At 39.6% G+C, this 63,880-nt stretch overlaps 2 protein-coding genes across 2 annotated transcripts; one reads left to right on the top strand and one right to left on the bottom strand.

Annotated features, from left to right (window-relative positions):
• The first annotated feature begins 6,183 nt into the window (after positions 1-6,183).
• On the top strand, positions 6,184-38,597 carry LOC131229630 (mitotic checkpoint protein BUB3.2). Its single transcript, XM_058225619.1, has 9 exons — positions 6,184-6,372; positions 6,466-6,596; positions 20,671-20,753; positions 21,007-21,273; positions 36,566-36,641; positions 37,419-37,499; positions 37,840-37,918; positions 38,002-38,102; positions 38,174-38,597. The coding sequence occupies exons 1-9, from the start codon at positions 6,253-6,255 to the stop codon at positions 38,259-38,261; spliced, it is 1,026 nt and encodes a 341-aa protein (XP_058081602.1). The 5' UTR covers positions 6,184-6,252; the 3' UTR covers positions 38,262-38,597.
• Positions 37,900-53,713, bottom strand: LOC131229632 (ATP-dependent Clp protease proteolytic subunit-related protein 1, chloroplastic). Its single transcript, XM_058225620.1, has 9 exons — positions 53,411-53,713; positions 44,642-44,757; positions 43,724-43,924; positions 43,525-43,629; positions 43,011-43,073; positions 39,002-39,113; positions 38,845-38,906; positions 38,586-38,768; positions 37,900-38,455 (listed from the first exon to the last, which is right to left on the bottom strand). The coding sequence occupies exons 1-9, from the start codon at positions 53,658-53,660 to the stop codon at positions 38,366-38,368; spliced, it is 1,182 nt and encodes a 393-aa protein (XP_058081603.1). The 5' UTR covers positions 53,661-53,713; the 3' UTR covers positions 37,900-38,365.
• Between the last annotated feature and the right edge of the window lie 10,167 nt (positions 53,714-63,880).

Genomic DNA, 63,880 nt, shown 5'->3' with positions numbered 1-63,880 from the left:
CACCTGTAAGAAATTAGTGGAATCATCCCATCCTACCTACTTAAGCATCCAACCTTCCATCCAAACATGCATCGATATTGCAAAATATGAACAACACATGATATTTCAGCAAGAAATCCATCAACAATTGGAAGGAAAATGAAAGATTGTTGTCTCAATATCGCACATGTTGCGATACCGATAAGATCGAGATATTATCAATGACAAATTGAACACGATATAAATTGAACAAATTAAGCTAGAGATAAAGATAATATCGAAGAATTAACGAAAGAGGAACAAACTCCCTGCTAGCCGCCCCTTCTCTCTCTCTCTCTCTCTCTCTCTCTCTCCTCTCTGTCTTCACTTCCACGTCCACCAGATCCGGATCCTGGATAAGCCTCCAAGGATCCCCAGATCGATGGTTTATGGGCTGATCTGTCCGTTGGGCCACTTTCACAAGGGTCCAATGGCTGAAATTTGAAGTGTACGGTTAATTTATGGTCCTCAGGCTATATATAAAGTTTTGAGCCGATCAGATGGTAGGAACCCTATGATCTTGCATTCTGGCTTTCTTTCAGGCCACTTGAGCTTCCATTTCTTGATTTTCTCGGATATCTGGTGAGTATATTCTTCGATCTTGGTCCCCTAGGCTCCGTCCCTTACCTTGGTGTCTTCAGAGCGTCAAATTCATGCTTTTAGTACTTGTTTTCAGTCTAGGCTCCTAAATTCATGTTGCAGCACAAACTCGATTAAAATAAGGCATTAAACAGTATCGTGTTCGTAAAATCGGGTAATAGCAGGGGTTTAATATGCAATATTTGACCCTCAACATGTAATATACAATAAAAATGAAAATGGAGATTGGCTAAACAAATTTAGCAGACTATCATGCTTCTCCACTCCACCCTTCACCTTGTCAAACTACAATTTCAGTGTACACCTATGGGTTGGGTTTGAGATTGCAACAGAATCTTCGTCACCTGCAAACATGAATTGAAAAACATATTAAACATAAAGTTCACAAGATAATCATAGTGTACAAAATTAGACATAATTGAAAACAATGTAGCACTTCATGAATTTGAACAGACTTCTTATGAAATCGAGATAGAAATTGAGCGTGATAAACTATCAAAATGAGTGAGGCAAACTATCAAATTCAGCGAGGCAAAATAGAAAATGAGCAAGGCGACATATAAATTGAGCAAGGCAACATAGAAATTGAGCGAGACAAACTGAAAATTTAAGCGAGGCAACCTAGAAATTGAGCGGGGCAAACATGAAATTAAGCATACTTTTTATAGGTAATGAGATTGTGTTAAGGCTATTCCATCATTAAGATTATAAATTTTAATACCTAATATTACATCGGCTTTACTCATATCCTTCATGTCGAAGTTGGTACTTAGAAACTTTTTAGTTTATTTCACACAGTCCTCATTTGGTCCAAATATTAGCATATCATCTACGTATAAACAGATAATGATTTGATCTTTAATATATATGCACTTATTTGCTTAGTTTACTCTAAGACCATTAGATTGTACTACTTGATCAAACTTCTCATGTCATTGCTTAGGAGCTTGCTTGAGCCCATAAAGAGATTTGACCAGTTTACACACTTTCTTACCTTGCTCGGGTTGAACAAACCCTTCAGGTTGTTACATATAGACTTTCTCATCTAGATCACCATTTAAGAATGCCGTTTTGACATTCATTTGATGGATTACTAGGTGGTGAATTGTTGCATGAGCAATTAAAGTCTTAATGGTAGATATTCAAGCAACACGAGTATATGTATCAAAAAAATCGATACCTTCCTTTTGTCTAAATCCTTTGGCCACCAATCGAGCTTTAAACTTATTTATTGTTCTATCAGGATTGAACTTTCTTTTAAAAATCCACTTACATCCTATAGGCTTTGAACTTGGTGGAAGATCGACCAAACACCATGGTTATTGGAGACTATGGAATCCATTTCATCATCGATGGCTTCCCTTTAAAACTGTACATCAGGAGATAAGAGAGCTTCACTAAGTGTTGATGGATCACTTTCAATACTTAGTGGTAGATTAATCTCCTTTCTTATATCGTTTCTATCCCCTTCTATAAGGAACATATAGAAATGTGGGCCAAAAGATATTTCTTTTCTTGCTCTTTTCGATCTCCTTGGTTCATTTATTTCTAAATGAGTATTAGATTTATTATGAAAGTTGTTAAGCTCTTTGTTCATAGGTTGTATTATATTTTCATCAACCTGCATTTTTGTATGATTATTTATATAGTTTTTGTATACTGTATTTTCAAAAAGTATAACATCTCTAGACTCTATAATCATGTTTTTGTCAGCAAAAGAAGTTTGTTCTAGAACTAGGAATCTATATATGAGACTATTAATCCTATAACCCACAAAGGGACACCTGATTCCTCTAGGACCTAATTTTACTTTCTTAGAATCAATAATCCTGATTTCTGATATACTTCCACATACTTTGTAGTAATGAAGATATGGTTTCTTCTTTTTCCACAATTCATATAGGGAGATATCCAATTTTTTATGTGGAATAATATTTAAAATACGGTTTGCTGTTAATAATGTTTTCCCCCATAAATTCATTGGTAATTCAGAATTTGATATCATATAGTTGATCATCTCAACTAATGCCTTATTTTTGAATTCCGCTATGTCATTTTGTTGAGGTGTATAAGGTACCATAAATTCATGAATTATACCATTTGATTCACAGAATTCATTAAATTCATTAGAAGAGTACTCATATCCTCTATCACTTCTTAGGACTTTAATCTTTACATTCAATTGATTTTCCACTTCTGCCTTATAAAGTTTAAACTTTTCAAAGATTTTATCTTTAGATTTTATCAAGTATACGTAGAAAAATCTAATAAAGTCATCGATAAATGTGATAAAATAACTTTTTTCTCAACGAGTTAAGGTATTATTTTAATCACAAATATCGGAATGAATTAACTCCAAGGGTTGTGTTTTTTCTCATGCCAGTCCCAAACGGTTTTCTTGTTATTTTAAAATGGGCATACATATCACATTTCCCTTTTTGTTGTATTTCATATTTTGGTATAAGTCCCAGGATCATTATTCTTTTCATTGAATGATAATTAATATAACCTAGTCTAACATGCCATAAAGATATAGAATATACTATATAAACGAAAACATCATTATTATTAATAATATTTAGTTTAATAATACTATTACATGAATATCCTTTGGCTACAAACATATCATTCTTGGTGATAACCAACTTATCAGACTCAATTACTATTTTGAATCCTCTCTTATTGAAAAGATCGCCTGACATTAGATTTTTAGACATATCAGGTACATGTAATACATTTGTTAGTGTCAGTCTTTTGCCTGATGTAAACTAAAGCTCGATTGTTCATTTTCCAACAACGTTCGCACGAACGTTATTACTCATCTTCACTTCTTGTCCAGTTGTAATACTTTCATAGGTCCTGAAGATGTTTTGGTCCTTTGATATGTGAATGGTTGCACCAGTATCTAGCCACCATCCACCATCGGATATTACCGTGTTAGCTTCAGTAACCATTGCTACAAGTTAGTCTTCTGTCATGTTAGCCTGAGCTTTCAGTTGCTTCTTCCTGTGTTGACATTCCTTTATATAGTGTCCTGGCTTATTGCAGAAGTGACACTTGCCATTTTTCTATTTTTCTTAAACTCCATATCTTTCTTTGGGGAATAGATTTGGAGTTCTGAAATTTTGGCTTGTCATCTTCTACTATATTTGCTTTGGAATGATTTTCCAGAGCATTTTCTTTTTTGTCTCGGTTTCTAGACTCTTCTTTTATATGAAGATGTCGTTGAAGCCCTTCAAGATTGTACTTCCTCTCATTATGTTTCAGTTTCTTTTTATAATCAAACCATGGTGAGGGTAATTTTGCAATTACTACACCGACTAGGAATTCTTCAGGAATATCTATACCACCAATCTTCAATTCATCGGTCAAGTTCTATAGTTCGGTTACTTGGGAGAGAATTGACTGATCATTTTTAAACTTGAAGTGGACATAATTGTCGATTAGAAATTTCTGAGTACTGATCTCTTCAGTTTTCTATTTTTGATCTAATTTTGTCCACAGATCTTTAGCAGAGGATATTTTACGGTATGAGTTATAGATGGAATTAGAGAGGGCGTTTAAGATATGACATTTGCATAGAAAATCGTCCTTCTTCCTTTTCTTCCGTTCTACCTTCACTTGTTCTGAGTCATCGTCTTTTGGCTCGGTTAGAGAAGGCAGATCATTATCTATGATGTAAGATAACTTCAGAGTTGTTAAAAAGAAAAATATCTTTTGCTGCCATCTTGAGAAGAATTGACCGTCAAAACGATCCAGTCGTACAAAGTCTTCGTTCATAACTTGAATGGAATGAATTGCCTGTATTGTGACTAGAGTTAAATCTGTCTTGAATGTTAGAAATTCAATAGACAATAGAGGATATAAGAAACTGATCAGATCTATCAGGTTCAAGGCTCGACTTGAATAGTCGATTTCTCAGGATAGATTTGCTGTCTTTTTTCTGAAAATTCCAGCAAGTGCAAACGAAGGAAATCTATAAATTGTCTTCAGGATACAATGAACTCAATAACTTTCATTTTTGAAATTTATTTTTATTCTAAAAACACAGCACTCTTTGCTCCGGTTATAACTATACCAACCTTTCATGTTACTGCTCTATTATTAAATGTGACTCTAATTATAAACATTGAGCCACTTGTTAATTGGATTATGTAAACACATGGGATTTCTACTTCATTTTAGTTAATGCCCACAAACTCAGATTTGGGTCTGCAATACTCCAATAGCGTGTTCGAGGGCATTACATGCACGTGAGCCACCCACCACCCACCTTGGTGGTGTTGACATCACCAAGTTACGCCGATGCTACCATGATGTTTGTATTATATCCACACCGTCCATCCATTCAGCAAAATCATTTTAGGGCATGGCCCGAAAAGAGGCATATCAAGTGAACCATACCATATAAAGCTTACCGTTGAAAGCTTCTTCAAGCCACGGTAGTTTTGGATCAAGTTAATATTTGTGTTTTTCCTTCATCCAGGTCTACCTGGTCTTACAGATAAGTTGAATGGAAAATAAATATCGTGGTGGGCAATAGGGAGGTTTCAATGGTGGGCATCATTGTTCCCCCTGTTTTTTATGGTGTGTTCCACTTGAGCTTTGAATCTACCTCATTTCGAGGACAACGTGGATCTTGAAAAATAAATGCACGGAGGGGATAGAATACATACAACATGGTGGGACCCCCAAATCTTGGTGATGCCCACGTGATCAGATTAAGCGTTACTCTGGTGTCACCCTTACTGTGGGGTCCACCTTAATGATATGTTGTATATTCATACTGTCCATCTTTTTTTCCAGCCCAATTTAAGATGCCTTCTAAAAAATTGGAAAATTGGATACGCTCGTGATAACTGCGTCAATGGGCCAGCTTCGGGCCTGAAAAATCAGAAAATTGAATACGCCAGGCCGGACGGCCGGCCCAAAACAGTTCAAAATCAGAGATCTATACCTGTCCTCGCCCGTTCACAGCCCTAGCTCCCGATGTGTGGCACACGGTCCGCTCTGTTACTGCCGACCGAGTCTGCCGATGCAACAGGACCATGTAAAACTCGGAAGCAGATTGCCTAGACTGCCATACACCATACACCTTCGACCTTAGTAGTGGGTTGAGATAACCAAGTCCTGTGGTCTCACCATAATGTATATATTATATCCACACCATTCATTTATTTTGTGAGATTATTTTAAGGCATGGCTCAAAATATAAGCAGATCCAAAGCTCAAGTGAATCACGTGATAAAAAGGAGTGGGGATTGAACGCCTACCATGGAAAGCTTAGTGGGCCATAGAAGTTTTGGATGGAAAATAAAGATTATGGTGGCGATAAGAAGGTTTCAACGGTGAGCGTCATTATCATGGTGTGGTATACTTGAGCTTAGTCATCTAAAATGATCTTACAAAATGGATGGACGGTGTGGATATAATACGTACATCAAGGAGGGCCATAGAACTCGGTTAAGTCAACACACCACCGAGGTCGGTGGTGTGTGGCACACCACGCAATCTGCTTCCGCAAAACTCTTCTTCCTCTTTCAATTTTCAAAAACATTTCCCCCCTACCATATCTCTCTCTCTCTCTCTCTCTCTCTCTCTCTAAACCCTAGCAAAACCCTAAAAAGTCTCGCCATGACTGCGATCCTTCCGCCCGTTTCAGGGCGGGAACTCTCAAATCCCCCTTCGGACGGCATCTCAAACCTCCGATTCTCCAATCACAGCGACCATCTTCTTGTCTCATCCTGGGACAAGGTTTTCCTCTTCTTCCCTTCTCAAAAACCCTCATTGCATATCTCTTCTTGCATTTCAGTTCTCACCATTTCCATTTTCCCTCTCTCTGATCAGAGTGTCCGACTGTACGATGCGAGCGCAAATGTGCTGAGAGGCGAGTTCTTGCATGGTGGCCCAGTCCTTGATTGCTGCTTCCACGACGACGCCTCCGGATTCAGTGCCAGCGCAGATCACACCGTCCGCAGGTAGTGTAATCTGCTATGTACTCACCCATTACTTTTATTTGTTTACATCCATTACTTTCATTTGTCTACACCCATTTTCAGTTTTGGGAATTGAGATATTACACTTCTGTATACTTTCTAAGCTTTATCATTGGTAAATGGGAATGAATGTGATGCGAATCGAGCAGGGTCGATTTGCCTTGTAACTATTTGAGGAATTGTGTGAGAGAATTATACATAGCAAGGTTTCAGCTTGTACAAGTTGGGCCGATGGATGGGTGATCCCGACTGTTCATCTTTCGTGTCTCAACGTGGATGGGTCATGTCTAAGAAATACCTCAGGCTCGAAAATCATTGCCACCAATTCTGGGCCTTTCTTTGGTCAAAATTTGACTGTTGCTGGAATTTTCTGCATGCCACAAAATGGAAGGCTAGTAGTGACCCGTTGAGAAGATATGGGCACGGATCGTCCATGTTGGGTGTCAATCCACCAATGACCTGGCTAACTGATCCGTGGTTGTACTTGTAGGCTGATAACCTGAGCTCACTATGCATGCCAGCAGGTTGGGGATCATATAATTCCTTATTATATCTTCGTTTTCTCTTCTTCTGTTTGTTTCCAGTCTTCTTTAGAGTCCATAATGCATAGAATAGATTGTCTTGTGAGTTGTGCAAGAATCATAGTTCTAAACATCTTTGACTATAAACTCGATGCAGTCATTTTGATTCAGTTGAGTTTGGAGCCGAGTCACCTTTCTGAGTCGGAGGAACTGCAGATCTGTGACCTGTGCCTTTGCACAGTATATGCAGGTTTTTGATTCTGACAAGTGGGGCACATGGTTTGGTAATCCAGAACCATTGCTCTGTTGCACTGAAAGATCTCCTTGACAGGACAATCTTAAACTTTCAATCTGTGGCCTATAAATAGATGTTAAGGAAAGAAATACAAAAAATGGTCTACATTCAACTGAGAAAAGTACTAAGATTGATGTTTACAATATTCCAATTTCAGATATTTTTGGTGAATGGTCCATCCACTGTGGAGGCAACAGACCAATTGTCTAGGTTACTGAATCCTGGGACATGTTCATCAAAATTGAGAACTCTTTCACATTGTGTAGCGCTTTGGGTCTTGTATCCTATAATTCCTTTTTGATTCGAATCACTTTGAAAATTCATTTACTGGTTTGAATGAGAAAAAAGTTTTGTTGTGGATTTTTTTTACCAGGACAAGGCATTTTATTTTTAGTAAAATAGTGTACTATTTCTTTATGAATCACTTTTTTAAAGTGTCACTCATATTTTAATTCACGAATTACACATGGGAATGACTTTAGTGCACAATATACAAATGTAGTTTAAAAAGGAATTTTTAGGTTCACACTGTGTGCACAATTTTTTTTCCTATCATATTTATACTAGGGGTCTCATGGTGTATGCTTTTTGCAAATGATATGGTTTTGATTAACGAGATAAGGGAGGGGGTCAATGCAAAGTCAGAACTATGGAGGGATTCTTTAGAATTTAAGGGGGTGTTTGGCGCATGTTATTAGATGAGATTAAGTGGTATGGGATAAAAAAAAGTATAATTATTACATGTGACAGGGATTGTCCCCTATTACCATAGGATACCATGACACAAACATAACTCCATGCTCTGTTTGTGTCATGGTGGTATTCGGTTATTAGTTTGTTGCTCATTGAATAAATATACCAACTACCATTTGGAATCATTGAGAATAACATATATGTATTATATCCGTACCGTCCATTCATTTTGCAACTTCATTTTATGGCATAGGCCCAAAAATAAGGCGAATCCAAAGCCTAAGTGGACCACAACATAGAAAATAATGGGATAATGATGCCCACCGTTGAAATCTTCCTAGGGTCCACCGTGATGTTTATTTGCCGTCTAACCTGTTCATAAGGTCAAACTGACTTGGATGAAGGGAAAACACAAATATCAGCTTGAATTAAAACTTCAGTAGCCCCCAAGAAGTTTTCAATGGTAGGTGTTCAATCTCCACTGCTTTCTATGGTGAGGTCCAATTGAGCTTTGGATATACTTGATTTTTGGGCCCATGCCCTAAAATGATCTCGAAAAATAGGTGGATGGTGTGGATATAGTCCATACATCATGGTGGGACCTACAGAACTTGCTCACATCTACAAAACTTTTCAAAAATTTGGGCGGGAGTCATCCTAATCCAATAGGTACCAAATGAAAATCCATCTAACCTAATCTGGGCCTTTCCCACTCTCCCCAAACACAGGGTGAAATTTGCATGGTACCAAATGCAATTCCATCCCACCTAATCCCATATAACACCGTGTGCCAAACGCCCCCTAAAGGTTCTAAAATCATTTGGACTAGAGTAGAGTATATGGAATGCAATTTTAGTTACTATGGTAGTGGAAATGAGGATTTAGTTAATATTGTCGACCACGAAGTACCCCAAAATGACCATTTGCGATATCTTGGGTCAATATTTATGGGATAATCTGGGGTAGTCAAGGAACAATATTTTAATAGGATGAGCATTGTTGAAATGAAGATGTTGGGATGGATGAGTGGCAAGATGAAGAAGGATAGAATTAGAAATGAATGCCTTCGAGGGAACGTAGGGGTAGCACCAATTGGTAGTATTATGAGGAAGTAGACAATTCCTTTGGTCATGTGCAACGAAGACCAAGGACTACACCAGTTAGGAGTGAGCTGGTTCAAGTTGAAGACTCTAAAAGATCAAGGAGAAAGCCCAAAAGGACATGAGTGGAGGTAGTGGAGACTTGATGAAGTGTGGTTTGGCTAGGGATGTGGTCCTTGATAGAGTGGAATGGCATAACAAGATTCATGGTACCAAACCTAGTTAGTTGGGAGAAGTACTAAATGCTGATGACAATGACTTGTGCATGTCTTATTTTAAAATATTACTTAAATACCTAGTATTCATGTAGTTGATCTCCATTAGTTGACAGAAGGCTTAAATGCTGATGACGATGACTTGTGTATCTTATTTTAAAATATTACTTAAATACCTAGGTAGTACATTGGGTTGACCTGACCAAGTGTTCCAACTAGCATGTCCCAACTAGATGTCAAGTAGTGTTTTTGGGTTTTTCTTTTTGAACTATGGCAAGAATATCCCATCCTCGGTTTGGGTCTTCTTTCTTAGCATTAGCTGAAATGAAGCCATGTAAATTGGATCCCTGAAATCTAATTGGGTTTGTACCTATGTTGTTTGCTTTTACTCCATTAGGACTATAACAAAGAAAAGTACGTCATAGAATTTAGAAAGTGAGTGTGAAGAATGTGTATTACATTCATGTACTGAGAAATACATAGCAGATTTGCTTGCGCATGGCAATGGGGCACATTAAAATGCGTACGAGAAAAGAGTTATTTGGAATATGATGCAATATAAAATGAGGCCAAAGTTCTTAACATCCATGATCATCGAAACACTTGCAATCATGTCTCATGTGGAACTGGGTTTTTGAGGCTTCAGATGTGAATCCATGTGTTTGATCTGGTGGACAACAAGTGCCTTGTCCATTGGTGCATGGGCTGATGTCCGGGCATCTAAAAACTCTAAGGGTGCGTTTGGCTCACGGTGTTATATGGGATTGGGTGGGATGGAATTGCATTTGGTATCGTGCAAATTCCACCCTGCGTTTGAAGAGAATGGAAAAGGCCCAGATTAGGTTAAATGGATTTTCATTTGGTTCCTATTGGATTAGGATGACTGCTGCTTAAGTTTTTGAAAAGTTTTGTAGATGTGAGCAAGTTCTGTAGGTCCCACCATGATGTATGAACTATATTCACACCGTCCACCTATTTTTCGAAATCATTTTAGGGCACGGGCCCAAAAATCAAGTATATCCAAAGCTCGAGTGGACCTCACCATAGAAAGCAGTGAGGATTGAACGCCTACCATTGAAAACTTCTCGGAGGCTACTGAAGTTTTAGTTCAAGCTGATATTTGTGTTTTCCCTTCATCCAAGTCTGTTTGACCTTATGAACAGGTTGGACGGCAAATAAACATCACGGTGGACCCTAGGAAGATTTCAATGGTGGGTGTCATTATCCCACTATTTTCTATGTTGTAGTCCACTTATGCTTTGGATTTGCCTCATTTTTGGGCCTATGCCATAAAATGAAGTTGCAAAATGAATGGACGATATAGATATAACACATATGTTATTCTCAATGATTCCAAATGGTAGTTGGTGTATCTATTCAATGGGCAATAAACTAACAACCAAATACCACCATGACACAAACAGAGCATTGAGTTATGTTTGTGCCATGATATCCCATGGTAATAGGGGACAATCCCTGTCGCATGTAATAATTATATTTTTTCAATCCCATACCACTTAATCTCATCTAATACCATGCGCCAAACATCCCCTAAGGAAGATATAAGTCAAGTGGGTCTTTAATGCATATGAGGCTATAAATAGGCCGTGTAGCTTTTGATGAGGGCCTTCAATCAATTGGTCGGGGGTTCTTAGCAATTTTGGCAGAGATGTTGGGTTCCTATATTAGCCAAGGGAACTTTGGGCAATTGTGGTAGAGATACCAGGGTGGCGGAGGAAATTCCTTTATAGAGGCGATACGAACCAGGCAGAGGAAATTCTTTTGCCAGACGAGGCTTTGGGCAATTTCTATAGTTCTTTTTTTTTTCCCCCCACTTCTAGCTTAAGTATTAGGGGTATTTTCATATTTTTCTTTCCTTATTTCATGTAGGGTCAAGATTAGAAGTTTAGAAACGAGGATAGGATCAAGGGCTAGGTTTTCATGTAATGAGGTTACTACTTAGCATAAAAGTAGGTTTTGCAAGGATGTTAGTAGTTTTTAAAGTTTATTATATTAGAGAAAAGAAACAGAGGATAGGGAGAGGAGTTGAACTATCCTTCTTTTACCTTGATTTTGATTAAGTGCATTATATTGATTTTATCCCATTGCACTTTGTTCATATGATTTTCCTTCTAGTTTGCAAATTCCTTGCATGTGTTGTGGATTGTGTGTAGTTGGGATTTCTTGGCACCATCCTCCCGTAGTCCCGTGTAAAATTAGTAAAATGTGGTTATGACATGCAATAAAAAAGACATATAGTGATTATGCACATGATCTTTGGACATTCATCTTAAATCTATTATCCATAATGAGGTATTAAATTTAGCATATTAAGACCAAAATTAAAGTGGTCTCCCTATGCAATGCTTGCCTTAGTATTTCCCCTCTTGCTCTGGGCTTTCGAGCTCCTATTTGTAAATTTATCTTCTAAACAACTAAGAACACCTTATTCTTATTTTTGCCTCTTTTAGCAACTTATATTGTCACGTTGTCACATAATTATTACTTCATGCTATGCAATGATTTGTTTGACTATATACTTCTGTAATATTCTTGATCATACCGCTTTGCCATTGATGTAAACAAACTAGTTTTGCTTTTATAATTATGCATGGGAAACTGTTGAAATGTCTAGTAATGCAATGAACAATGCATTTAGCACATAAGCTTGAATTTGCAGGTGTGCGAACATTATGTGTGCATGTGTGTTCTTTTGGGTGTGCATATATGAGAAGGTCTTGCAACTAGTTGGACCTTATGATGCAGGACATGAAAATTAAATATGATATGCGAGATTTCAGGCTTAAGATCACGTTAGTTCAGAAATAATTACACAAATTCCATATCCCACATGAAAGTCCAAACATTCAATTAAGGCGAATCTATGCGGGTCCAGGCCTATACATGATAGGGCTGGATCAATAAAAATTATGAACCAAACAATATTCAAAGAAAAGAAATAATCATCCACACATGCATAGTAATCAGTCCCTAATCCAAGGGATTCACCAATTTTAAATCCAGAAACTCTAAGGTAAGAAAAGGGACATAAAATTGGAGATTTGAGTAATTTAGGGTTAAGTTTAGGGATTTTGGGTGAAAGCGGAGTGAAAGAGAGGAGAGAGACGAACCAGAGAAGTACCGCATGCGTGGACAACAATAATGACCCAGACACACATGTGTGTGATCTCGACTGCACGTGTGTGGGGCCCACTATTCAGAAAAAGGCCACCTTGGCCCTGGTCGGCCAGGGATGGACTCCAAAACCGCCAAATCTCAGCTCAATCCGATGTATGGTTTGTGCGTGGTGCTCCGCCGAAGTTTCAGCCCTCCTCTAGGGCTAGATTCTAAAATCCTGCTGTGGGGAGGAGAATTGCTGCAATAGATGATTGATTCGAAGTGTAGATAATGGGGTGAGATGAGAAGAAGGGATGGTAGAAGATGGGTTGTAGAGATGGCGATGGATGGGGGTGAATCGGGATAGATGTGGTTTCGCACCACGGTAGTTAACCCTTCGATGAAGGGAGGGCTTCGCACCCAATTAGGCTTCACAACTCAGAGAGTAGGAAAACGCAGAATTTTTATTAATCTTCAATCAATTAAAAAAAAGCTACAAGGGATGCCTATTTATAAGAAAACCCTATACCCCAAAACTCGTGCCATGTGCGCAACCTATTACTTGGCGATGAAGTAAACCAAAATAAAAACTAATCAAAAAAATCTAAAGCGTCCATGATGTTCTAAATAACATTAATAAACAAAACCTAAAATATGAAATCAATCTGACCAGTGGGCCACGATCATGAGATCCCATGATGGGCTTTTCTTGACTAATGGGCTTGCTCTTTTGAATCAAATCTTCGTCTTCTAAGTAGGAGGCCCTCCCTGGACGTCGTCATTGATCCAGATCGACGGTGGGGCCCTCCTTCTGGTATACGTGCGTAGGGGGGCGGCGTGAGTGTGCCTGTGTGCGTGATGTCCCCATCACCTTAACTTTGGCTCCACTTGGGTACCTTTAAAGTTATGTTTTGATAGCCCTATTTGGATAAGTAACCTTTGGAGACACTCCGTAGTTTTGCACTGGAACAATGATAATAAAGATAGTGTAATTCATAAAGTGTGCTCTTATTCGTATAATGAAATCTTCAAAAAGTAGAAACACTTTTAGCCAGCCATGGGGTAGTTCAGCCATTAAGATATCAATGCTGTTTAATCCATTTTATTGAACAACGGGGCAGTTCGGTTGTTAAGAGATTGATGCAGCGCACTCCAAAAGTGCAGAGAGATCTGCTGAGGCTTGAAACTTCAGTTAATTTTGTGTCATGGAGTAAAATTTGTGGTTCTTAGAGGAGCAGAAGGGAGAGGTCTGTTTCCTGATGAATATTTATAGCTAGAATGTTAGGGGTTTGGGATGTAAAGTGAAGCGGCTTCAAGTTAAAGAGATGTACAGGAAGTTGAAAGCCTATATCGTCACTCTTCAAGAAACCAAGCTCTCCTCTTTTGACGATAAGCTTCTAGATGAGGTATGGGGGCTGAAACCTAAGGATTTTGTCTCTTTGGATGTTGTGGGATCAATAGGGGGTATTCTGGTTACTTGGAACTCAAGTATTTGAAGGAAAGAAAATATCTGGTGCAAAGAATTCTCAGTGTTAGTGGTGCTTTCTAATTTATCTTAAGGGTTCAGGTGGCATTTTACTGCAGTTTACGGTCCATACAAAGTTGTTCTCAGATCTAGATTTTGGGAGGAGCTGAGGGCATTTTTTTCGAAATGGCCAATCTGTGATGTATAGGGGGGATTTCAACATAACATGCTTTACATATGAGAAGTTGTCAAGAACTCATATAACCAAATGCATGAGAGGGTTCCCGATTGGACTTAGGGGTATGATTTGCTTGATATTTCTATGTTAAATTCACCTGGACTAATGGGAAGATCAACCCGATCATAGCCTGCCTCAACAGATTTTTGGTTTCGCTTGAGTAGTTGGACAAATTCCTTTTGGTCTAGCCAAAGGGCCTCTCCGGACCTACTTCTGATCATAAACCAATTGTTCTGGAAGTGGATGATAGTTGGGATCCCAAACCCTTAAGATTCGAGCTCTCGTGGTTTGAGGTGGACATATATTTTGGGCTTATGGAGGACTTGTGGAAATCCTTTCAAGTTGCCGAAGCACCTAGATCCAGATTACATCAAAAGATGAAGCTCCTTAAAGGTTAGCTGAAGATATTGTGAAAGGAGGTATACAAGGAGAGAAGTTGATGTTGTCGGCATCTTGGATGAGCTTAATACCTTTGATATTTAGGAGGAAGAGGCTGAGCTGTCTGACGAAGAAAAAGTAAGGAGAAATGATTTGCCTTTGGGATTCTCAAAGCGTCTCAGGGAGGATGAAATTAAGTGGTGGCAAAGTTCAAGGGCCCTATGGTTAAAAGAAGGAGACAAGAACACGTGATTTTTCCACAACGCAGTTTTTGCAAGCGCAAGAAATAACAGAATTTCTTCTATAGTTGTGGATAGGAGAAGGATTGAGGAGAAGTTGTAGTTGTGTGAGGTGATAGCATGGTTTTACGAGAAGCTTCTATTGAAGGAACATTAGGTCTGGCCAAGGTTAGACAACCTCGTTTTTGACAGCCTGCTAGATGATGAAGCTGATTTTTGGAGAAGCCGGTGACCAAGATTGAAATTAAAGAGGCCGTGGACAGAAGAGTCAAAGCCCTGGGCTCGAATGGCATTCCCATGGCTTTCTTTCAAATGTTTTGGAATATTGTAAGGAGGAATGTGATTGATTTCATCCAAGATTTCTTTGAGAAGGGCCCCTTAGCTTAGGAGTTTGGTGCGTCTTTCATCACTATTATTCCTAAAGTAGAAGGAACAAGTTGTTTGAAAGGTTTTTGTCCAATTAATCTCATCGAGAGCTCGTACAAGATCTTAGTTAAGATCCTTGCTTCAAGATCCCGTGCGATGATCATAAGTGTCATTTCAGCTGACCAAGGGACTTTTGTTGGTGGTTGACAAATTTTGCACATTTCTCTCATAGTTCATAAATGCATTGATTCTAGATAAGAAGAAAATAATCTCGGGATAATATGTAGGTTGGACATTGAAAATGCGTATGATCATGTAAAGTGGGATTTCCTTGACTATTCATTGAAGAGGATGGGATGTATAGCTAAGTGGAGGTGGATTCAGATGTGTGTTGGATCTATGACTTTCTCAGTACTTGCGAATGGCACCTTAAAAGGCTTTTTCAAGCCGTCAAGGGGTATTCATTAAGGGGACCTGCTCTCCTTTCCTATTTATGATCGTAGAAGCTTCTAGTCAATTGTTATCCAAAGGGCAAGAGACCAATCTCTTTAGCAGGTTCAGGGTGTCTTAGTTGGGAGAGCAAATTTCTCATCTTCAATTCACTGATGATACCATTATATTTTGAGACGTTGATCCTTCTATGGTGGACAACTTGTGTAAGGAAGATGTGTGTTTCGAGGCAGACTTGGGTTTGAAGGTTAACATGGGCAAGAGCGAGATTGTGGGCATCCATTTATCTGAAAATGAGGTGTTTGGTTTGGCTTTGATTTTCAGCTGCAAGGTTGGGTCTCTTCCTTCATTATATTTGGAGCTCCCGTTGTGCATTGGGAAGCTTTTTTACGCACTTATGGGATAGTGGTGGAAATAATCGAATGAAAATTGTCAATATGGAAGAGCTGCTACTTTCGTTGGGTCATCATTTAACTCTAATCAAAGCGGCCTTTCCCAATATGTCACTATACTTTATGTCCCTATTCAAATGCACACGAGCAGTTCATAAAAGATTGGAAAATCGAGGGATTTTATGTGGAGGGAGTAAGAGGAAGGCAAAGAGTTCCATTTCTTGAATTGGGATGACGTCTGCAAGCTAGTTAGGAAGGGAGGGGTTGGCCTAAGAAACCTTTGCAGTATGAATCTTGTTCTTCTTGGGAAATAGTTAGGTGCTTCGGGACGGAGGAAGGGAGCTTTTGGAGAGAGATCATTGCTAGCAAGTACAGGCTGTAGGATGGGGGATGGGAGATGAAGGAGTCCTCTCTCTCTATAGGGCTTCTGATACTTGGAAATCCATCACGTCACTAAAGTCAAACTTCAAGAAAGGAATCTCCTTTTCCATTGGTGATGGGTCTAGAGTTAGATTCTGGGAAGATGTTTGGTGTAGTGATTCACCACTCTCTCAAGCCTTAACTAGTTTGGCTCAATCAGTGCCGTCCAAAGGTCTAAAAGTGGTGGACTGCTTCTCGGCGAGCACCTCCGCAGCATGTTGGACGCCCTCGTGCAGGAGGGATTTATTGGTTGGATTTGGTACTGGAAGAGTTAATCTTGCTTATGGACTGACTCCATATTGCCTTGCCCCCCCACGCGAAGGTGTCGATGCCAAAGTTTATAATGCCCATAGTTCCGGGCATTTCTTGGTGAGCTCCTTCTATCACATGATTTGCCTTAGTGGAGTGGGTGTTAAAGGAGGCCAAGCCTATCATTTTTGGTATTACTGAGGTCCACCCAAGGTTGCTGCTTTCACATCGTTGGTGGGTAGAAAGAAGGTTTGATGATCGATAATTTGCAAAAGAGGTCCACGATCATTCCAACCATTTGCTGCTTATGTATGCGATCGGTGGAATCAATCGTCCATCTCTTCATTTTTTGCCCTTTCAGTTACAAGGTGCGGACTCACTTCCTCTCTATCTTCAAGACATTGTGGTTGTGCTGAGCAGTGCTAAGGACCTCTATGGGTGTGGCATGGGAAGGACGAAAGGGGTATTATGGCTTTTGGTCCTTCTAGCAGTTTGTTGGGCCACTTTAGCTGAGAGAAATAGGTGGTGCTTTCGTAACAGTTCTGGCTCGGTTGTGACGGTGGTGGCTAATGTCAAGGCATCTATTTTTGAGTGGGCCTACTTTTAAAAAATAAAAAATAAAAAATTATTATTAGTGTAGTTTGTTTTCTTTTGGGTGTTTCCTAAGGTTTTCCCTCCATTGTATTCATTTCCCGCTGGTTGTTGCTAGTGGGTCTTTAGTAAAGTTTCCATTTCCTGTCAGAAAAAAAACTTTTATGCAGCCACATTTGCAATGAGGTTCACTATAGGACCACCACAATCAATTTGTTCTACTATGCCACATGTGCCAATGTCTCACATGTGCCACTGTCCATCTGCAAGAGCCCACATGTGCCACCATCAATCATCAATTTCCACATGTACAGAATGTGTCTATGTGCACATGTACCTCCATCAATCATCGATTTCCACATGAACCAAATGTGTTTATGTGCTACATGTGCGACATCTATCATCGACCATAAGTGCTCCACATGAGCTACATGTGCCACTATAAATCTTTCAATGCCCAACAAGTGCCACTATCAACCTACATGCACTTGTACACATGTGCCAATGTGATGGGGACATCACGCGCACATGCACGCCCCCCTGCACACGTACGCAAGGAGGATGAGGGCCCCACCATCGATTTGGATTGATGACGACGTCCAGGGAGGGCCTCCTAGTTAGAGGACTGCGTTTTGATTCGTTGGAGTGGACCCGATAGTCATGTGAATCCCACCATAGGTTCTCATGATCGTGGCCCATTATTCTAATTAATCTAGTACTTTGGGTTTTGCTTATTATTGTTATTAGAAATATCATGGACGGTTTAGATTGCTTTGATTAGTTTTTATTTTTTATCACTTCATCTCCAAGTAATAGGTTGCGCACATGGTGCGAGTTTTGGGGTATAAAACCCCTTGTAGTCTTTTTTTTTTCCTCATTGAAGATTAATAAAATTTCTGCGTTTTTTTTGTTCTGCTTCTTTGAGTTTCTGAGTTGTGGAAATACAATTGGGTGTGAAACCCTCCCTTCCTCGAAGGGCTGACTACCGTGGTGCGGAGTCACACTCGTCCCGATTCGCTCCCACCTTCTACTATCCATATTTCTCTTCTCCTACAGCCATCCCTCCTGTAAATCTATCAATATTTTGCAGACGTTTCTTTTCTACAGCAAATTTTTGGAATCTGGCCCTGCTGGAGGGCTGAAACTTCGGCGGAGCACCACACATAGACCGTATATCGGATCGGCCCAAAATTCGGGGGTTTTGGAGCCCACCCCTGGTCGACCAGACTCAAGGAGCCGCTTTCCGGGTTTGTGGTCCCCACGCATGTGCGGACAAGCCCCTGCGCACGTGCGTCAGGTTTGGCCCATTGTCTACACACGTGGACTGTCGTCAGGTCCAATTTTTCTCCCATTTCATTCCTCTTTTACTTACTTTCCCTAACCCTAATCCTAAATTATTCAAATCCCTAATTTTATGTCCTTTCTTCAACCTTAGGGTTCCCCGAATTGAAATTTCTGAATCCCATGGATTGGGGGAATTATTTCTGTGCATGTGTGGATGAATTTGCCTTCATTTGATTCTTGTTTGGTTTATAATTTTGATTGATCTGGCCCTAGCATGTGTAGGCTTGGATCCGCATAAGATTCCCCTTGATTGAGTGTTTGAACTTTTGTGTGGGATGTGAAATTTTGTGTAACTGTTTCTGAACTAGTGTGATTTAAAGCCTGAAAATCTTGCACATCATACTTGAATTTCATGTCCTGCATCACAATGTGCCACATTTATACAAGTGTCACATGTGCTTGTCCATCCATTTTCTATTCCCAGGTATTTGACAAACAACAATCATGCTAGCAGAATACCCTTATCCATATTCCATGCAAGCCTATTTATGCACAAGTAGCTGGATAAATGTGTTTAAAATAGCCTATTCACACAGACATTTGATGGGTGGCCAAAAGTGCCCATACCGTCCAGCTAGGACATAAGGATCCATGTGTCCAGTGTGTACACCATCCAACCCATATGAAAGGTTGTCCATACATGAAGAATACCTGATGCAAAAACTAGTTTGATCCACTTATCATGTGGGCCACACCTCAAAACCATGGACAGCCATGGATCTTATCTAAGCTACACACGCCCCTCTTGATGAGTGGATTAGTTGGGTTTTTATGCTAAGTGATCTTCACTATGGGGCTAACCTTTTGGATGGGTTGGATGTCTTACAAACGTGACTAGTTGGCAATTATGCACTAGTTGGACTGCAACTTAGTGGTCCAAGTAGTTGCATGCAGGTCGCTATATGTCTGTATGGTAATTGGGCACATTAGAATGGTGTCTGAAGCGTTGGAATGACATGCGGGGTGGGACAGCCCAATCATCGACATGGACTATCAATTCATTCCATACCACTATTGGCAGGTCATGATGCAAAATTCTCTCTGATCGGATCATTCTAATCGTAGAATGTTGGCCATTTTTTGTAATATCCGTCTGTTTTTTAACTTTTTATGAACCATAGATTGGATTGTTAGCATCATCTAACCAAATTGCTTCTTTGGAATCATAAGCAATCTACGGTGGGCCGTACTGAATAGTTGTTTGAAAAATGATGACTGGACCTATTTTTTCTTTGTTCTATGTTGACCGACCATTCATAATTGCATGCTATTGATTGGTGGTTAGGATAATCTGGAGGGTGTGTTTTCTGCTTCCTGCCAATAGTGGTATGGAATGCTTGCTAGTCCAGATTGATGATTGGACGGTCCCATGTGTCATTTAAAAGCTTTTGTGACAGTGCTAATGTGCTCATGAATGCGAAAACGATGGCATTTCCCATATGTGTGCACGTGTGCATACACTACCACCGTAGAAAGAAACATCTTACATCTTTCTGTGAGGGTGATGTTAAAATGAAGGCATTTTAGCATTTCAATAATGCAACTCTTAATGAAATGCAGCTTATAGGTTTTATGCTAGATTTGCTTCATTATAAATTTACTTGGGCCTCCACTTTATCTTTTGTTTGCTTTTTACCTGGAGAATGCATTGTCCATATGAAGTTTTTGTGGATTCTAAAGTAATAGTTTTGAATTATTTTATGGAGCAAATGTTTGGGTTTATTTATTTGCCAATGATGGTTTGCCTTATTTTTTTTTGGCAGGGTAATGGTGGTTTCCCATTTAGTCAATAGCACATCTAAATAAATGACTTGCCCACAGCTTTCGATATACTTGAATTTTTTGTTCCCTTTTATATATTAGATATATAGAAAGTACACTAGCTCCTTTTTGTTTCACCTGGGTTCAAGAATTTTGGCAATGTGGTTGTTCAAAAATGTTAATGTATCAAGGTTTACATCTTTTGGTGCTATTGCTCTTCAGGTATGTCTTCAGCTCTGGCAAGGAGGATATTTTGGGCCGACATGAAGCTCCTGTCAGATGTGTTGAATATTCTTATGCAGCAGGTTGTTTGGTACCTTTGTCTAGATACTTGCTAATTCTTCACCAGGTCATGGCTACAACTGCAAGACATGATCATATGAAAACTTATAGTTGATCTTCTCTTATTGCCACATGAAGATATTGTCTTTGCTGGCAGTCATTTTCATTTAAACTTGGACTGGTAGTCTTAGATCAATTAGATAGTTGATTATCTTTTAAGGACTATGAAATGTAAGAGTCAGTCATGTCGTTTTTTTAATTTTTTGTTATTTTTAGGGCAAGTGATCACTGGCAGTTGGGACAAGACATTGAAGTGTTGGGATCCTAGAGGTGCAAGCGGTCAGGACCGTACACTTGTTGGAACATATCCACAACCAGAGCGTGTGTATTCTCTTTCCCTAGTTGGCCATCGTTTGGTGGTAGCAACTGCTGGAAGGCATGTGAATGTCTATGATTTGCGCAATATGTCTCAACCTGAGCAACGAAGGGAGTCCTCATTGAAATATCAAACAAGATGTGTCCGTTGTTATCCCAATGGTACAGGTAAATATCTGACTAACTTATAAACACAAGATTCTTAATGTAAGGGGCCATTTGGAATCCGGGTGAAAATGATTTCAACACATTTCGCTTTGTAAAGTGAACTTGACATGTGAGCATACAAAGGAAGTTGGTGAATAGCTGTCTCGTCCAAGGATGCAAAAATCTGATACCTACAAGCCAAAACGTGCCCTTATCACCACATTGAGACATGATATGGGAGTGTGTATCGCTGTCTCCAATGCACTGACAGGACCGTGTGCCTATAAAACCCATATCGGCTTTGGTACACCTCCACGTTTGGCCAGGATGTGTGTATTAGGCCAAGACGCATGCTATGCCATTTTTATTTTTTCCCACATTATTTAATTTTTTTTTTCCATTTTTCATCATTTTTGAGCTTAGAGGAAGGGATAGGCTGGGGCATTTTTACCGGATCTATTTTGAAGATTAAAAGCACAAGATTCAAAGGTGACACGACAAATCAAAAGCTGGGTGGACCATTTTGGGGAAAAAACATGAAAAGGATAAATTATCATTTTTTTTTTTTTTTCATTTCTTCTTCTTTTTTGTTATTGTTAACCTAATAAGCCATATCCACTCATGGGTTTAAATAGCAGTTTTGGAGTGCGATCTGCCAGGTCAAGATACCGGTACGATTCGCCCCTATCAGTTTGTTTTAATCGGTTTTGGTTCTGTTTAGTCTAGTGACTCTTATCATTTCGGACCAAAATTGATACAACTCAGACGATAACGAATTGTATTAGGCTTTCTTAAAAGCATGAATCCAGCAAATTCACATTAAATGGCATATTTTTCAGATTCATGATGAAACTTTTGTTATAAGTTTTATCATGAATCTGTGACATTTAGTGTGAATTTGGTGGAGGTAGTAACGAAAGACTCGATGACCTATGGTCTAACTAAAGGTATTGCCCTTGGTAGAGTGGAATGGTGGAACGAGATTCATGTAGCCGACCCCAATTAAATTGGGGCGGGGCTTAAATGACAACGATGATGATTATGATGAATCTACCAAATTATGCTCGAGTTGTGTTGGATTTAACCTAATTGGTTTTTTTTTTTTTGTTTTGTTTTGTTTTGTTTTTTTTTTTTTTTTCAAACTTTCTTGAAAATAATGCATGATTAGTTGTTTGTAGTTTATACTCTAGTGGGGGGAACGGAAAATTTTGATTTGGGCAATTATTGGCCATTTTTGGGTGCCTTAACTCTTTATCTGAAAATATTTAGCATCTCTTAAAATTTCTTTTGAGCGATGATTTAATTACTTTCTATCTAGATCTACTCATGTATGAGATTAATCCTACATAGTTTTGCTATTTTTGTGCTTTTACCTTTTTTTCTGTTTTGTCTTCTGTTTTCCTTTTTAAATTGATTCTATAATTCAATATATACATGTATATGTATGTTTCTTTAACACATAATATGCTTATGTATTAAAGCATGTATTTATTAAATTAGTTTTTACTTTATTATTATTATTATTATTTTTTCAATTATAAATTAGTGTCTGTGTGTATATGTTTTTTTTTTGGTATGATAACATCTATATAATCTGTTATGTATTAAAGAAAGCATTCATCGGGTTTTCACTCCTCTTTTTTTTTTGCTGTACTTGGTTCTTTTACTCTGTCTTTTTGCTGTTTAGAAGTCAAAGACACCAAAAAAGAAAAAAAGAAAAGAAGAAGAAGAAGAAGTAAAAAAGACAGGCTGAAAGAGTGGTTTTGATACGCCATTGAAGACTTGCAGAAACACAAATAAATGATATATCCTGTGTTTCCCCCTTTTCCTTTTGTATCTGATATTTTCTGCATTTTTAGGTTAGAAAAAATCACGCCAATGGTCTGTTACAGGTCTGGTCTGGTCAGAATCGCCCTGTATTGTAATTTTTTAAAGCCTGGCTGATATACCGTTTGATTCCAATATTCTAAACCTTGGTCTTGTTGAAATGAAAATGGACTTCTCAGGTCTTTTTCTTTTTTCTTTTTAATAGCGAATAGCCGTTTTCCGCTTCTTGCCATGTCGCGCACACTTTGTAGTGATCCAAACCATACATCAGGTGGGTGATACAAGTACCATCCTTTCATCCAAAAATTATGCCTCACTCAATGAGTTACTGACTCACCATTGTATGCAAAATCTGGACTGTTGGTCAAATTTCAAGTGAAACAGTAAAAGTAAGTGCTTGTATGCCTGACGCATCCAGTTAATTTTATGAGTACTTACACAGGTATCATGTAGTCCTGGAATCCAAACAGCCCCTTGCATTTTTGCAGAAATGTCTTTTTAGTTCCCCTTGTAGTTATATGTAACGTTCTATATAAAGGTTAGTTGCTTCTATGATACCGTTAGCTTTTCCAAACATAAATCATGTGATAAGTTCACATTCTTTAATTGTTTCTGAATCATGTCTTTCTGTTGAGCTTGTTTGCAAATAACAGAATTTATGAATGATGTCGATGTTCGTTTACTGTGATTTTATCAAGCACATGGAACTAAGCTGCCTTATCTTTAGACACAGTACATGAGTGTACCAGTGGAGAGAAAACTACAATAGAAGACAAAACGGTACATGAGTGTACCAGTGGAGAGAAAACTACAATAGAAGACAAACTCATAGGCTAAAAGTTTTGGAGATTAAAGCGACTAGACCATTTTAACTATTTAATTTTCAGCCTTCCATTTATGAGTTTCCCCTTGTACTGAAGGGATGTTTTTGATTTTTCCAATAGATGGGGTGTTTTTCATAGTGTCTAAACTTGATAGTTGCCATGGTTCCTCTTTGAGCCAGTTTATGACATTTTGACACCACTTTTGTCTCACAATTAGCGATCACTAATGTTAACCAACCACAGGCCTAAAAGGAAACAGCATGTACCTTTTGAGTCAGCCATAGTAATGAATCCCATGACACTATATGATATCCTTGTTACTCCCACTTATGGATCTGCATGTTCTTCTAGTCATGTCTGTTCAACTAAAGTTGTAGGTAATGTGTCCCATGTGTGTCTGAAGTGATAATATTGGATGGATAAGCTGTTTAGATGTTGTATTATGCATGCCATTATTTGTCCACCCTTGGGCATGGGTCACAATCATGTCCTGTACACGTAGAGAGGCCTCTTTAGTGCTACTCTACTACCATTAAGCGGACTTTGTGGTAATCTCTGTCACAAATGAGATAATAGTTTATGGCCTCCCTTCTGCGCATGACCTACTTATAATAGGTGATCATTAGACAAAAGATAGTGTGTGGGGTTGTAGGTTGATATGCTGGTATATTGGTCGTGAGTGTCACATGGACCATGTAAGAAGTGGTGTTAGTCCAGCTGTTCAAAATGCAACGAGTTATTGATGATTAATCTCTGCAAGATTAAGTTTTAATAGGGATCAGTTATTGGTTGCAGTAGCCCACAATGAACAACCTAAAGGGATTGGTGAAGGTTTTGAAACTTGCCGATGTTAGGTTGGTAATGGGTGGGGTTCAGGACTGGTTGGGGTCAGCCTGGGTCCATCCTGTTGAACAAGCGTGCTTGGAATCCAGACTGAGTCTGACCCATGACCCATGGTAAGATGACTAGGCCTGACCGATGAGCAGATTCCTAAGCCCAGCCCTGAACCGACCCAGGCCTAAAGCAAGTGAACAACTGTTAAACATTCCTTATATAAATCATATATATTGGCGGGTTGGGTTGGGCTAAGGTCAACCAAAGCTTTGCCTGTTACTTAAATGATGTTTTCCAACAGAGTATGACAGAAAAACCTGATCAACTCAAACTGAGTCTCCAAGCAGGTCACATTGGTTCGCCCATGGGTTTACCTGACCCATTGCCAGCCCTAACCGATACCAAGCTGGCTCGTGTGATTCAACTCGTTTCCTCTTGGTAATGAAATAAGTCACCTTTCAAACATGTACATGTTCTTGCCAGGTAACCACAACTTGTCAGCCAAAGTTTAATGAGTCACAACAGTTTTGTCCTGCAGCTGACTTGCTCACAGAAACTGAGTTTCAAAACCTTGCTTGCCCAATACTAGGTGACTTTGAGGTGAGGTGTCCTATTTTACTAAAAGGGGTTAGAGACACATTGGTATGTCATTAAAGAGGCAAATATTCTGGCTAACACTCTTGCTGAAGGGGTAGGGAGGTCTTCCCTTCGCATTGGGAATTCATTTGTCCTTCCCTTTACAAGCTTTGATATAGTGGGCATAATATCAATGTGTTTTGGGGTGCACTAAAATATGAATAAACAACCGGTTTACTCTTTTCATTGGCAATGACAATGAATGGTCCAGGCCTGTTGTGCTGGTCAGCCCTATCCAAAATTAATTTTTTTTTCACTAGGTCAAATCTGATGACAAGCTACAATGATTACATCGTCTTGAAATCGAGTTTATCATGAGGGTTGACGTTTAGGAAGAGACTGACTTGCACTTTATGTTAAAGATGCAACCAAACTAAGGGCCCATTTGAATTGAAGGTAAACTAGGGAATGCAAGGGAAAGCTAAAATGTGACATAAGTGGGAGGTAAACTGGCATCAACACTAAGAGAAGCAAACCCTTTACACCTCTGTTTGTTTAGCTAAAGAAAAGTCTTGTAAAATGCTTTTCATTCGCATTGCAACTATTTGGATTGCAATCCCACAAGAGGAAACCTTTTCCTCTCCAAAATTGCCATTTAAAACATCCTTTGACCCTCGATTTGACATTTTGAAAAGAAAAGGTTTTACTCTCCTGTTGAGGAGGGGGAAACAGAGTAAAACAAATGCAAACACTTCGCTGCAGCATATGCTGCTTCCCAAACAGGTGCAAATGTCTTGTTGGTGCAAACAGGTTGCATTCTATCCGAACAGGTCTTATATGTGATTTGGTGAAAGTGACAAACTGCCAATCTGCAAAGGGCATGAGCAGTATTATCTTTATGGCATGCCAGGAATTTGCCATTTGGACCCTTTCTTTTGTTTCTTTGGAATGAGTAGGGTTCTCAATGCAACTCTCAAAGAAGTGATTGACAGGTGGATGTGCAGTCTGTTTTCATCATAAGGGGTGTACTTTGTGGAAGATGGTGCCCTTTGCAATGTTTTGGAGGCTTTGGAAAGGAAAAGGAACACAAGGATCTTTGACAGTAAAGTCTTGTCTGTGGACTGGATTAAAATAAGAACCATATCATGATTATCAAATGTTTCTTGATTAAAAGAACCGTATCATGATTATCAAATGTTTCTTTGGAATGAGTAGGGTTCTCAAGGCAACTCTCAAAGAAGTGATCGACAGGTGGATGTGCAGTCTGTTTTCATCACAAGGGGAGTACTTTGTGGAAGATGGCCCTTTGCAATATTTTGGGGGCTTTGGAAAGGAAAAGGAACAGAAGTATCTTTGACAGTAAAGTCTCATCTGTGGATTGGATTAAAAGAAGAATCACATCATGATTATCAATTTTTTCTTGATTAAAAGAAGATCCATATCATGATTATCGAATGTTTCTTGCCACCCTGGAATTTCAGGGAAGGTTCTAGAGGATTGGGAAGCAGGGTTCAAAAGTGGGGGAAATGTGAAGATGCTTGTGATTTTCTGGGAACTGCTTCAGTCCAGCTTTCTCAAGATTAAATTGAACCTTTTGCAGCTCAAAGTCGGGACGAACTCTAGATAAGAATTCAAAACCTGTTGTTGTTGTTATTATTATTATTTTAATCTCTTCCGGAATGTTGGCAATAGCTTGACTATGGTCTAATTCCTCCCTTTTGTCTCATAGCTGCAAAGTATTCCTCTATAGAGATATCACCCTTCTAAATATTTCCTAACATAGTCATCCTTCTGCAAATAGGCCTTGGCAGTGGTGTCCCACATTTCCTTTGCGGTTTTTGGAAATAGCAGTCCTTGAATAATTTGGATTGCATGAATTTAGAAACCAAGATATTAGGTTTTTGCTATCCCAATCATTATGGGGTGGATCATCGATGGGTGACTCCTTTTCATCCCTGGTCAGGTATCCCAATTTTGTCTTGCTTCCATGAACATTTTTGCCTATTGGGAACACCTTGAGTAAATTTGCAGATCCAATTTAATAGTGGTAACCATCAATCTTGGGTAGTCATGTAGACACTTCCCATTGGGATCTTTATCTTTAGATCACCACCCATGCCTTCTCTACCATTTTGGATGATAAGAGAAATATTTTGTCACACCACAAACTCGGAAACCGGGCTCACGAAATTCCCAGCAGTCGAATTCGGTGTCGACAACCTCCGTAGTACCCCATTCTCGGCTCCCAGCTCCTATGCGCCAGGTTCCGATCCTGGGCTCCTACAAGTAGGATTTTTAGTGTGTGTGTGTGTGTGTGTGTGTGTGTGTGTGTGTGTGTGTGTGTGTGTGTGTGTGTATTGTAAAGGAGCATAACCACAAGTATATCGAAGTCACAAAACATCATCACCACATATCCACTAATATAATATTCGAGTACAATGCTAAAAGGGAAATACATCATATAACAAAACTCCAAAAGATCGGGCACCTGCTCCTGCCTCACTGCTGCTACAGTTTAACAATACTTGCACGTAACGAACGTGTATAAGCTTACTATGAAGCTTAGAGAGTGCGTGCGTGTGCGCGCAATGCATGTGCCAAGCATAAACATGTTAGAGTAAGCGGAAATGAGGGAAGGATAAACTGGTAAATCCAGAAATGATATTAGCCATACCAAGGCTATGCAATGCAAGGCCTACGTGGCTGAATGTCACATGCTAGAGATGCAATGCAAGCATGCCAATCCTCATATAGTCCATGTATCAGTATGGTTCATCTTTGGAACATCACCGGGGTCTAGTACACTCCAACACTGGCTGCCGCCCCGTTGCGCGTATGACCAAGTGAGTGAAAGAGACATCACTATCTACCTGGCCAGTAGTATGCCAATGCCTACCCGGCTCGTCGATAGTGGACTCATTTACGAGTCAGTCAAACAAAACATATCTTACAGCCCTCTACCCTCGGGCAGATAAGGTCACACCCCTTTTCAACCGACCACGATACAGTGGGAGACGTGGCTTACTGGTATTCGGCACTCGGGCGCTCATGTTATCCACTTAGTCTCGACGTTGAAGCATCCGACTGGTACCACAAGGGTTTAGGGACTTTCACCCAGGGACATCCATAGCGCCCTAATGCTAGAACAAATATTTCCGGTATCAAATCTGACCATCCACGATATGCCTGTGGAGGCCACAACTCTGATGTCGCTGGGGCGTGAAGTGATTGTGACACACGAGATGCGAAATGCATGAGTCATACTATCCAAGCCATGCATCAAACCTACGCATACAACGCAATCATGTGGGGCAACCCTATCTCACATGGAGTTTCCCCCTAAGTATCTCAGCCCAATGGCATCTACTATGATCAATCATCACTCACAACATGCATACAAATGATGCGTATGGGCATATGTCTGGATGTGATGTCATTATACTAAACATGTTTTCAGTGGGTTCTACTAGGCTAAGTACACTAGCATGTTATCAGATATAGCAGACAATTACCAGCCTTAATCGGTGTATCATATACAGAGAGTGAGAACTGAATAACATGCCCCCACTAGAAATATAGAAGTCTATGTGGTATGGCCCATGTTAGACTAACATTAGCTTCTCATGTAGCCTGCAAAGCATGAATAGAACATATATCCCAAGGCGGGGTCCACTGGAAGTGACCCGAATGGACGACACAATAGTGAGACATGAATGATAGGGTAGTCTCGAGGTAGATGGACAGCATGATGGGGGTCCATAGAAGGACAACGGATCCAACCCATTCATCAAGATAGGCTCCATACAGTAGATGGCCTAGATTTCATACTAACGTCAAGGATGGACCCCACACTTGTCCCAAAAGGTAAATGGACGGTGTGGATGATATATACATGACACTGTGGTCCTAATAACTGGGTACCAGGGTAGAAAACACCTCCCGGGGTGAGTCACATGGGTATACAACAAGGTGAGTTAACAGGGTGAATCTATGTATAACAAATGGGCTTCCTCAACCTCTTTCCATGTAATAAACTGGGTCTTCCTATGGGAGGCTCGATACGTACACAAAGTGGGCCCCAAGGTTCTGGCTAAGCTTAATATGGTGGAGTCCATACATCTAGGACTGTATGTCCTTTCAAACGGTTGGTTAGCGAGCTCAAACACCTAAGTGGGTACAAAGTGTAGATGGTTTGGATCAAGCCCAAAAATCAAGATGGTCCCAATGGACGACTAGAGTATGCACAGACATCATGGTGGCCCATGGCCAACCTGGATAACACACGTATGACAGGGTGGACCTCAAGGTTCAGGATGACCCTACAAGGTATGGTGGAAGACACTATCATTAATGGGGGGCCCAACAGTTTGGGATAACCCAATATTTGGTGCCCTCCCTCTTAATCAGATGGGAGGTAACCATACATCACGGTGGGTTTTGTACACCACATGTGTGGGACCCTACCCACGGCTGGGTGAAGGAAGAGGGGCTGGAGAATGGACATAACAGTGGGCCCTTGGATGGTTTCCAACGGTGGGCGTTCAATCACCACTATTCCTATTGTGCGGTCCACTTGGGATTTGGGTTTGCCTCACAATGGGGCCCACGACCCTATAATGATTGGAAAAAATGGATGACCAACGTGTATATAACACACACATCATGGTGGGCGCCCCAGGCCCAATTGTTCCTTGGTGTGCGTCCACCTGAAATTTGGATTTGCTTCATTTATGTGGGCCCACACTATAGAGTGGGCTGGGGAAACTGATGGAGGGTGTGGGGGCCCCACAAATGGTGGTCAGCATGGGTATACAAAACATACAGCAAGGTGGGCCAACTGCTGGACGGTCAACCCAACTGTGTGCAGGGCCTACTGGGCGTCCAACAAACGGACAACTTGGATGAAACACATACATATGGTGTGTCCCACCTGGGGGTGGTCCATCAGGGAGGTGGGACCTGTCCAGGTGGGCCCTGAATCACATGGGCGAAGTGGATAAAACACACATCACAATAAGCCCAACAGCTGCTGGACGCCGATCCAGCAGATGTTGGGTCTTCCTGGAGACCATGCATCACAGTGGGTCCCACTTGGACGTGGGTCACCTAGGAGGTGGGCCGACCACAAACACCCACCCAATCAAGTGGGCCGGGCGGTTAAAACAAATACATTACAGTGGGTAGCGGCTGGGCAGACCCCTGCCCGCTGGATCTGGCCCATCCTTGGACTCATGTCCTAAATGATCTTGCAATGGATGGTGGGGATATAATAGACATACATCTAAGTGGGGTCCATGTGTGTGTGGCCGACCCCACTCAAGGATCAAGTTGATATTTGCGTTTTCCCTTCGATCGGGCCTGTGTGACCGCCCGGTCACTCAAGCCCCAAAACGGGCAGCAAGGTGGGCCCACTTGGTGGACGGCATGGATAAAATGCATACATCAGGGTGGCCAAAGTAGGGGAGAGAGAGAGAGGAGAGAGACAGAGAGAGATGGGAGGGCTCATAGTGGGTCCCTCTTAGGTACGATATACAATACATACAACAAGTTGGGTCCCATCCTCGTGTGGGCCCTCAAATCAAACAAAAATTCAGGGTGGGAATACCATCCCCACAAAAAAAAACAAGGTCTAAATGACCTTCTACAAGTTGGATATCAAATAAACATTATGGTGGGGTCCATGGTGAATGGCCCCTCATGGATGACGTATACATCACGGTGGACCACCGGCCACACCTTGGGTCCCAAGTAGGATCCATACCATCAACTGGTAGGCCCCACTTGAACCATGCTCAAAACTACCATCTAATCCCTATGTACACCCTCCTTTGCTTCTCTTCTTTGGCTCCTTGGATTCCTTGCCTCCTAAGCTAGCTCTTTAAGGGAAGATGAAGAGATTTGGATGGTTGGATGAAAGGTTTTGGGTGGTGGGGAGATGGTTCTTCTTCTTAGTTTCTTTTCTCTACTTAGTCTTTTGTTCTTATTGCGGCCGATGAGGGATAGGGATAGACGGGTGGGTGTAAGGATGCGAACCGTGGTCTGTTGGTGGGATGGGGGCTTGTTGACTTTTTGGCATAGTGATTGGGTTGGTACTCCTTGTATCGGCGAAAGTAGGGACCCGTAGGGCTTGGTTGACTAAGTGAAAAGGCGTATGGTAAATTCCATTTTCACAGATTTCTTGAAGGCCGTTGGCATTTTTGCTGATTTATTTCGGCCCTTTGATTTTCATTTATTGAAGCATGGCACAAAGTCTTACAATTTGTTTTATGCTTGTATGTGGGTTTAATCATGCATCAGTTGCTTTTCATCCCTTCTAAGATGCATTTGAATGATGAAGATAACACAGTTATGGGATCACAGATTTTTTGAATCCAAAGAACTCGGTGGGCTCATTTTATCAGAAATTTTCGTCACAAAGGATAGGTATTCTCATACTTCTGTGGTTAATATGTGTCTAATGACTGTGTATGTAATCATGTCAGTATGAATGTGTTAATCATAGTAGAACATGTTGATGTACATTTTACAGATTTGGGGTGCCATTTAATAATTTTTTAATATTTTTTCTACGATTTACGCATGAATTTTGGCCCCATTTTTTAAAATTCGAAAAATCGTTTTTTTAATGGTTGTTTTGCTGTTTTAATCATGCCATTTGATGTGTTAATCATAATAGTAGACATGTTAATGTGCATTTTACAGATTTTGGGTTGCCATTTATAAATTTTTTAAAATTTTTTCAAATTAAGGCTTTATTTTCGCCCGTTTTTTTGAAAATTCGAAAAATCATTTTTTAATGATTCTTTTGCTGTTTTAATGACATCATATGATGTGTTAATCATAGTAGAACATGTTAATGTGCATTTTACAGATTTGGGGTGCCATTTTATATATTTTATATATTTTTTTCTATTTACGCATTTATTTTGGCCCTTTTTTCGAAAATTCGAAAAATCATTTTTTAATGATTCTTTTGCTGTTTTAATGATGTCATATGATGTGTTAATCATAGTAGAACATGTTAATATGTATTTTACAGATTTGGGGTGCCATTTTATATATTTTTTATATTTTTTTCTATTTACGCATTTATTTCGGCCCTTTTTTTGAAAATTCGAAAAATCATTTTTTAATGATTCTTTTGCTGTTTTAATGATGTCATATGATGTGTTAATCATAGTAGAACATGTTAATATGCATTTTACATATTTGGGGTGCCATTTTATATATTTTTATATTTTTTTCTATTTACGCATTTATTTCGGCCCTATTTTTGAAAATTCGAAAAATCATTTTTTAATGATTCTTTTGCTGTTTTAATGATGTCATATGATGTGTTAATCATAGTAGAACATGTTAATGTGCATTTTACATATTTGGGGTGCCATTTTATATTTTTTTTATATATTTTTTTCTATTTACGCATGAATTTTGGCCCTCAAAAATAATTGCAAACACCTAAATGTAAGATATTTTCATATTACATTCATTCTAATATATCTATCATTGATAGTAGATAGTTAGAAAATTAAATATATGAATTTTGTAGTCAAATTCAGGTTATCTGGTTCATAAATTCATCAGACAGTCCGATACAACTTCTCACCAAAGAGTGGACCGTTACACCACCATAAACATGTTCCAATTTATAAATGAATGCATATTTGGAATGCTTAGAATATTCCGGATTTAATCCATATTTTTTCATATTTTTTTGGCAAAAAAATTTTTTTGCACCGTTACGGGCCGTTACGCCCCCGTATCACCGTTACGCCCCCGTATCCGTATCGGTTTTGGAGGTCACCGTTACGCCAACCGATACCGATACGGGACACCTTGGTTTTGGGTTGTGGGGAGATGGTTCTTGTTCTTAGTTTCTTTTCTCTACTTAGTCTTTTTTTTTTCCTTCTATTGCTAGAGAGATGGAGGGAGAATGAGAGGGAATGAGAGAGGGATGGGAGTTGTAAGGATGGAAGACGTGGGATTGTTGGGTGAGGGATGGGGGCTTGTTGACTTTTTGGGCGTGAGGTGAGATGGGGCATGGGTAGCATTGCCTTGTTGGCATGAAAGGTATGGGAAAGGTAGGGGCTTGGTTGACTAAGTGGAAAGAGGGGGTATGGGTAGAGATTCCATTCTCTCAACCAGGAATCTTCTTGGAAACGGCACACGTTGTGCGCGATGTTTTCTCGATTTATTCTCGGGCCCACAACTCCTATTCTAGGTATCGCATTGGGGCGCAAGATGCGGCGTTGGAACCGCGGCAACGGCGCAGTCGCGAGGGTATAGCTTTCGGGTTGAGTTGACTCGAGTTTTCGGGGTGTGCACTAAGGTCACGCACATTCACTTTCTTCAGGTCATGGGTCGCCGGAATTCGATGGAAGGTATTGTACAAGGATACGGGGTTTACATATTTAGTAGTCCAAAGAAAATGCCTCAGGCTTCATCAGATATGCTGAATCAGAAACACTTTGTTGATCATCCAAAGGGAGTATGAGCTCTGCATATCACTGCCATTGACTGTAGCCTCAGGTGGGTTGGATTTGCTGGCTGCCTTAGATGAACTTGGTGGATGAAGATGGATAATGTCAACGAGTTCAGTGGTAATGGTAACAATGATGAGTTAGATCTGTTGTTGAGATGACTGAATTGGTTGGGAATGAGTCGAGTTGTGGAAGGTGGATCTGGATGTGACCAAAGATGTTAATCAGTTGCTGTAGATATCGGATTCTGGGGAAGAAGGCCATCAGAGAAGACGATGACGCCCTGATCCAATTCACAGTTGTCAGAGAGGATATATTCCAGAAAAGATGCTGGAAATTTACCATGTGGGAGTGTCATTCAAGCAGATCTGACGATTATGTTGCTATGCATTTGGATGGTAATGGGGTAGCTGGAGACTGGGCAGTGGTGGTGGTGGTGATGGGGTTTCACTGTATTGATGGGTTGATGGTGATGTTGGTGATGGCTAACGAAGATGATTGCTGATGGGTCACTGGTTGGGTGATAGGTTGGCTGATTGCTGATTAAAACACGGATCTGGAGAAAAATCCTGTAGTTGGGCAGGCGGGTGGGCTGATGGGTTGGTAGCCTTGCCAGACGAGTTGCAGATTGGAGTGCTAGATCAGACTACTGTTCCACAACTCTGATGCAGAAATGATTGGAGAGTTCATAAACCAATGAAAGATCCACAGTAGTTCAGAAACAAACCAGCATTGAGGAAGATGACCGGTGTGGCTGGTGCATGGACACTGCACATAAATCAATGGCCAGGACGCCGTTCTGAAACCATGATGTGTTTCATGGTGGAGAAGGGAAATAAAAGAAAGGAATGTGTTTCATGATGATGCCCTGCCAATCATTGCTGATCACTTACAACTAACAAACCCCTCTTTTATCTCTGAGATGATATAAAACAAGGTTTGCCACAGGTGTACCTAAGAACAAAAGCGCGCACATTATATTCCTGTACGTCAGTGTTTTGAGCAATAATAATGGGGAGCGGTGTTGGCTTTCCTTGGGGGTTTGATGTTCCTTAATCCTGGGCTTTTCTGATCAGGTTGATGATTGCCTCACCTGAGAAGGATGACGTTGTGTCACATGCTATTGGCCCCTCAGTGTATCTTTTGTAGTGTTTTCTTTCGCTCGGTTTCAGTAATATTTTGTGAGAAAGATGCTTTGATTATCAAAGATTGGTATCACTGTCTTAGCTTACCATGCATGCTGTAATGCGGACCTGTAGTTACATGTAGAACACGTTTGTCATTTCAGCATGGACTTGGATATAAAATTGGAAGACTTCAAATTCATCTGGTGAAAACGATAAATAGATTTAAAAAAAAAAAAAAAAAATACTCTACCAACTCTCAGTGTCCCATCTTCAGATTCCGAAATGCAGCAGCAGACTTGATTAACTCACCAGTTCCTTTTTTTTTTTTTTTCTTTTCTTTTTTCTTTTTCTTTTGGGTCTCAAAGCTTGTGTGAAAAACTTGCTGTTTGAGGAGGATCCTAAATAGCATGCTTGAAATGGAAAGGGAACTTGGTTATGGCTTGAAACTTGAGGTCTGCTATGGCTACTCGCTAGAATAACATTTTCAGTCTTGCATTCCCTGTTTGTGCAAATGTGGGACACATGTCTAAGATATGAGGGTGCTAGTTAATAGGGCTGTCTATGGGCTGTGCTTGGTCCTGATAAAATTTAAATTTTGGTTAGGCCTGGCTCGAACAGTCCAAAATCCAGCTGAAGCCAACCGGGCCTGGCCCGTTGACAGCCCTACTAGTTAGTTAGGTTGGCTCAACGTTGTATGTGCCATGGTCTGTAAAGCAGGTTGGTCTGGTTATTAGGTGGCGACATATTTATGTCGAGTGTGAACTGTTGGTCAATTCCTTAACTGTCCATTTCTCCATCGATGCGTGTCCTGCCTGATGAACTGATCATCCTGATTCTCTGAGCCATGGTACATACACAGCACAGCCTACCTAATTAATGCCATTGATCTCACACAGACATGCCATGTTGGCAGTCGAGGGGATTGCAAGTGGCTTTCTCATTTCTCTGGAAACTTATGGCGTGATGAATGGATGTTTGATGAAAGGTTTAAGTCACTAAAGAACTTGCCAGTGTGAAAACTATAAACCTGGGAGCACATGCTTTTCTCATTGCAAGCTGCAAATGTACTGATCAAAGGGGATTCCAAGCGGGTACCCTAATGGGTTTTGAGTGCCGAGCTGGGCCCATTGAGATTCAATTCATGCATCCTTGATATTAGATACCTACTTGCTTCTTTGGGAGCTAGTTGCTCTTTGGTTCTGAGAGTATCTGATAAGGCTGCTGATAGGCTAGCCAAAGTGATGAGACACTCATTACCAGCCTGTCAATGCATCTCTTGCAGTGTTTCTTTTACTTGCTTTAACAAAATTCATCATCATTCAACCAAAAAATAAATTAAAAGAGGAATAGGAAAAGAAAACCATAGTGAACTCCTGTGAGGTTGCTGATAATCCCATAAAATTTGGGATTTACATTCGAACTCCAGCTTTTATTTTATTGCCGACTGCTACTTTTATTATTATTATTATTTTTCCATTTTGCCATTTCAGATACTCCTTGCTCTGATTTTACAAGGGTTGATACTTTTGTGCTTCAGCTTGCATTGGACTGCTGCCTGCCAGTTGTTTCTACATTTGGCTATGTCAGGTATTCCTTGCATGAATTATAAGGATTGATACTTTCTAACTTGGATTCTGACCTGTAGGTTTTGCCCTTAGCTCTGTGGAAGGTCGGGTTGCTATGGAGTTCTTCGATTTATCTGAGGCTGGTCAAGCTAAGAAGTACGCATACCTTCTTTACTGCAGTTAAATAACACGAACACTCTGATACCCAGATATGGTGTGGTCCAAACATAAAGAATCATGCCTTTTCTTTTTGAATGGCCATAAAGAAGTTCGTATGCACACGTACCAGCATGGGCAGTGAGTATGTGAGATCCGTGTTGTTCAGGTCAGCTTGTGCATGTGCCCTGGCCTAAAAATGTGGCTGTTTTGCTCATTCTCTGGGCCACATACAAAACAGCTAAAAGAAAGCAAGAGACTACTTTCAGCATACAAGTGTTGCCCACTTGATGAGCAGACAGGTCTGATGTTTGGGACGGGGCAGATACCTGTCGGCACCCTAATGAGTGGGCTAGATTTGACACACCTACGCAGGAGGGTTCTAATCCCACAGCGTTGATTAGCCTTTGCATTTCTCAAACATAAAGAATGCATGAGTGCCGTCTCATGATTAATACCTTGGCATACCAAGGTAGTGCTTCCCTGCAATACAGCATTTCCAAGAGCTTCTGTAAATTATGATGAATGCTTGAGCATAAGATTACCTGTTTCTTGTAAAATGGGAGTAAGAAAATCTCCTGGCAACTATTATGTGGTGCAGCGCACTAACGATTGCATTTAGATTTTTGTACAGCTTGCATGCCTTCCCAAATGCATATAGCACATACATAAACCATGCTCCTATAGGTATCCATATGCATACACAAGCATAAATGCATGTGCTACCATGAATTCTCGAGTTTTTACTGTTCCTTGATGAGTTTAAATTCCATCCAGATATGCTTTCAAGTGCCATCGAAAATCAGAGGCTGGAAGGGATACTGTATATCCGGTCAATGCAATTGCCTTCCACCCCATGTAAGTTTTGCATGCTTTTGGTATGAGTGATGTGAAGGCTATTTACTGGCGCATGTGCCCACATGGCATTTGTATGTGCGTGATTCAGGTTACATCCTGTGTATGCTGAGGATGGGCAAGTCTACTCTGGTTGAAAAAAAGGGGCCAGTTTGCTCATATTACTGCCTTTTATTCTGAGGATGCACCTTTTGTCATTTCTTTTTCTACCACCCTTATCTTGTCATAAATGGGTGGTTCACATACAGGCAGAATGGCCATTTTTTGGAAATGACGACTACACACAAGTGTAGTATTGTAATGATAGCAAGGGTTGCTTATTCTAGCTGACACTCCCTTGCAGCTATGGTACATTTGCCACTGGAGGGTGCGACGGGTACGTAAATGTGTGGGATGGCAACAATAAGAAAAGATTATATCAGGTAACATTTGCAAGCAATTCTGGTTATCACATAGGAATAAATATACATGCTCATAATTGCCTATTTCAACTGTTCTTTCACAGTACTCCAAGTACCCTACAAGCATTGCAGCTCTTTCCTTCAGCAGAGATGGGCGGTTACTGGCAGTGGCATCCAGTTATACATATGAAGAGGGAGATAAACCGTACGTATCTGATGTCCATCTGTACCTTGGTCTTTTCAGTGTATAATCTCACGTGGACTTTTGTTTTGCAGCCACGAGCCTGATGCCATTTTCGTGCGCAACATAAATGAAGTCGAGGTTAAACCAAAACCAAAAGTATACCCAACCCCACCTCCATAAAACAAAAGTATATATGACAATACAATTGTTTTTTCTTTTCATTCCCACTGTCGATTCCGTTTAAATTATGCTCGCACTTCTCAGATACAATTCCAATAGATTGCTTATCGTGCGCCAGACGGAGCTGCCTGTGTGCCCATTCCAGCAGCCCTACTACGCATGGCTTTTGATTGTGCCAGCATTGAATCATAGTCCTGGAAAGAACATGAATATAACTACTGAGGAACATTGTACTATTTTTATTTTTAATTTTTAATTTTTAAGGATGAGGAACATTGTAATGCTTTGTAAGAGAATGGAATTTGGAGTTGGAAAAGGTTTTACCCTCTTCTCGAATGCAGCATCCCTTGAGTCTATTATTTTGTCTGCAAGTCCATATGCAATAGCTTCCTGTGCTTGAAAGTATTTAGGGCGTTGGATGTCTTTTGAAATTTCTTCCTTTGGTTTCCCAATGCCTTTAGCTAACAACTCAATGTAATAGTCGGTGTTTGCATCAAGCTCTTTTGCCTAGATACAATGAAACCAAGTTGAGATTATGCTGCAATGCATGCCCAGAGAGAGAGAGAGAGTGAGAGAAAGAGACCTTAATCCACATATCAATAACTGCTCCGCTTGATCTATTGACTTTCGGCAGATACAATTTTGCTGCAATTCAATGTAATGGGGTGACAAACTATGGCAAGATGAAGAAAAGAACCATGTAGTTTTTGTAGGAATGGAACATGAAACTATGAACATACTGGAGGCATTTGGCTGGAGAGCACGGAAGCCCTTTGCGCCAAGTGACAAGAGCATTGCTGCTTGACCATATGCCATACCACAGTTCACTGTGTAAACTTTGGATTTGCAATACTGCAGATGAAATAAGGAATCATAGTAGGTGAAATCAATATATGCTGATGAATGGAATGATTGACTGTAATTGAGATTTAGCAAAAACAAAATTTTGATTTAGTTATTGTTCTTTAATTTCACATAACATTGAAGAGACATCTTAGAGATTTGGGTATGCGACCAACTAGTTAGTTTTTAGTTCTAAGAAGGCATGCGAAAAGAATCAGAAGGCAATCTATATTCAAATTATTCTTTGCTTATATATGCATGATATGCATGCGCACATGTACTTGCTCCAAGATTGCAACTACAACCAATGAATTAGAAGCTTTTAATCGCAATAACATGGTGTTCAAGCCCTGTAGTGTGTGTGAGTGATCCAGGGTTCAAGCCCTCGTATGGTTGCATTTCATCCAAATCGGGTCAGAGTTGGATCAACTAGAAAGAATATTCTTTAGATCAAACTAAAGGAATTTTCTAAGAGATATTCTAGTTGGATCTAAGAGAGATCCTAGGTAATGTTCGCTAATCTACCCAAGTGGAGGAACCACGATTTGAGAGTGGCCCCAAGTTTGCTGCGGGATGACAAGGGCCAGAGCAGGCGGTTTCACTGGTCAAATCCCATTATCACTAAGGACACCCTAATAACTGTCAAACCCTCCCGTTGCCTGACCTCTCTGGCCCTTTTCCTTCAAACCAATCACTGTTATTAATCAACTGCTTTGTGGTCATTGTTGCTTTGGACATAAACGACTATTGGGGCTGAAAGAAAGTTTGAGTGTCCAACAAGCAATTTGGTGATGAATTCATATACAAGTCCAAATAGTTAACTGAATGGAAGCAAACCAAAAGGCTCCAACTTCCAACATCAAGGAAGAATAACATAACGGTCCTTAACTTATTTACAGCAAAAGGGATCATAAATAAGCAATCCTCACAACCTAAAAATTCCTATAAAATCTCAGTCCTATTCAAATAGATCCCATCTTTATCCTTTAGTGGATTCCAAACTCACCAACCCGCCAATTATCAAAAATCCCATTGCAGATAAATAAAAGGTCCTAACTGGAGCAGACCCTCCACAAAATCTTCAAGTCTCAAAAGTTAACTGAAACTAAAGATCCCTAAACAGTCCTAAATCAAATTAAACATAAGTTTGGGTTTTCCTAAACAGCCCCAACACTACTACTAGATACAAAACTAGTTTAGGAAGCTCAGGTGGGGTTTTAAAAATCCTTGAGATACAACACTCCAAAAATTCAACCAACCAATCTAAATTTTGCTGTTTTCTTCGAGTTGCCCTTCAACTTAACTAGAATGACATTTCATTTCAAACAAAGATGACATGCCATGTCAAGCCACATGCTTGGAGAAATAAAGGCATCACCAAAAGATCTCAAGAGAACTCTAGCACGAAACTACCATAAAGGCCGATTAGGCTTCTTCTCAAAGTAGAAGATATTAAGGGGGGTTTGGATCGTAAGTTACTTAAGACAAGCTACTTATGCCTCAAGTAGTTTATCTTGGTTTCAACTTATTAAGCTGAAGTGATTAAGTATCTTTAAGTAAAAAAGTTTCTTACGTTTGATCTTAAACCAAACTTATCTCAAATAAGTGACTTATCTACTGCTGTAAGGAGAAAAAGTAACTTATTTGGTGGTATCCAAATGGGCCCTAAACTTCTACCCAAATTATGTACCATCATAAGAACCATGGGCCTTAAGCAATTTTGTGGAGAATCTGGAAGGAGAGGAATGACAAATTTTTGTCTGTGGAAAGCACTGTTGGAGACGACAATTAAAAGAAGGAAGACCTATATCATCAAGCGTGTGTGTTGCAATCCCGGAGGGATTTTGGATCAAAGGAAAGAAAGAAAGATTGTATGGTAGAACCCCAGCAATCCTCTAGTTGAGAACTAGAGATCACAAAAGCCCCTCTCAAATCTCTTCTCCCAAAGCAAAGAAATACTAAAATTCAAAAGAAAAATTTCCAAATCCCAATAATGTTATGCAAAATTAGCCTTATATACGCTTAAAAAAAGAAAGAAAGAGAGCTATCATTTGTGAAATGGGTAAAATACTGTTGAAATTCATCACAAGTTCACAACCCTACGGGCCTTAACTACCCTGGCACAACTCAAACGGCATTCAAATTGCAGTTCTTGGCTCAAATTCATTCTGACATCATTTGTTGCCCCAAAAGTGGCCAACGAAAGAGTGACAAAAATATAAAAGAGACTTGTTAAATTCTCGGCATAAATCTAAAAGCTAATTCAAACAAATAAATCCTATAAACGACCATTTGATTGATCCCCATGGGCCCCACAGTGCAAGATGACTGTTGATCTCATCATAGTCATCATTAGGCTATAGATTTGCTCTAGATCATCAATCAAGACAATCTGAACAGTTCGACACATCAGATCTTTGATCAACCAGCTTGTGTGGCCTTTTGGTTGCATCAAGGTGGACCTTAAAGAGAGATGTTTTTTCACAAGGCCTTAGTAATGGCCATGTTGAGAGAGAGCAATTAGCAAGGTCATTAATATTTGTGAACTCCATTATTGGGTAGCCAAAATTTGATATATTATAGATTTGAAATCTGGGTACTACAGGGAAAGGAAGGTGGGTGCTCATAGAGGTAGCAATGGGATCAATCATTCGGGAGACCCACTCCGGACCAAGGGTTAAAATCAGCAAAGAGGGTATCATATTGTCCGTTATCTAAACCGGCAAATACCAGATGATGCACATGTTTTAGTAAAAGGAAAACAGTCACAAAATCCCTGTAAAATGCATAACAAAACCAACAAAGATTTCTGAATACTCAGCCCCCTCAAATATGGGCTTATAAGTGAATCGGGAGGTTCTTGGTGTGACTGGCTTATATCATTGGGCACTGAAACCAAGACATATGTCGCAATATGTATTGGTTTCAGATGATACTTTAGTCCACGATTTGGACTGGCACGTGGGGGATTCTAGTGAGGTAGAAGCAAAATATCTATGAGAGGGATTGAGGATCTTCAGGTCCTTTTCTCTGGATATTTGATTGGGAGAGACAGAATGCTATCTCATGGGCACTGCTTGTTCCTAACTGTGGAGCTTGTCCTCCATATGCTTAAGGGAAGTCTCGACCTTGTTTCTGGTTTAAACATTTCATTTACCCATGCTGGTAAAGTAGGTAAGAGGATAATGGATCATATAGCAAAGGAAAGTGTGCCTATGTCATGTCTCTTTATTGGGGAGTCATTCTACATATCCTGACATAACTTCTTTCTTAATTTAGTAAATTGTTTCTGCGCATAAATATAAGATGCCACGTTTCCTAATTGTTTCACAGGGAAGTTCCCAGTGCAAAACTCAGTTTGTAGATTTGGGGCCCATGGTTGATCTATCCAAGCTATTGATCTAACAGCCCCCGTCACTGATGGACCCATTACCGAAAAATCTCCCAAATGGGAAAGATTGTGGGATTTTTTGGGAATGGCCATCCATGATGGGGGGCCATCATATCAATGGCTTGGATAGACATAGACCAACCATGGTCCCTAATCTACAAACTAAGTTCTACACAGGGAACTTCCCAGTGCAAAACGAAGAGGACAATTGGCCTCCAATAATCATGAATAACTAAATAAATAAAACAGAAGACTCTTCAAGTTGAATGTGCCCAAGGATGTGGTAACAAGGATGAAGCCATAAACATGTGGACATCCCAAAACCAACAAATAGCAAAGTTTTCTAAAATAATGCTAGTTTTTGAAGTAGAAGATGAAGTTAAAACGGCAACAAAAAGTACAGCAAGGGCACCAAACAGTTCATAAAGAGCTAGCACCATTTCAACTATACTCCACAGATTTCACCTCCCAAATAAAAGCAGTTGGTTCTTAAACAATTAAATAAATATACTTACAGCAATGGTATCAGCAATAGCGTATGCCTCAGTTTCTGATCCAACCGTCTCCCTCTTCTCATTCTGTCAAATAGCATGATACTATCAAATCAAAATTGAGGAGCTTAACTGACAACTAATTCAAGTTGCTTCAGGAGACAAAATTTCTTACTTATAGAATTCTAACATAGAGGTTTCCGCATGCATAGATCAGAGCTCCTCTACATGCTGGCACACATGTGAGATCCAAGCTGCCCATCAGGTGGGTTCCAGTGCATGTGCCCTGGCAGAAGATGCAGGTGGGCTGCAATGTACAAAACAAATCAACAGCTGGCCAAGTTCTAGTAATCCATTTGTTTCATACACCCCACCTGATTAGTGGACTGGCCTTGATTTTCAACCAAGGGCACCCAATGGACAATTTGGTATTCCTCATATGTGTCAAGCATGTAGATAACCGCGATCTATGTGAATGTATAATTAATTCATTAGAAACTTCCATGTTGGAAAAAAAATGTGGCATTCCAGTGCTAACCTGTGTCCCAGATGAATTTATATATAAATATATGGGTTTTGAAGGGTTATCATAGTCCAACCACATGAGCTGAGCAACAAGAAGCTCGGTAACTGCTGGAACGATCTGTCCACATCAAAGGATAATGTGGTGAGAAAGATACAAAAGTCAGGATTATATACCAAAGATTGATTAAATGAGCTCAGTTACTGCTTCTTACAGGCATGCCCAAATAGCAAATTCGGGCATCTAAAAGTAAAGAAGGCAAGTCCGGCGGAGCACTTCGGGGCCTTCCATATCCTCTAGCTCCTCCACGATACATGCTTACACTCATGCTATACTTTGATGGACCGTCGTGCATACCTGATAGGCTATACATGCCTCCATTGTCTAGATAGTTCCTCGCTGAAGAAATGGTTTCCTGTAACCATATCCTAAAATATGAGTTTTCAATCCCCTTTATTGCCACCGCAGAAAATAAACTTCTACTGGAAAATTTTAGGGCTGATTTGGATTTGGTGGTGAACATTGTGCATTTAGCATGAAACAATTACGGTTGCGTGTTCTCCATGCTACTGGTTGATCAAGAAGCATAGAGAACACATTGAGGCTAAATCAAACATAGATGACAATTATAGAACAAAAAAAGTGCTGATAGCACATGACCAACATCAAATGCATTCTGTGGCAGCCATGGTTAAGACTTGGTAACTTGGGCCGACACATCTGGTCTAGAGTTGAATCGCGATTCCTCCAAGTTGGGGTGACTCATGGTGTCAAACCAGATCGGACCTGACCAAGCCTGAGTAAACTCAGACTAGTTGCATGGGACTCGTCCAAATCTTAAGACTCAGGTGGGCTCCATGGATGTTTAGCCTGGAATTACTGGTTGGCTGACTGTAAATTCTTGAATGGAGAGCTCTAGTACGTTGAATGTAGACCATTTGTTAAAAGTTTCTAGTCATTAATTTCCCACCAAGCTCCTGAGATCAAATGGTCATCCAGCCGACTTGATTTCTGGCCATGGTCCACCAATGATGCATTTGGAGATGAGCAGCAATTTCATATGTCCTCGTGGACTGAGTCCCATATTAGCATTAATATGATAATACTACAATGCAAATGAGAAAGAGTGGACCTCTGTGACTTTTTGTGACTGCCGCGCAACAGGGTTATCTTCTGTCATGAACATGTCCATCTGTGAAGGAGTGAGACCATACAGCTGTTTGGGGGCATTTTTGAAGTTTTCCATCACTGCAAAAGACAAACATGAAGCTTAGAACAAAGGATTTCAAGAAACCTGAATCATTCTTGGAGTTGAAAGTGCATTCTATGTAAAGCAGTGCTATAAAATTCCACGTGATCTATAATCTATTGGAAGGAACAAAACAGGTGGGAAGGGCAATAATTTCATGCAGTGGCACTCTCAGATGCCCACTGGGAATCTGGGACACCTGATGTAAACCTCTATTCCATGTGCCAACTGAGGTGTACATTCTAGTCAACACTCCTTTTTCTTCTTCTTCCGGAGGACGGACTAGAATATCATTAAGAAAAAGAAATTTTTAAGAAACGTATCGAATGCAACATTTAAACATAACGAGTGAGACCCCTAGCCTCACCAAACCATCAGCAGCATTGTTTCCTTCCCTGGGCAAGTCAACAAAAAGATACTAGAGGGGCTCTTCAAGTCCCTAATATCTCCTTCATCCATCTAGTGAATATCCGAGGATAAGCATTAGGAAGAAGCCCACTAAATGGTGTTCAGAGAGTCACCGTCAATAACAGAAATCAACACTTGCATTTGAGAAAGCTCCTTCATCCCAAGCCATACAACTCTCACCTTTGCTTTGTTTGCATCTGCTACCCTGGTAGGGCTTGCCAATTCTGCGACTCTCATCCCAAATTATCCTTCCTATACCAGCTGTACTGAGATTCCCTCTAGAACTCCATCAAAATTGAGATGCCACTTTCTAGGAGGTAGTGGTTTCCACATGACATGCTAATTCTGGCATTTTGATGCCCCCTATATCTCGACCCATCCACTTCTACGATTGCCATGGGAAACCCCTGCAAATTCTTTACTAACCAATGGCAGGAGATATTCTCGTTTCGGAAACTTGAGAAACAAAGTCTGGCCTGTTCTTCAAGGCCATGTAATTCCGCTCTTCCCAGAAGGGATCACCAGTTCACCACATTGCCGGAAGAGCCTCTTAAGAATTCTTCCTCCTGGAGTCTTGTAGCTGAAGGTCCAGGCTCTAACAAGTAACAAGGAGGCTATCAGTTCTCGCATGGTCCAATCAACTTCAAATAACTTGAGAAGATATCTCCACACTCCTTAGGTGAAGGGGCAATGAATAATGAGATGGTTAACCAATTATTCTGCCTTCAAACATAAATAACACCCGTTGATGATAAATCTTTTTCTGATTTCAGATGTGGTCTAAAGATAAGATCTTTTCCAAACCGTCAATTAGCAGAAAGCAACAACTCAATGTCAACCCCCTTGACTGCCAGGTGTGACACTCTCTCCAGCATGAAGATATATCTCCACACTCCTTAGGTGGGAAGCAAGCCCACAAACGAGTCTACATCGGAGATTTCTTCTAAATGATGGACACAACCACTTGCACTCCTCTCAAGAATAGCAACAGCCAACCTTAGATTCCCTAATTGAGGTGAGCCTATATAGATTCTCAAAGGGGTAGCAAAGCAGATTATCCAAGCAACAGGAGCCCTCTAAAGAATGGATTCTTGAGACAATCCCTATGGCATATCTAATCTCATGATTAAAGGCACTTTGCTCTCTAAATGGCTTTCCAGCTCCCGCCATTCTATTAACTAGTCCTAAAAGCAAGTCCCACCCATCTTTTCGAAGACCTTCTCGTAAGAGAAATGCCAACGTGACTTCCCAACAATGCTATGTTCATTGCCTTTAATCTTCTCATTGTCGTGCCTCTCATCATTTTTGGTTTAATACCTCTTTCCATCTACTAGATGTAACGGCTGTTACATAAAAGTAATGGTGTTTTCCGAAGGATGTGGATACTCTCCTTAAAGATTGGCACGGGGTCAGATTAAGCAAATTCAAATCTAGGATCTGGCGGATCGGTATTTTGGCGATTTGGTGGGCCCTCTGGTTAGAAAGGAACAATAGATGCTTTCAGAACGACGCGAAACCCCCCCACATAGTCTCTTCCAATGCTTTTTGTTTCATTGCTGAGTGGATTTCCATTAGGGAAGGGCCCAATGTTGATCTTTCTTTTCTTGTGTCCTAAGGGGCTGCCAGCTCGGCAGTCCTTTTTTGTATCTTTTTCCCCTTTTTAATGCAAGTTATCTTTCAAAAAAAAAAAAGAAAAAAGTAATGGTGGTAACCATTACCCTTAATGGGGTTATGGAAAAATTGATCCATAACAGCATCAAAATGGTCTTGTAATGGCCCTGTAATAGTCTGTTACGAGGACAAAATAGATTTTTCCAAAAAAAAAGAGGCCGCCTGATGCGGACATCAGTGGTGTACCTTTTAGAGTATATCAGAGGAGGAGGCGCCACCAACAGAGTACCAAAGCAGAGGAGTTTATGTGGATGGACGATAGGTCCATCAGACTCACTTTCTGGTGCGCTACGAGTGCAGGAGTGGCATGACCGCACCCCGACCATAGATCTATGGGTCGGATTTCACACCCTACCACACGGGTGTTTTAGTTTTAGACTTTTTTGTTCTTTTTCTTGTTTCCACGGGTTTTAGTGCACTTTTACTTTTTCCATAGCTTATATAGACGTTGTGAGAAACCCTATTTTCATTATTATTAAATGAATAGAAATTCGTCTCTTTTCTTCCTCTTTATTTAAGAGATTAGGGTTCCAGGATTGACCCTTGGGTGTTGAGAATTCCACCCCGATTTCAAGTTTCCTTCTTTCTAAGATCTTCGAGGTGTAGGAAAAGGTAAGAATCATCCTCCTTTTCTTTTGACGACAAAAGGACCTATACCTTCTTCATCTCGAACCCCTCATCCTTTACCCCTTTCGTTCCTCTCTGGATATCCCCTTTCTAGTTCGAACAGAAAAGAGGGATAGTTAGTCAGTAGAATCAGATCTAAGCTTAATCGTGGACTGACTTATGCTAGATCTGTGATATCCTCATATCTCGAGGTCCTCCCTTTTTACTGTTTACGTGATCTTATGCTAATGGGCATGATTCTGACGGAATAACTTCATCTTTGTGTTGAAATTTACCTAATCCCTTTGATCGGAAAGGGTTAGTTAATTGGTGTATTTATTTGAATATTCTTTAACTTGATTATACATGCATCTAGGGTTAGGTCATCACATGTCCCTGCATCACCGCCACGCCCATATTGTAATGGTAATTGCGGTGGCTGCTACAACCACCGTTATCGTTACGGAATACATTGGAACAGAGACATAATTTGAAAGGGTCACATTAATATGTAACGACCCTGAATTTTGGTACACTTAAGAACCTTAGATAATAAGTTATAAATTTGATTTGATTTTTTTTTAAAAAAAAAATATGAACAAAACAAAACAATTAACCTGTTGGGAGAGACACTCTTGGTTGAGAGAAAGGTTGAGGAATCAACTCACGTCGCTACGACTCTCGGTTGCGGGTGAGGTCGGAGGATCGATTTCCGTGAAGGAAATAATAACTTTTTTGCAAATTTGGAGAAAATTTAATTTTCTGGATAAGGAAAGATATACTCATCCTACCTTATTTGGAAAATTTTCTCCTTTAAGAGGGATACGAGAGATGTCTCTCACAGGAAAACCTAAAAGAAAAACCTAAAGAGAAAACCCTAGAGAGGGAGGGAGAGGAACTCAAATCAGGTATGTTATTACTCATTTTTATTTATTTTCTTTGTGCATTCAATTCTTTTTTGATAGATCTATGTAATGAACGGTGTAGATCAGCTACACGTCCACTATATTGATCTATGGAAGACATGGCATTAAAACGATGGGAAAAGTTAGATCTGAGAAAGAACCCTGTTACAGTGATCAATTTAGTACACCTGATGGTTCTAGATTGGATCTGGATGGATCATATGATCTCTAAGGCCAAAGTATGTAAGGGCCTTAACTTCTAGATTGATTTAATCATAGGATGGGCCACATCAATCAGATCTAATTGTAGATACTGATTTGCATATTTGATTATAAGATGGTGATCAGATAGATTGAATTTGATCCCTACCATTCATGTACAACCTAGGACAAATCTCTTATGAGATCCAGAAAGATGGGTAGACCCGATTGTCTGATGGGCCATGGGGATTAAAGGGAAAACTTGTGTATAGTATACATTGATTTAACCTTAGATCTTGAGCGGTCCATATCTACGCGATCTATTGATCCACCCTAAATTAGGAATGTGGAAATTGATGGATGATTCAGATCTGACCACATGATCAATAAATCATTAAAAGTAGGACAAATAAAGAATAAACACTAAAAGTTATAAAATAGATTAGACTAAACCGAGTTTTTACAGCGTTTGTCGATCGATCAATAAGGCGGTTCGATCGATCGAAACAAGTTTGACCGATCGATGGTACGGTTCGATTGATCGACAAGGCAGTCTCGATTGATCTGAGGAGACAAAAAGTGTCCAGAGAGTTAAGATAGAAATCTGAAGTAGGCTTCGATCGAACCTTGATCGATTGATGGGATCGTCTCTCGATCAATCAGAAGAGGCAAAAAGTGTCTAGATAGTTAAGATGGAAATTTGAATTAATTTTTAGGCTTCGATCGAACCTCAATCGATTGACAATCCGCTGGAACATTCTATTGCTATGGAAATTTTGATATTTAGCCGTGTAATGTACAGTAGTAATAGTCCTCGATCATCTTAAAGACATTAGGATGGTCAAATCACTTTAATTAATCAAATGGACCCCACTTTGAAAAGTAACCATCCCAAAAATCTTATGTGGAAGACAAAAGCAAAAGAAATTCAAGTTCGGTGGTTAGATTCCCTATATGGACTTCAGATTGGGGACTTGATCAACCAAAGGTGGGCTGATTACATAGGTTTACTTAGGTAGAAGTATAATTTGATTTTGATATGTATTTAGATGGTTGTCAATTGTTTGAACTAGGGGTAACATCTCAGAATTCACATCACCAGAATACAAGTGAGTGATCCCAACATGTTTCCTCCCCGTTATGATTAAAGTAGTTGTTTGATTGCTATGTTGAGTGTATTCATTGTATTGATTGCTTTATTAAAATTTGTTTAGGTTGAAATGTTATTACTGAAATATGACGACGTATGTGACAAATTGTGAATATGATGTATCAATCATTCTCATATCATCATATCATGTATAACGCTCATGCGCTGATTCCTAAGGAAGACTTGTAGGTACCTACGGTACCTGGTGACCCATGAGACCATCCCTGGATGCCCACAATGTGTGGCAACCTACCAATATGGTGTAAGCCTACCCTAGGAGGGGAGATGCGGGTTGATGAAATCCAACTCAACCAAGTGAATAGATCAACCCACTTGATGCATTCATGCTGCATTGCATAACATCCATGCATTTCCTATTTTAATTATGATGTGCATGAACCATGATGGGTTCACTCACCAGGCCTAGCTAGTTGATGTTGAATTTATGGAAAAATTGTTCAGATGTCATTGAAGTTGAAACAACTACTCAAATACCAGGACATGAGACTAAACCAGTGGATGATCCACAAGGGCAATGACCCTATCTAGAGGAAGATGAGATGAATGCGCTGGATAAGTAACATGTTGGAATGGCACTCGCGTTATTTGCTTTATTTATGCTTTGGAGTTTATTATTGTTTAGAAATAGAGTTGTAAATGTTTTAAAGTATTTGGTTGGCTAACAATTTAATAAAGCCCCAAATGTTTTAAAGTTATTTGCTTTATTTATGCTTTGGAGTTTATTATTGTTTCGAAATAGAGTCGTAAATGTTTTAAAGTATTTGGTTGGCTAACGATTTAATAAAGCCCCAAATGGGTGGGTTATAGTATAATGATTAGTACTTTATGAAGATTAAAGGCATGTGGGCTGAATGTTTATGAATTCTTTTGATGGTTGATGTATGTGAATGGTGGATGTAATGAAAACTTTGAATACAAATAATTCTATGCCTCTAGTCAAACGAAGTGGCTCGTTGTTTTAAGTACACTTAGTGTACAAGTCATGGATCGTAACTCAAGTCTGAGGATCTGAATTGCAGGGCGTGACATGGTAAGTGTGACTTTACCACCATATGGAAATATTTACTTCCTAATTCAGAGACAGTTTCATCCTTTCCACAACTAGGTCCTAAAGGCACTTTAGGACTTAACAATATAGAGGGGACCAAAGTTGAAGGGAAGTGATGTCGATCCATGGCCCACCATAGGACCCATAATGTGCTGATTTTGGACTGTATATTTATAGATTTGGGCCTAAATATTAAGAGTTACAATTTACTATCTGTGGGAGATATAGGGGGATGTGATTGATAATATGGGGGCTGATTTAAAGATATGATTGAAGAATTTTAGGATTATTTCCTAAATTTGCTTTTATTATTATTAGGCTTTACATCTTAAGTAGATTAGATTTAGATTGATTTGAAGATAACTATTATTGATTTGAAACCAGTCGTTTAGTTCAGGGGTTCTCATTAAGATTTATTTAGGGTCCATAAAAAGAAGGGTTGTGTAGGAGGTACTAAGTGTCAGTTTTTAAGTTTTGTAAGAGACCACTTTATTATTCTTGTTGGTGTACTCTTGTCCATTTCTGGCGATTCGGGTGTTGAAATCTCATTGACTTGATAACCGGGTTGCGCCAGGAAGGAACTTACACAACATCCCAAGGACGTAGCTAACTTCCCGACCTCCTCGCCCATCCTGATTCCCAGCACTTATATTTTGGCCCAATTGACCTTTTGCCCAAAAAATGCTTCCAAGCACCTAAAAATTACTTTTAGCTAAAGAAACTACTCTCTTGAGCAATCACAGAAGAGCTTGGTGTCATCTACAAACTGAACGTGGGATATTGGGAACTACCTTGTCCTTGAAACCTCTAATAATTCCTTCCTCCATTCCCTCATTATGCACTCTGCTTAGTGCCTTGGCAACCAACACAAGTGGCATGGGGATAGGGGGTCTCCCTATCTTAGGCCCCTCAAACCACAATAGTAACCTTTGGGGGATCTGTTTATGAGAGTCAAGAAGGATGACACACATTCTCTTATCCATTCCTCTTCCATCTAAATGCAAACCTGAAGCTTTGCATATGTACCAAGAAGCCCAAATCAACAAACTCGTGTTCTCTCTTCTCTAGATCCAACTTACATACTAACCCTCATCTCCCCAACTTATGCTACTAATCTTTTCCCTCAGTATATGTACATTGTATAAACACATCCGTCTCAACAACTTTATTTTAATCAAATTTATGGCATTGCTGCCCATGTGCATGGCGTAGAGACATATTTATAAATGACCATATATATAAACGACATGTTTGTCAAATTCACATATACTGGCATAGTCTTTTACACTTTTTCTGGTGCAAATCTTTATCAACACCAATCCTGTCAATGAACTCTCTTCTCTCAAAAATCACCATCAAAATGTGCAATTTCCATAATCTATTTCTTTCTTTATTTACTTCCTTTTTCTTTTTTGTTTCTTTGAAAAATACCATTCCAAAATTCATTTCTGAAACACATACATACATGTATTTGCGCAAGATGTGTATGATTATTTGAAAAGGGCATCCTGTAGGCTCTGCCATTAATTGGCCCCTAACAAAAAATTGCACTGATTGGACAATCTTAAACTGATTGGGAGAAGTTGCTGATTTCTGCATTTTAGTGATAATTTGTTCGCTACCAATTAAAGGGCCGGGAGCATCCAAACATTATGATTTTTATGCTGTGGCCCCTTAACCGTTAGAAGCAGAAATACCTATGGAACAATTTCAATCTCAAACATGTATTGCACGTGGGTGGATATGACATGGAGGCACAAAAATGCATGCCTGTGCAAACAATAGATCCACTCCCAATACAAATTCCTTGATTCATTTTCAACAGTAACAACACAATCTTCATTTTCATAACTACAATTTCAAGTTTTCATTTCCAACTAAAACAACCCTTTGTTTTTCTTCTCTGATAAGTACAATTTCCCAGAGAGGTCATCGCTAACACAAACAGCCCCAATGCATCATTGATGGACCACACCCCCAAAGTCTCCCAGACTGGAAGATCCTAGCCGCCAATTTTGGGACTTTTTTATTTGAATGTGAACCATGGTTGTATTTATCATCTTAACCATCTACTTGCAGGCTACAAATTGAAAGCTTACAATCATCCTATCACGGAGACATTGGTCATGGTCACCAAGGAACACCGGTCCAGATTGCCAAACCATGGGGCCCACTTGTCAGAACCAAAAGCCCGTGTCTATTTTAAAAGACCTCATGCCAATGGTTACCCAAAACATTCAAAACCCACCAAGCTTATTCGATTTGGATAGCGAAAATCAATCTACAGAAGGAAAAATCACAACAAATGAAGCAAAACTGACTACCTCATGAAATCAAATTGCCAAAAAAAAAAAAGAAAAAAGAAAAAGATAAAAAAGAAAAGAAAAGAAAGATAAAAAATTTCAAAAATCAAGGCAGAAAACATCTCTAACATATGAACTGGTAGAATTTCTAGTAATTCATCAACTACATCGAAAACTCGCTAATCTGATTCAACTCAAATACCGAAAACCAATCTACAAAACAAAAGAAATTACATAAAACAATATAGTCCAACCACCCTATGAAATCAGAATCACAAAAAAGGGAGGTATTTTCAACAGCAAGAGCAGAGAGATGAACATGGGTTTTCTGAGACTCACATCCGTCTTCGAGATTCTCTTCCCGAAAGCGCTTGGGGATGTGATCGTACCCGTTCTTCGCAGCAAGAGTCTGGAATCTCCGAAGAACCTTTCTTTCAGGATTGAGAATAGGGGGAGATTGGAGGAGGTTGGGTTTGGAAAGAAAAGGGCTTTTCAGGAATCCAGAGGCAACACCCAAATCGCGATTCCTGGGATTGGAGAGGTCGGAGAGAGGAGATGAGATTGGGGAACAGAGCAGAGACGACGCCATGGCAGCTGCTTGTCTGCAGCTCGAGAATGGAAAGATATACGATCTGTGGGAAGAGCGAGAACACCGCTTATCGGTACTCCTCTCTTACGAGGCAGCGTTTCACACGAGTAGGTGATCTTAGCCGTTCATCTGACGGGTCCCAATGTGGACGTAGTCTGAAAAATCAGAATATCTCTACTTAAAACAAGTGGATTGGATTTTTCACACGTGTGATACTTTTCCATGTGTGAGATCTGAATGTTCTTGCTCGAGGATACAGCAATCCTCTTACCTCACTTCATTGAAAACGTTTTCCAAAGCTCTTTCCTGATTTTCGTAGGTATAACCTTATTTTCATGAGATCTACACCGTCCATCAGTTGATCCACCCCATCTTTGTCGTTGAAGCAGAATATCACACGGATCCAAAACTCAAGTGGGTCTCACCAGAGGAAACATTTTAAAATCATGCCTAAAATTCACTTGGTGTAGCCCACCTAGATTCAGAATAGCATATTTTGGAACTTCCCTTCTTCCTGTTGAGAAACGTCATATGAACGGCTTGTATGGGAGATATCAACCACTGTGGGTTCCACGCTTTGCTAATGGTGTCCCCATCCAAATCTTCCCTATGGTGTGGCCTACCTGATTTTTTTCACCGTCTAATTTTTGGTTTCCAGAGTTAATATGAAGCAACGAAGCTGAAGGACGGCATGGATCTGATGAAATTTCTCCATACATGGTCCTCGGTAAGCGGTGGGCAGGCCCGTGTATGGCTATGCGGGGCTAGTCAGAGCGCGGTTCAAACGTTTTTGCTTGCGAGGTTTGCTCGATTACATCCCAACGACGTACTGCAATACGATACATCGGGACTTTAGCCTTTGAATATGGGCTATTTTCAAAGATCCAAACTGTTCAGAACAAATAAAATCTCTCAGTTGGATTATTTCAACACCTGAGTAGTCTAGATCTTTTGATTTGAACATGAACGGTCACCATAATCCTTGATCATAGTTAAAATATTTAATGTGAGAGTTTCTTTCTTTGTTCTTTTAAATTCCAATCCAAAGGAATTCCATAAAATGGCTTGTATTATTGAATAAAAAAGGACGAAATCCAACGGTTAGAGTCCCGACGTATCTTAGACCACCACGTAGGGTTGTATTCGAACAAAGTTCTTCGCGTGCGGGGTTTCAGACCATATAATTTATGCGGTTTGCTAAAGACACGTGCATAGATAGAATTGGGTTTGGGTTTGGGTTCACACCCAGCCCAGCCCAGCCCAGACCATTTATTAAATGGGCTAAGAACTCTGGCCCAAACCTAGCTGGTGATGCATTACCCTTGGACTGATCCGAGCCACTTAAAATTCATTTTGATGAAGTCCAATTTGACCTTAACCCATTTAAATGACACCGCGTTGGCAGGGTCGACGGACCCATCATGACCCAAATCAAGTTTTAAGGCCCGTTTAGAGCTTGGATTTGGAACACCCTAGATTTAAAACCCCTTGGATTTGAAATACTTGGGTTGTATTTAGCACCTTTGATTAGAATCCCCTATGATCCAAATGTAGCTATGCATAGTATATTTATAAGGTTTGAATTTAATTACTAAATCAATTTTAATATCTCTAATTAGTGTACGTATGTAATGTTTGACACGATGGTTGTAATAAGCCCATTCAAATATATACTTTACCCGAAAATAGTGAAATTCCAAGTTTTGGAACATCTGAGTGACTAACCAACGATTTTTAACCATTGATTTACATGGACAATATTTGGACGGCGCAGATCATCATATTAAAGTAATTGCAGTGATGTAATCGGTAATCTAATTGTTTTGGGATATCATCAATGGGCCATATGCCAAATAGATTAATAATCTAGTGACACACATGTTACATATGCAACTTTCGGAAGGATTTTAGATGTGATCCAAGCTTTCACCATGGATTTTAAACTCCCTCTTAGATCAGATTTGAAACCCCTAGTTACTTTAGGGCCCGTTTGGGAGCGTGGAAGCAGACCCCCCCTAGATTCGGAACCCCTTGGATTTGAAATCCCCCTATTGTGTTTGGCACCCTGGATTGGAAATCAACTTTAATCCAAAAGTAGCTATGCAGGGTATATTTATAGGGGTTTGAATTTAATTACTAAATCAAATTTAATATCTCTAATTAGTGACGTATGTAATGTTTGACACAATGACTATAATAAGCGCGCTGAAATATATGCTTTGCCCGAAAATGATGAAATTCCAAGTCTCGGATGGGCCAAAAGTACAACATCACACCATATAATTTGCCATTGATAATATTGATAATATCTCGATATTATCAATATTGCAACATGTGAGATATTGAGACCACAGTCTTTTGTTTTCTTTCCAATTATTAATGATTTATTGGTGAAATATCATGTGTTGTTGATATTTTGCAATATCGATGGATGATTGAATGGAAGTTTGGATGGTTAAATTGGCCAGAGGGGATAGTTGGACTAGTTTCTTACACCAGCACATGCTTTTATGGACCCATTAAATGGAAACTTATTATTTATGCATTCCTTTTACATTTTTTTAATTTCTAAATATGCAAATGTTTGCATTTTAACATCTCATGAAGCTTCGCTGAAAATTCCACCATTTTTCCTATGTTTCCCCACATTTTTGGTTATCAGGGATATTGATATTGTTTCCATATCTCTAGCCAGCGAAACTTATAGCGATACTGATACTTCAAACACTGGAGAGGAGAGGGGTACCACATGGTACATATCATTAGTTAGAAAGAGTCGCATGGAATGTAAAAAAAGGGAAGAATAGGGATATTTTGACTTCCTAGGGGGTCATTTCATTTACCAAGGTGGGATTTACTTTACACGTCAACCGACATTTGTCCTTGTTAAATTTCCAACTATGTCATGTGGCAGGTGGCACTTGGAATGTCACCCCATGTGGTTCAACTCTAGTTTTGGGCGACTGATGTGCTTTGGCTTCCTAACCCGTAAAGAATATCATTTGGGCTCTTGCTAGGTTATGAAGAGTGTTGGGTTGGGATTTAGGCTTGATTCCAAGCTTTGAATATGGCTTTAATTTGGTCCGATTTTGGCTTGGATTTATCCTGGTTTTAGGGTTTGGTTAGAGCTTAGATTCGACTAAGGTTTTGGGTTGTGGCTTGGGTATAGATTATGGTTTTTTTTTTTTTTTTTTTTAATAATTAATTTTATAAGTTTAGGTATTAGGAAATATCCATGCCTCAAGTGTTTGTGATTGTCAATTTATTAGCTTGGGTGAGGTGTCTACAAATGCTCATCTTTGGTAGAGATTATGTGCAATCACTCCTTTGGTTAGGAAAGAATATGGTTAGGACCTGCTGCTTACTGTAGTGTCAGCATTAGCTTATTGTGTAGAAAAGAAATAACTTACTAATATCATAAGAGTTTGAGAAAAATGTTGTGATTGTCTCTGCACTTTCTATAGTACGATGAGAAATCAATTATAACCCTTTTGTATTAGATCGATGGTAGCATTGGGAATAAATATGAAAAATAGCACCCCTGCACTTCGTGGACTTATGGGGACCTCCTTATTGTTTAGATGTGTGATGACATTTACTACTTGATCATCCTAGGAGTGCTTGCTTTGTTTGATAATTAAAGTGGTTAGTTGCCATGCGGTTTCTGTGGCCTTATGGGGAACTCATTATGCTTACTTAAACTTGATCAAATTCCGTAGGTATATTGGAGTAGGTATGTGTGGGTGACCCTTTTTTCATGCAGTCTTTTAATTTTGACACATTGGTTACAACTGTTTTTTCCCACTCCTTTAAGGAACAATTACTTTCGAGCCGTGATCGTCATTCCTTGCATTACATCTCATCGTTGCACAACCGTTCTAACAATGGAAATTTAGGTTAATTATGCTTATTTTGCATACAACTCCAGGAAAATTGAGAGAAGTTTAAATCTTGATTTTCTATTGTGTTGGTTCTCATCCGGAGGTATAGAACACATCTTGGTGCCTTGGACACCATATCTTAAAATTTGAAAACTATAACACCTAAGGATCACTACTCCATAGACATTTTATTACAAAGATTTTTGAAAATTTTCTAGGCCGTTATTAAAAATACTTATCCAATATAGTAGGAGGGCGTCGTTGAACTATTTATATTTAAGCCTTCATTTTTTGAATTTTAAAATAAGTTTGGGTTGTTCTTTCATCTGTACTCAGGGCACCAGTCGAGATGATTGAAACCAGTTTTATTGGACAATGCATTTTTTGTTTTTCTTCCGAAAACATATTCACCTATAAATATAGTAATCTATGGGGTTTTTATCCTAAAACTTTAGGAATAGATTCGATTCATCTTATCATCTTCGTTGGGGATTTCAAATGCTTATGATCGGAAATGGCTTATAAATATTATGACTTTTAAAATTTCTTTTCTCATTTTTCTTCTATTGTTGATAGATGTCTTAAATCTGTTAAATCATTAGTCTGTCGATGACAGGTTCGATGTCATCGAGTATTTTCCGGATTTCCTTTGTTGGTTGCTGGACGTATTGGTGTCATTTTTCGATGACATTGAAAGGCTTTTGATGACATCGAATATGTGTTCGATGCCATCAAAGTTGGGTCGAGCAATTGAAGATTTTCAAAAAATCCATGTTTTGTCACTGGATTGTTTTGGCGACCGTTTGATGTCATCGAGCGGTTTCAGGCAGAATTTTATGGATCCGCCGGATTTGAGAAATTTGCTTCCGATTTCGTTTGGGATTCTTTCTAAAACTATATATATGGGTGTAAATGGGATTTGAAGGTATTCCAAGGGTTTTTTAAATAGTTTCAGGGTTTCAAAGGGGTGGAGCAAGGATGAGATTCGAGGTTGTTCGAATCGAGTAAGCCTTCTCTCCTTGTAATTTTTGCTTTCATAGTGAATTTCTGTGGCTTTGTGCCATGGTTTTTTCTCGAAAGGGTTTTCCACATTAAAATCGTCGTGTTCTTCTTCCTTTTGCTTGGTGGTTTTGGATTGCTATCCTAGATTCATCTCTGTGTGATTCTGCCATTTTCCTAATAAGTGGTATCAGAGCTATCGTTGGGGTGCAGGCCTGAATCTGAAGGATTAACATTAATGGGAAACACTAGGTATGACATTGAGAAATACTCGGGTAAAAATAACTTTGAGTTATGAAAGAATAAGATGATCAGTTCCTTAACCAAGCAATGTGAGGATGGTGTTCTTGAGGAGCGAAAGCCAACTACGAGTGATGATGATTGGAATATTCTTGATAAGAAGGCCTTATCCTCAATTCGTTTGTGTCTCACGGATGAGGTTCTCTATAATGTTTTGAGGGAGAAAACTGTAGCTGGTTTATGGGCGAAGTTAGAGAATATTTATGCAAAAAAATCCACTAAGAGTCACCTACACTTGAAACTACAGTTGTTCACCTTCAAGATGACAGAGGGTTGAGATGTGGAGGCCCACATCAATTACTTTAATAAATCGATTTGCAAGTTGCTAGATATGGAGGAAGTGGTCAAAGATGAAGATCAGGCATGCATGTTGTTGAATTATCTTCTGGCAACGTATGAGTTATTCAGGGACTCATCGTGCATCGCAAATAAATCCGTGAGTGTAGACATCGTTATCTCAGTCCTTCAAGGGAAGGCCACGAGAAAGATAAACGGTGGCGTAGGGACATCTTTTGATGCACTATTTACGAGAGGCAGGAATACTGAGCAAGGTACAAGATCTTCAAGACCTAGATCCAAATTAAAGGGCAAGGGCAAAGAAAAATTAAAGTGCTGGAACTATGTGATGACTGGATACATGAAGAATAATTGTATAAATTCTAAAACAAAGAAAGAAAACTCAGAGGCTTCTTTTAGGGAGGCCAATGTTGACGCATCTGATGAAGAGACAAGTGGAGGTGATGTTCTGTTCGTGTCAATGATTGGACACTTGCATGACAATCATAGAGATGAGTAGATCCTTGACATAAGAGAGTCATATCACATGATTCCTCATCGAAGTTAGTTCACTAGTTACAAAGAATGCAATGGTGGACAGGTCTTTATGGGTAATGACAATGCCTGTAATGTTTGTGGCTATTGGTACGGTGAGTATCAAGATATTTGATAGGATGGAGTGTACCCTAACTGATATCAGGCACATTCCCGATATGAAGAAAAGTCTGATTTCTCTCAGTGCACTTGAGGCTATAGGGTGCAAGTTCACTAGTCTTAATAATGTCCTTAAAGTTTCAAAAAGGGCACTCGTGGTTATGAGAGCGCAAAGGCACGAAAACCATTATAGGTTGATCAGAAGCAATTAAGTAAGTGGAGCAGCAGCGGCTGTTGCAGATTTCACATTTGCACGTATGTGGCATGCTCGTTTGAGCCATATGAGTGAGTGGGGCATGAAGGTACTATCTGATCGTTGTTTGATTTCAATTTTTAAGAATTCTGATTTAGATATATTTGAGCATTATATATATGGTAAATAATCTAGATTATCTTTTAAATATGAAAAATATGTATGTAAGGGAATGCTTGATTATGTGCACTTTGACGTATGAGGGTCATTGCCAAAGGTTTCTGTTAGGAGGTCGTCATGGTTTGTTTCATTCATTGACAACTACTCTCGAAAAGTTTGTTTTTACTTTATGAAACGTAAATCCGAAGTTTTTACCATATTCAAACAATGGAAGGCAATGGTGAAAAAACAGTCAGGGCAAAAAATAAAGATTTTAAGGACTGACAATAGTGGAGAATTTACTTCCACTGAGTTTAATGAATATTATAAGGATGAAGGGATCATTAGGCACAACTTAGTACGCCACACGCCTGAACAAAACGGTGTAGCTGAGCGAATGAATCAGACTCTCTTAGAGAGGGCCAGATGCATATTAAGTAATACTGCATTGGGCAAGGACTTATGAACTGAGGTTGTTAACATAACTTGCTACTTGGTGAGCCAGTCTCCTTCTACGGCAATTGAATATAAAATTTCAAAGGAAGTATGGAGTGATCATAAGATGGACTACTCAGATTTGTGTATATTTGGTTGTGAGGCTTACTCTCATATACCGTTAGTTGAGAGAGATAAGCTAAACCATAGAGCCAAAAAGTACATCTTTATTGGCTATGGTGTTGGTGTGAAAGGTTATAGGTCATTCGAAAAGGTCACACGCAAAATCATCACTAGCTGTGACATCAGATTCGATGAAAGCTCATTATTCCACAAGAATGATTAAGAAGAGCAAGAGGAACCATAAATGTTGATCATAGACATCCAGATTGATACAGATGATACTCAGGAAGAGACAGATGCGCAGACAGAGGTAAATGATCAGGTGGAGGAGCCACATATGAGAAGAAACCCACCATGTGATCGCAGGGTATTGACAAGATACATAGACGACATTGATATTGCATATGCCCACATTACAGATGACAGGGACCTGTTTACTATTCAAGAGACTCTTAATAAGCCTGATGCAGAAAAGTGGAATGCACCCATGAACGATGAGATAGACTCTTTGTATAAGAACCACACGTGAGAGCTGGTGGAGCTTCCGGTGGGCCGAAAAGCAATCAGATACAATTAGTTATTCAAAAGAAAACAATATAGATATAAAGCAAGGCTGGTAGTGAAGGGTTATGCTCAAAGAGAAGGAATCGACTTCACAGATATATTCGCGCCGGTGGTTAAACAGGTGTCTATCATATTTGTGTTGGCACTATTTGTCCAATACGATCTCGAGCTGAAACAGATGGATGTCAAGACTGCATTCCTGCATGGGGAGTTAAGAGAGCAGATCTACACGAAGCAACCAGAGGGTTACGAAATTAAAGGGGCAGAGAACAAGGTTTGCAGGTTAATAAGGTGGTTGTACGGCCTCAAAACAGTTGCCTAGGCAGTGGTATAAAAATTTTAATTCTTTCATGTTGAATCGAAAATTTACTCGAAGTGAATACGATCACCGTGTCTATTACGAGTCATTGAGTGATGGCAATTTCCTAATATTATATGTTAATGATTTGTTGATCACCAGTCATGATATGTCTGAAATCAACGTACTGAAGACTCACTAATCAGGGACATTCGAGATGAAAAATCTGAGGACTGTAAAGAGGGTTCTCGGCATAGATATTCATATAGATAGGAAGAGGAGCAAACGTTAGCTATCATAGGTAGAATACCTTGAAAAGGTATTGATCAAGTATGAGATGGACCAGGCAAAGCTAGTGAGAGTTCTCTATGCGGCTCACTTCAAGCTTTCCTCAGAACAATATCCTAAATCAAATTAGGAAAAATAGGTTATGTCTCATGTGCCTTATTCGAATGCGGTCGGCAGTTTAATGTATACGATGGTCTGTATGAGATTAGATATTTCACAGGCAGTCAGTGTTGTGAGCAAATATATGTTAAACCCCAACAAACAATATTAGGAAGTGGTGAAATAGATTACGCAGGTAGTGTGGATTTCAAAAAGTCTACTTCTAGTTACTCGTTTGTATTAGCGGGTGGATCAATTAGTTGGATGTCAAAGCTTCAGCCCATAGTGGCTCTTTCCACGATCGAAGTAGAGTATATGATAGTGATAAAAGCGTTTAAGGAAAGTATTTAGTTGAGAAGCATGATAAATCAATTGGGGCTTCAACAGGAAGACGTGCTTTTTAATTGTGACAGCGAAAGCGCTGTAAATTTGGCTAAAAATTCTGTTTATCACTCTCATACTAAACGCATTGATGTTCGTCACCACTTTATCCGACATATACTTGAAGGAGGCGTAATTCTGGAGAAGATTCACACCAGTGTATGTGAATCCAACAAACATGCTTACCAATGTTGTTCCTACAGAGAAGTTTAAGTTCTGTGCAACTTTTCTGGGGTTGGCAATGGGGTAAAAGGGGGATGGAGTGTGCACGAGAAGCATTAATGAAGCTATGATGCAAGGCAGAGATAAGATAAGAGGTTAAGAAGCTACACGTTTAAAGATTAAAGACATGGTGGAGATTGTTGTTGATAGATATCTTAAATCCATTAAATCATCAGTCTGTCGATGACAGGTTTGATGTCATCGAAGTCAGCTCGATGCCATCGAGTATTTCCCGAATTTTCTCTGTTGGTTGTTGTATATATTGGTGTTATTTTTCGATGACATCGAAGGGCTTTCGATGACATCAAAGATGTGTTCGATGCTATCAAAGCCGGGTTGAGCAATCGAAGATTTTTGAAAAATCCATGTTATATCGTTGGACTGTTTTGGTGGTTGTTCTATGTCATCGGATGGTTTCACGCAGAATTTTGCGGATCCATTGGAAATGTGAAATTTGCTTCTGATTTCATTTGGGATTCTTTCTAAAACTATATATATGGGTGTAAATGGGATTGAGAGGTATTCCAAGGGTTTCTAAATAGTTCCAGGGTTTCAAAGGGGTGGAGCAAGGGTGAGATTCGAGGTTATTCAAATTGGGTAAGTCTTCTCTCTTTGTAATTTTTGCTTTCATAGTGAATTTCTGTCGCTTTATGCCGTAGTTTTTTTTTTCCGAAAGGGTTTTCCACGTTAAAATCATTGTGTTCTTCTTCCTTTTGCTTGGTGATTTTGGATTGCTATCATAGATTCATCTCTGTGTGATTCCGTCGTTTTCCCAACACCTTCTTTTTTACAACTTTAAGTTGTCTTCATTTTCTCACTAGCTCATCATCTCTTTTTCTTCACCATTCTTCTCATCTCATCTCATATTTTCTTCTCATCTCATTCTCATATAATTTTTTCTTCTCTCATCTCATATTTTCTTGTTATCTCACCTGATCTTTTTTCTCATCTCATTCTCATATCATTTTTTCTTTTCTCATCTCATCTTTTCTTTTCTTCTCATCTCATTTTCTCTCATTTCATCTTTTCTTTTCATCTCATTCTCAACTCATTCTTTCCTTCTCATCTCAACCTTACCTCTCATCTCATCTCATTTTCTCTCATCTCATCTTTTCTTCTCTTATCTTATTTTAATTTCTCAAATTCCCTTTTTCCCGCCTTTCTTCTCATCTCCTCCCCATGCTTATATTTTCTTTTCATTTTCTCAAGTCCTCATCATTCCTTCCTTCTTTTTTTTCCTTTTCTTTAGATTATCTTCTCATTTCTCTTTTATCCTTAGTTTCTTTTCTTCTTTAGGATAAAGGTAGTCTCCTCCTCATCAAAGATTCCCTACAATGCATCTCATCCT

This window comes from Magnolia sinica, chromosome 16 (genome assembly GCF_029962835.1).
Source record: "Magnolia sinica isolate HGM2019 chromosome 16, MsV1, whole genome shotgun sequence".
Taxonomy (NCBI): Eukaryota; Viridiplantae; Streptophyta; class Magnoliopsida; order Magnoliales; family Magnoliaceae; genus Magnolia; species Magnolia sinica.
This window is presented reverse-complemented; position numbering and strand designations above follow the sequence as displayed.

Coding starts and splice junctions, on each gene's coding strand:
- LOC131229630 (XM_058225619.1), top strand. CDS start 6,253: ATGACTGCGATCCTTCCGCCCGTTTCAGGGCGGGAACTCTCAAATCCC. Junction 37,500..37,839: donor GCAATTGCCTTCCACCCCAT/GTAAGTTTTGCA, acceptor ACTCCCTTGCAG/CTATGGTACATTTGCCACTG. Junction 38,103..38,173: donor TATGAAGAGGGAGATAAACC/GTACGTATCTGA, acceptor TTTGTTTTGCAG/CCACGAGCCTGATGCCATTT.
- LOC131229632 (XM_058225620.1), bottom strand. CDS start 53,660: ATGGCGTCGTCTCTGCTCTGTTCCCCAATCTCATCTCCTCTCTCCGAC. Junction 44,758..53,410: donor AGAGAATCTCGAAGACGGAT/GTGAGTCTCAGA, acceptor TGTCTTTTGCAG/TGATGGAAAACTTCAAAAAT. Junction 43,630..43,723: donor TTTGCTATTTGGGCATGCCT/GTAAGAAGCAGT, acceptor TGATGTGGACAG/ATCGTTCCAGCAGTTACCGA.